Source organism: Numida meleagris, chromosome 3 (genome assembly GCF_002078875.1).
Source record: "Numida meleagris isolate 19003 breed g44 Domestic line chromosome 3, NumMel1.0, whole genome shotgun sequence".
In the NCBI taxonomy this organism is placed as follows: Eukaryota; Metazoa; Chordata; class Aves; order Galliformes; family Numididae; genus Numida; species Numida meleagris.
In genome coordinates, this window is record NC_034411.1 from 86,819,564 (window position 1) to 86,891,652 (window position 72,089).

Consider the following 72,089-nt stretch of genomic DNA (forward strand, 5'->3'; position numbering starts at 1 on the left):
GGAATTACTTGTTTTCTAGCTTTAAATGCCTGCTTTATTTCTTTTTCAAGAGATGCCTAAAATGTTTTTTATATAAAAATTACAAAAATGAACCCAAGCTTGTTTTAAGATTTTTTTGTGTAAGACTTTAAAAGTTGTATTAATAACTTCTGGTTGTTAAATAATTTAAAAGTTAACAAACTAAACTGTTACATGAATCATGGTTAGTATCCACTAATGTATAACATGTTAATGGAAAAAAATGCTTTAGAACAATAAATGGATTTTAAACTATCCTCTAAGCTTGATCTTGCTAAACACAAACTCTGATTGACTTGTTTGTATTAGCATGTCTCTCGTGAGAATGTAATGGAGTTTAAAGAGGTAAGATTACCACTTACCACTGTTAGACTGTCTAAATGCTAGTTCTTCAACCTTTGAGTTTCCCCGCACATTAAATATCCCATTCAACATGTAAGCATTGCATAGATTCACATATTTGTTTTCACTCGGAAGAGTGCGTTGACTGCATTTTTGGAGTATATATCAATTTGTCTTGATAAACAAATCATCAGTGTCACTGCCCAGTTGTTGGTATTCAACTTCAAAAACTTTATTTGTAATTTTCAGTGCTAAATATCACCGCCCTTGAAGGCAGTTAGAGGGCTGATATTTCTTTTGAGACTATCAGACTTGATGGCTGATGATTATTAAGGAAATATGTCGCAGGACTCAAAGGATGACTAAACGTTAAACAGGTAACACTAATAGTAACTCTGTAATTTTGAGTATGCAACAGTAATGTTAAATATTCTCAGTTATTAAGTTACTGATAGTTAAAAAAGTAAACCTACCAAAAGATAACAAATAGGAATATAGGCTATTAAAACATCTAATTAACATTAACTAGTGACAACAAAATTATTCTGCAATATATAAACCTCAAGGTAATAAACAGAACTAAAATTAGCAATAATAGTAATGCAACTCTTGCTAACAACAAAGATATAACCTAAATTTTGATGAAAACAAAACAAACAAACAAAAAAAAACAGATGACTTGATGGTAGGGATGCCAAAACTGTTAATCCTTTAAATACAGTCTTTTTGTTTACGGTGGCTTTTTGTCAATGTGATTGGTTTACTTTTTTGATGAGAATAAAGTAGTTTGTGAACAAAGTCTCTTGCAGCTGGAGTTGCATGCTAACTCTTTTTGAATAGTTTACAAAGCATATGTTCTGTCATTTGAACCTGACGTGTTAAAGTGAATGCAGTGGGCTATGAAATGGTTACATTGAGTTTATTCTGTCTCACTGTTTCAGGGCTCTGGACAGCTAAGCAGCAGATTTGCTGAGAAGTGCTCAGGTAAGCTCTGACGCATCTCAGGGTTTTTTCCTATTTCATGTTTTATCTGTGCATTTCTCTGTACTAATGCATGGAAACATGTTCAGCTCAAGTTTCAAATAATTATTTTCAGCAGTGTTTCCTCACATAGCAGCATAATGTTATAATGGTAATCAAAGCATTTGCTTCTGTAAGGTACGATATCTTTCAGTCAAATAGAAGTCTTGTACTCAAATATTTTGAAGATAAATATTAACATGGTATGCCTTCCAGCTGCTCCTGCTAAAAACAAGATATCATGTTTAACAAAAACATTTACATTTTGGTAACAAATTAGTCTCATGATGTAGAAAAGTACAGTACTGGCTTACCTGTTGCTCCTCCAAATATTTATCATTACTTTTTATGACGGAAAGATCTGTAGATATATTTATTCTTTTGTTTAGTGATTATTTCTTTGTTACACTTTAAAATGGCAGAGACCATTATAACCTTATGAAGTAAGGACATGAATCAAGGCATAATTTGCTGTATTTCTTTGTTACAAATATCTAATGATAAAGGTGTTCTTTTTTTTTAATAATCTTGTCACACACAAACTTCAGATTTTGTGTAAGACTTTCAGCTGAGGACAAATGTCACTGTCAGAAACACACACACAAAAAAAAGTCGGCTTGGATATGTCTCCATCCACTCGCCTGGAAGTGCCTAATCACAACACAAAATGCACAGGTTTTCTTACTCTCACGTGATTGTTAAGCTAGATAAGAGTTAATAAACAAAACAGATGATGTGCACTAAATACACTAACCAAACACATGTATTATTCTGGCATGTTTTTCCATGTTTGGAGTCTGGCTGATGTAAGATTTTCAGCTATCCAGTGTATTCAATAAGCTTATAAGCACGGGTTGTATTGTCTAGCAAGATACATTTTCCTTTCCAAAGGGCTGCCTTAAGACATTGAGAAACCAGTTTGATTTATGTCATACAGCCACTTTACAGGCCAAGGTGGTGTGACTGCATGCTGCAGTCGCTTCAGTCTGAGTGTACCACTACAGTAAAATACTTCCACCTACCCACCTTTTGTATCAATACAGATAGGAAAAACACATTCTTCTGTTATCAATGCGGTTTCATACTGGTATAACTGATAATTGATTATTATATGCCACAGATCTTGCTATATTTCAGGAAAAGCTCATATGCCTTACTGGAATGTGTAACTACACAAAACTCTGAGCTGCCACATCTGATGCAACTCAGATCTAGGGGTAAATGCACAAAATGAATTTCACATTTTTGCACCAAATTTTTGCACAAACGTAACTAACAAAAGCTTCTTGGGGGTGGACTACAATACAGACTGTTTTATGCCAGGGCACTGTCCTTTAGCACTACTGTCTCAAAAGTCCACTTTTACAGCTATTATTGGTGTAGATTGAAAAAATAACAGGATACATCAGTAAAATGATGCATTGTAAAGTGTTCTTGTACATGATTAATCAGAAAAAAAAAAAAGAGAAGTAAAGTCAATGAAAGCAGCTTCTTATGCAAATATTTGTTCTATTGATTTTCAGGAAATTAGCGTGAAAAATTATCCATGACTGCATGTGCTGTTCTGTGCTAACTACAAAGTGTTCTTCACATCAGTTTTGGGAGAAGTTTTAGAGCTAATCAACTTTGTTGTCTAAGTAAGAAGTCTATCTTCTTCTTAATTTGTGAGAGAGTAACAAGGGATTCTGTTTATTCTAATTAACAGTCATCTATGGGTCTTACATAAAAAGCTGTGAAGTGTTCTTCATGTCCACCAAGTCAGCCATAATTCTGAGGTCCTGAAAACTTACAGACATCAGAAAACATAGAACTTTACTTGTGATACAGTTAATTCCAACACATCAGTCACCCATCAATATGGTTTCTTTTGATGAATTCAGATACCAAATTGTTTTCTGTGTAATAGGAAGGAAAATTAGCATTCAATATCAAAACCATGTTCTAAAAAAACCTGTGTTTCTTGTATAGCTTGACCCCATCTATGGAACAGTTTGATCTTTAAAATAAATGAATGCATTATAATTCCCAGTACTTAAAACAGTACAATATATTATTTTACAAAATTATACTAAAATGTTCATAATTGTACTTCTTTGCAATCAAGGTAAATATTCATTTAATTGTTTTCCTTTTAAATATTCATTTCATTATTTACTTTTTAAAATGGACCTGTCTAGTTTTTTTAAATGCCATTTTTTCAATAAATAATAGATGATATATGCACTCCCAGGTAACAACACTTATTGCCCTAAATAATTTGGGTATTGCGTTATAAATGTGCAGCATGCACATACCAAAAGTTATTATGAATAGAATCCATGTGCCAGTTCTAAAACTCTTGATTTCTGGAGTCTTGTTATACAATTGACAGTCTGCATCATTGAAATGATGATCAGATAGTGCAGTGGATGGCATAGTGATAGTATTTGTCACTTTGGATGTCATGCTGGTGCAGCTTCACTTGCCAGAGAGGGGAAGCAATTTTGAAGGCTATACAGAAGCTGAGTCAGAAGAAAGCACAGAGTGAGTAAGAGCATTGTCACTTACTGGAGCTGATCCCACAGAGATGCACCAAAAAAGAACAGGCTCCTGGAAAAGAAACAGATCAGGAAATTTGCATTCCAGGACTGCTTTGTCTAGCGGACTTGTTGCATGCATTCAAGAGCCATTCTAACCAAAAGGCTTAGATATTCTAGAGTAGCAACCTGTATCAGAAAATGAAGTTGCAACATGGATCTGTTGTTTTTGGTTTTTTAACCATGAAGCTATCTTACATTGTTTGAAGATCTTAAATCTTTTTTTATGAATAAATGAAGAACCTTAGGAAGTATAACATATGTGACCTCACCTCAGAGAATATTGAGAATATTTTTCTAGCTCACTGAGGTCCTCAGCCTCCATCCAGAATAATGGTACTGTGGCCATAAGATTGAAGATATTCCTTACTGCACATGCTTCATTCAGTCTAGAATGCAGCAATAACTAGTCCTTTATACTTGAATGTGTACTGATTTCCAAAACTGAGTAACATTATCAGTGAAACTATATGAGTAAAACTAATCACAGTGGCAATGGTAGCTCTGAAGGAATGGATGTAAAAACCTGGTCAGCAAGCACTGCAAGTTTGAAGAGTCTGTGTCTCCCTAAAACTAGGGATCCTGGTGGCAGCCAGGACTGAGCTGGGCTTCTGGAATTTACTGACCAGGTTACCATCAAAATTAGTGTAATGAACATACATGAGTGCACTCATGTATGACTTGACATTTTATCACGAGAATATCATGAGAAGGAAGAATATGACTGGACGTCATTGTTTTCCGTACAACCTACTCAGTGCATTTCCTTTCTTTTGTGGGAAAAAAAAAAAAAAAAAAACACGTATGTTTTTGCTCGAAATATAACCTGAATTCTTTTATAATCCTATTGAACTTCAGTTAATGACTTGAGAATGGAAGTAGTAGTTGTTTTGGGAAAAGATCATACAGGTCTTATCATAGAATAGCTTCATCTTGTAAGACAAAGAACCCTATATCAGAACATATGTATTTTTAGGGTTCAGAATGGCATAGTTCATCTGTGGATGCATTTTATCAAGGTAGGAACAAAAAAAAATTATAACCAGATCACAATTTTTTTTAACAAAAAAAATTGTTTACAAAATTTGCAAAGTCTGGCTAAAATTAAACATATGTCTAAACAATGAAGACTATGTTAGTATCTATTTTAAGTAATCCTCTGTTGTCAGCATATTAACCAAAGTACAAAAGGATCCTAAACTAATAATCACAGCAAAAGCAGAACAATATTTGAATGCTAAACAGAAAAATAAGTCTAGTGTATTCTGAAGTTTTCTGTTCTACTAAAAATATAGATGAATTGTGTGACCTCCTTGCAGTTATTACAACCCATGAATTAAAAAAGGATATCACGTTACCCATCTTATAGTATTGTTCTATGGAGTTAGAAAAGGTACACGGGTAACTTTCTCAGCCTAATTACTGTTTCAAAGGCAATCAACATCTGCCACTCTGTTGATAGCTAATTACATTTTCCAGTCATTGGTATTGGTCATTGAGACCTGACTGAATGCCCTTTAAAACCATTAAGCCTTTTTTTTTTTTTAAGTTGGCTTTGTTTCTGTAGGTAAGATGCTAACATTCGTTTGGAAACATTAAGTAAAATGATTCCCCCAGTAGATTTTCTGATCTATGTTGTTGTTAGACAAATGATGAGCTTTGCTCAAGAGTATGTTGATATCTTTTACTGAAGACATGCTGTATGCAGTATATTTCTTCAAAAGCAATGGAATCTAGAGTTGAACTTCGGTTCCCAGTACAATTACAGGAAAGATTTTCAGAGATTTCATGATCTCTCGTTGATTAAACCATTTGTTCTGTAACTCAGTAGAACATTTTAAACTTAGTATGAATCTAAATAATGCAAATCTGGAACAAAGTTTTCATTCTCTGTTGCAAGCAATCTCCAGTAACTTTAGCATAATAAAAGCAGATTTCTTAATTTCTACTAAAAGTGTATCACTTTCAGGGTTTGGGTTTTTTTGATAGAATTTTGCTTGTTTTTGTTTTGTTGGGGTTTTTTGCTTAAATAAAACATAATAAAAAGCTCTCTTTAGTATTTATTGAAATATATAAATGTTCCCTTTCCTAAAGTAGTTGATTTATCTTTGAAATTTAGGATGATTTATTATAGAATAACAAGATTTCTTGAGAAAGCATTTTCAAGCTTTCACTCTTCAGGCCTGTACATCAGAAGAAAGTTTTGTAGGAGGAAGATCACACCTGTGCTACATCAATATAGGACACATATTCATGCATTAAAAGGAAAAAGAAAGAAAAAAGTTGTATAGTTGGTTATGTAAATCCTGTGTGCTCCCAAGCAAGTTGTCAAGATACCATATAGAAATGATGAAAACTTTCTGGTATCTTTTAGCAATGTTTATATGAATGTAAAAATGGGATAATGGAAATGTTTCAGTGGCTTAATAAGAGTAGAATTAATTTTGAAAATATTTATTATTTCTCCTTATTGCTTCTTCTTCACTTTCAATTTAATTGAGGTATAGTTTCTTCTTATTAAATGTTTCATATGGTATTATTACAAAGTGTGAGAATACCTGCTCATATCGTGTCTAGCTCTGTTCTTGTCATATTGGATGCATCAGCTGGATGACAGGGCTTAATTCAGTAAGTACCTTTGCTATGCTATATATCCTTGCTTTACAGGACCTCCACAGTGCTACCACCAAGTCAGAGCTTGTGAGCAACAAACTGCTGAGCTGCTTGCTTATGACATTCTAGGTCTCTTTTCTTTCCTTCTGCAGAGTGAGTAGAACAAAATTTAACATAATTTGCATCTTTTTTTTCCTGCATTTGTTGGAACTAGTTGATCTTTAATGTCCCTTGCAACCCAAGACATTCTGTGATTTTCTATATTCACTCATGACTCCATATTAATTGCTCAGTTAGTAACTCATTTTATTTCTTCTTGAGCTTTATAACAGCCCTATACAGCCATTTGAAAAATTCAGTGGAATAGACTTTCACAAACAGCTTCTGTCCTTTTCCTTTTTTCCTTCTTTTCCATCCTCTTCTTCCCAGAACATAATTGTTCATATACTGAATTGAGCTGAAAAGATAATTAAGGACACTCTCATTCAACTGAAATGTCACTATTTTCTGATAATATATGACTTCAGTTTAATATAATCACAGCATTTAAACCAATTGGGTTTTTTTCTTTATTCTGTATGGTATTTTGAATATTATACAAGTTTTTAATATATGTATTAGAATTTATGATGTAGAAATATGAACACCTGACAAGAATACTCTATTAGGACAGACTCCAATTAAGCAAAGTAGCTTTATGACAGAGAATTCAATCCTGCTGATCTTATTCAGATATCACTCACTAAAAATCCATGCTGATATGAAGAAATGTAATATGAACTTCTTAATTTGATCTGAAGTTAATTTTTTATAACTTAATTATGTTCAAACAGAAGACATATCTGCTAAAGACTGAAATCTACTTATTCTAACCACTGCCTTGCTTAGCAGGTGGCGTGAAATAGTCTTGACCCAGGAAGAGCACTTCAAGATATTGCACCTTTTCACAGTGCTGAGATGCCTATGACCTGGTAGACCTTTGCCCGTTTTGTTGTCCTGCTGGTAATTTTAGCTGCCACTGTGAAATAGTGATTGCAGTTCTATGTCAGAGGCAGTTGCCCTGAATGGCCCTGAATGGCCCTTTCACTCCCATGCAGGTGGATGCAGCTTTACAAGAGCCCTCACTGTATAGTCCAGGCTAAAAATGCTGCACAGGGAGAGTGGAAGTGTTACAGTATCACCAGCAAGACAAACTTTTTTTGGCACCAGTTTTATCATGCATAAGAAAAATACTTAATGAAAGATATTTGCCTGGGATTCTCATTGATTCCGAATCTCAAATTGGAAACTAAGTTCATCTATTTATGGTACCTACCACTTTATTTTGAAAGAGTAGGAACTGGCAAGTAACTTTCTGAAGGAGGCACAAGGCTTTCCATTACATGATCTTTAATTATAGTGTTGCTGAACTTCTTTGCAGATACAAGCCAAAACGGACTCTGCACTAGATTATAGAGCCCTGTGGACCATGTTCTTAAGGGACTCTAGTACTCATGTGAAAGAAAGGAAGGTGACTATCTATGATTTTAACACCAACAATACTGCATAGCTCTTACAAAGACTGAATAGCACCTACAGAACTGATAGAAACTGCTGCAAAGAATTCAAAATACTTGCTGAAGGCAGCAAGCATTTCAACCTCTGCTTTGGTAATGGAGAGTTAGACAGACAGTGAAACTGAATGATTTGGTTTAAGTCACTTAGCAGGTCAAAGATAATAAAATGTAATTGGCACACTGGCAGATGAGGGTAGAAGACATACCAGGAAATGAAACACAGGATGTATTCTGAGCTGCCATTTGTTTTGAGACCTGAACTCTATCATCTATGATGGAGAAATACCACCATCATCACTGGAATCCCACTCAGTTTTTCTAACAGAATGAAGCAGCTAGTCAAGTGTGTGCATGCTGTGCACAAATAAACATGCCAGACTTAATCTGAAGAAGCTTGTTACTATCCTCTTTTGTCCATTATAGCTGTACTTTGTTATATCTGCATTACCTGTTGCCATGGTAAGTTGCTGATGTTTTATGTTTGATGAACAAGAGATATGTATCATAAAACCGATAAGGAGTCTCCTGATAATATCCAATGCCTTCACGATAGCATTGAACACAGTAGGAATGGACCCTACAAATTATTAAACTTTATTGTGCAGGAAATTCTAGAAATAGCAGCAGTTCTATTTTAGACCACTTCATGGAAAATGTTGAGCTAATTAGGTATTTTTGTCTGTTTTGAAAGTTTTCTTAACTAGCTTGATTGAGGGAAGAGACCTTACTTTGTAATGCACAGTCAACCAAAAATAACTGTAGGAATATAATTAATGATCTACAAAATATACGTTTTATATATGGCTTCATTTTCATACTGAGAAACTCATACTGAGTTCTTCATATGGACTCATTTAGATGACTCTCATTCACAGCTCTCACTGATAAAACACAGATTCCAAAATATACAACTTTAATCTGTCATGCATTCTTTTGTCTCAGGATGGACTGGAATAAAGTTAAGCACATAGAGAAGTTAACAGCATGATGAATAATGAGGGTAGAAGAAAATTAAATAGCTGTTCTTTCAGTGATCTTTCTTACAAAATCAAGCAGAAAAAAAAAAAAAACCTAATCCATGATAAATACTACATCAAATGTATACTGAAAAAAAAAAAAGAGTTAAGATTTTGCTGTCCCTTAGCTCATATTTACATGACTTCAGAGTGCTTGGCTTACTTTAGCCATTTATTTTGCTGACCTGATAGTTTCACCTACTTAATACTTGCTATTATCAAAAAGTATCTCCAAGTTCATGGAAGGTTTTACACAGTTTCAAGTTGTGTGTTCCTGCAATTAGTAATAGGAATTTTAGTTTTGGTAGGGAGTAGAGGGTCTCAAAAATTGCTTTTGCAGCCTTCATGAAAATCTGTCTGTTTGGGGGAAGATCATAAGACATCCAAAAAGTTACCTTTTGCCAACTCAACTTTGTCAACTTCCTAGACGATGTACTAAAATATCTCTGTTTACCCTAACCCTCTGATTGGAATTCATTTTGTTCTTAGGAAAAGTTACTTTAGTGTGGCAGCTAGGGAGCTATGAGGCACAATCATCAACTGGCTTCAAGTACCTAGCTTTGCCCATTATAGGCACCTAGGGTACCAATATATTCAGTGGAGTGATCTCTGCTTACAGAAAAGAAATCAGAGTACCTAATGGTCTTTTCATGTACCTTATTTTTTCCACTGCATGGTTGAAGAGTCTAATGTATCAAAAAATACCTCCTATTCCATCTAAATATTCAAATTATCCCTTGATCCACTGATTTTATTAGGAACTGGTTTTAGCTGGTTTCTCATAGGCCTGAGTAGATTAATGTTATCAGGAAATTAAACACAAACCAAAACTTTCTTATAAACGTCAATTATCCCCTAATTGCTTTACTCAAGATTAATATGATCAGTGCTCTGCAATAGCTGCATAAAAACAGTGTTGGTGTTAATGTGGAGAAAAAGTCTTGAAGTTAGCACTTCAGAAATTTGTTGCACTGTAAAAAGAAGTTATATGAGAAAGGTGAGAATGATACCATGTAATTTCCATACAATAACATCACATACATTGAAAACTAGAAATGCAAGCATTGTGTTTATTCCTTGTCCTCATTTTCACTCTATTGTGCACATTTATTAATTTAGTCACCCTTAGTAGATGATCACATGCTCTTCCATTCTACTTATTATTCTTGCAGGGCACAGGAAATGTGTCAGAACTATATAGCAAATTAAGTTAATTTTTGTTATTGCTTTATCATAAAATCATATAATCATAGAATGGCTTGGGCTGGAAGGAACCTCAAAGATCATCTAATTCCAAATCCCCTGCTGCACCCACTAGATCAGGCTGACCAGGGATCCATCCAGTGTGGCCTTAAACACTTCCAGGGATGGGGCATCCACAACCTCTCTGGGCAGCCTGTTCCAGGACCTTACCACCCTCTCTGTGGAAAGGTTCCCCCAACATCTAATCTAAGTCTTTCCAGCTTTGGTTTAAAACCATTTCCCTTTGTCCTATTGCTCTCTACCTATGTAACAAGTTGATTTTGCTCCTGTTTATAAGCTCAATCCTTAATACTGGAAGGCCACAGTGAGGTGTCCTCTGAGCCTTTTCTTTTCCAGGCTGAAAAAGCCCAATTCTCTCAACCTATCTTCATAGGAGAGGTGCTCCAGCCCTCTGATCATCTTTGTGGCCCTCCTTTTGACTATCTCCAACAGCTCTGCAACTTTCTTGTTCTGGGAGCCCCAGACCTGGATACAATACTCCAGGTGGGTCCTCAGAAGGGCTGAGAAGAAGGGAACAATCACCTCTCTCTCCCTGCTGGCCACCTCTCTTTTGACACAGACCAGGATACTGTTGGCCTTTCAGGCCACAAGAACACAGTGCTATCTCATGTTAAGTTTTTCATCTACCAGAACCCCCCCAAGTCCTTTTTCAGATATATACGTATCTGGGATTTCCCCAACCCAAGTGCAATACCTTGCAGTTGGCCTTGTTGAATGTCACTTGGCTCACATGTGTTCACTTTTCAGGTTTCTCCAGATCTCTTTGAATGGCATCCCTTACTTCTGTCCTATCAATTGTGCCACTCAACTCAGTTTCATTAGCAAACTTGCTGAGGGTGCACTTGATCCCATCACCTACGTCACTGATGAAGATGTTAGAGTACCAGTCCCAAGACGGACCCAAAGGGGATACCAATTGTCACTGGCTTCTGTCTGGACATAGAGCCATTGACCACATGACTCTGGCTGCAACCTTCCAACCGATATCTTATCCACCAAATAGTTCACTCTTCAAACCCATATGTCTCCAATTTAGAGATAAAGATATGTGGACGTTTTAGAGATAAAGGTGCGGGACCATGTCAAAAATCCATCTCATAGCTTGCAGAATTTAGAAGGCAGTGTCTTTCTAGAGCTGTCCATCATCCAGACTAACCTTTTGTTACAGAGATGTTGTGTGAATTTACATAAGTAGTTTAAGATTAATATTTATGTGACAAATCCTTTGTTATTCATTAAGTATGTAGCTAACTTAGTCTTTATTTTCAGAATTTTGGAGCTCTTAGGGAAGTACTGTACCTTTTGAATGGGGCTCCAGGGACTGGGTGTCTTCAGCATCATTTGAAATAAATCAGCGGGCTCTGAAACACTGAGCCTCAGACTGGGAGTCTCCCAAAGCCCTGAATTGTGAACCACCATTAGCACCCTCTCCAGCATTAGTCAGCACTCAGACTCACAGTGATCTTCCAGCCTACCAGGTGAGCTGTGGTATTTCTCTATATGTTTTCAGTCTGTGTTAGCAGTGAGATAATTTAGCTTGAAACTGGGATAATTCAGTCTGAAATAAGTGAGGGTTATTTTAAACTTGATCACTTTAGGTGTGCTATTGGAAGAGAGCTCATGTACAGATGCATATGAGGCAGAATGATGTAATAATACATTTAAGTTTTTGTGCTTCCTGTGGTAAAGAAAGCCAATATTTAATCACCCTTCTCACAGAAGTAACATAAAAATAATCGAATTATATTTAAATTGTATGGTGAACAGAGAAGAAGCTTTTAAAAATGCCAAGTATTCTGAGAAATCATCTTTTCTTGGTATAAGTTAACTCATTGAGACAGTAATGTTAAAAATAATTTGCTGATCATGGGATGTTGGTGGGTTTTTTTTTGTTTGTTCTGTTCTCCATTTGTTTACCTTGAAAAATGTTGGTAACTTCATGAACTGTTTTGAATGTACACGTATCAGTGTTTTTAAGGTTCAATTACTGTATCATTCTTGCTACAAATGATGAACAATGAAAACCTGTAGGAAAGTAAATAATCTTACCCCATATCACTAAAGTTTAAAACAGATAAAAATATTTGTTTCAGCCTTGTATCCTGAATGAATTAGGTCTTTTGAAGAAAAATATAGGAAAGAATCTTATTAACAGCTATGTCTTCGTGTACGTATCTGAAGAACTTCTTTTTAAAATATATATCTAACATTTTCTAAATCTTCCATCTTTAATACTTATGAGCAAAGTTAATTTTACTTTTATTTTCATTGTTGAATTCATAAAATATCAAGGTTCATCTGCCTCCATTACTTTCTTTGCATTTCTGACATTCTCAGTTTTCATCTACTCCCCTTTCCATTTTATAGCCTCTTCGTACCACTTAAGCATATTTTTCAGACAAGGTCTGAACACCATTTCCACATTTCCTCCTTGTAACAACCTCAACAAGGCATTTTGTTGCAGGGACAGCAGAAGCCTGTGTGGTGAGCAGTTATAGCACAGTCTACCTGGTTCTGTTTGTTGGGCAGGACAACGTAGATATCGTGGAGCTAAGCAAATATAAGACCCGGGAGGTTTTCACAATTTCTAAGGACTTCTTGACCCTAAAATGTCTGCAGATGAGCACAATGTATTTCAAACATTTTTAATTGAATCAAACCACATTTTGTAATTATGAGCATCATTCCAAATATTACATTTGTTTTTCAGACACATGGTATGAGTCAAATGTAAATGAAGAATTATGTCTTATTTTCTGTTCTTGTATCCTCTTATTTTTTGTTCCAGTTTCCACAATTAGTTCAAAATTTGGTCTAGCCCTTGTAATTTCACTCATACCTTGCTACTTAATTCATATAAGTAATTTTTACTTTCCCAAGTATGTTTTCTTTCCTGTCTTTTGCATTGGTTCTATTTTTTTTCAGTATTAATGTGACCAGAAGCAAGGCTTTTGTAAAGTGGATCCATAAGATGTAGATGTTTCTATCTGCATTTCTATTGGGATTTCACCTTTTGATGGTTGGACTATGAGTCAATGTGTGTAGTAACTATTTTGATACCAAAAGTAATCCATGAAAATTTATACTTTGTTGTAGGAATTGATACAAAAACCCAATCAGTATAAACCTTTTTTTACAAATCCAGAGGTAGATTTTTGTACAATATTCTGCCATCACAAGGAATTGTTGATAAACACTACTATGCATAATAAAAAGTAATAGAAAAAAAAGAAAGAAAAGTTAGCATCATTTCCTTGGGACTTAAATTTTTTATATTCCTTGTCATTTTAATGCATTTTCCTTAAAATAGTATGTAAGTATTATATTAAAAATTATAGTAAACTGCAACAACACAGAAGTCTTAGAGTTGATTCTACAAACCAACTGCCTCAGAGCTGTGCATCATACGTAAATTTCTCCTTGAGATTTCCTCTATACTCAATGCGGAAAACATGTTCAGGTGTAAAGGATGATTTAGCCCACCTTTAAAGAAGTTTCAGAAGTGCTCAGTAGCCTGCAGCTTTCACTAGCCTCACCTTCAGGATGTCAAAAAACAAGAGTCATCACTGTGGCACAAAGATCACAACATCGTCATTCAAAACACCTCTTGAACCCCTTGCATCTTTATAAATACAGTGGAAATTAATATTACAAACTTTGAGACAAACGTCTGGTGTTAATAAAAGCTAGACAAGTACTGAAGCTATATATATTACATTAATATTTCACTAATAGCTTGAAGTGTAGCTAAAGGGAGCCTACTTTATTTTTCTAACAGCATCCTTATTAACTGGGACATGTTGCTCTTCTCATGCAGTATAGTGATGATCTGTGGAAAAAGGTAAGCAAATAAGAGGATGAGTTGGATAACTGTATGCATTTTTCTGAGGGTAGACAGAATGAAATGTGGAGAATATTCAGGTTGAATCTAATAGATTTAAGACATGGTGGACCATATTAATAATACATGTATCAAATTGCTGCTTAACAATAGGTCTTACTGGTGAGTTCTTCAGCTACCTCTGTAACCACTCCATAGCATGTAAAATGAGGTGCATGATTACTCCTTATAATGTTGATACAGAGGTAATAACTGCTTAGTTAGGATTTAATTTAGGCTATAGGCTGTGCCTTGAGCTCTCCCACCTCTCAAAGACAAATATAACTTTTAACATTTATTGACCTGTCTGCCTGGCTCCACTCAACATTAGAATCTGGTTAAATACATTCTCCTTTACTATGTCTACGATGACCAAACAAGAAGTTGTGCTCTTCTGACACAAAATAGGTTTTTATTACTGAGGTCCACAGTGCACATCACTGGTAGTTACATAATTGTGTAAAAGGACATATTGCTAGAAGGATATCAGGAGATAAACATGTATCAAGATTCCCAGGACATTTGAATTGCATTTCATGAAGTTATATGACATTGAAAGAGCAATTCAGTGTCTTAGCATGTGCCTGTGGTGGCTGTGCTCTTCCACAGCACTAGCTGTTGAGAATAACAATCACAAAGTCTGTAGGATTTAATTCCGGAGTTGTCCATTAACTGTTGCTTTCACATTGGCTTTTCTTCTAGCTTTGAGATCAGTTTACACACTGAGGATTCAGCATTTTGTCCTTCAGTAGACAGAAATGCTTTCATCTTATTCTTCCCTCTGGACCAGAGAGGAAGTGCAGCCTGAGTACATATAGAGCAGTTGCACAAGTCTAACAGCAACACAGGCAGCTTTATTCAAATATACTATTATTGGGTTAAAAAAAAAGGCAATAACACATGAGAAATAAAAGTAACTCTGTCACCATCCTGAAATATTCCTAAATGTTCAATAACACCGTAAGAGAGGCCTGTATTCACTACAAATAATAAAACCATAGCATTAAACTAATCAAATTCAAATCTGTTCATCTGCATAATTTCAGTGAAGAGGTGCTTATGAAACACAAAATGAACTTCAAAATGGGAGACTCATTGCCTCGTTGTCATGGTTTTATGATTTTCGGTTATTGGTACTCCACATCATAACATCATGTAGCGAATGTACCTGTTCCTCAGAAGAGAAGGACTACTACAGTCCCCACGGTACTTTGCTCCTCTGTTACCATTTCCAGCTGGAGGGAAAAGATAAAAGCTCGCAGTATAAAAACTTGCAGATCATGAGACCTCGTCCCTTTTTCCGCCGTCTCTCGTCTTGGCAGCACCTCGCTCTCCAGCCGTCTTATCGTCGGTAGTAGAGTAAGGCCTACCTTGATTTTGGGACATTCTCTCTCTCTGTATTGGATTTATCAGCTTAAATTGTAATTATATTGTATTATAGTGTGTTGTTTTGCATTCTGATATTTTATTTAGTAAATTAGTTTGTTTCTCCTCAGATTGTTGCCGCTGTTCTTTGCTCTCAGGGCCATCTCCCTGCCCTTTTCCCCTTTCCCCTTTTCCCGGGACGTGGGCCCTTGGGTCCCCCGTCCCCTTTGTCACGGAAATCGGGCCTAACACCCGTAAACCGTTGACACTCGTAATCAAAAGCAGTCAGCTTTAAACATCAGCCAGTTAGGTGATAAGTTTGTCATTTCTCACCTGTACTCTTGGAGAGAATTTGCCAAAAAGGCTTGACAGACTTTAAACTTCACAGAGCATTTTTGCCCATTTATGAATCTCGTTTTGATCTACTAAAACTTCTGGGAGGGTGGGAGGAGAGACAGGGTAACAGCAGATCTATTAAAATATTTTTGCAGCAATCAATTAGGGTTTATGGTGTGAAAAAATATATAGGTCCTGAAAAGAAACTTCCACCACCCATCAGATCTGATTCTTTCTTGTCTGTGACTGGCTACTTTGGGGGACTGAGGAGTATCAGTGATTAATTGCCTAGCTGCCAGAGAAGTACAGGCATGCAGTACATCATTAAAAGCCAGAGATCAGATAGGCTGAATTAAAATGGGAAATTCTGAATGAATATATTGTTTCTACATACAATTAAAAGCAGAAGCCAGAAATCATTGGCTTTCATAAATTACGACAGTGGCAGCTCTCCAGTGAAAACATATTTATAGTGGTTTTACATTGCTCTCTACAGGCTATGTGCAAAAGGGAGAGGCACAAATTAATATGCACTAAGGTAGTAACAGAGAAACCTGTCTTTGAACTCTTCTTTCCTTTTAATCAGCATGAGTTCTGCTAAATAGGAGAAAGAATTATGAGTAGGTGGAGAGCATCTAGGTTACTGAGGGTAAATCACTCTCAGGGGAGTAACTTTGCAGTTTGAGCAATGGAATCTGACCTTTACATGACTTCAGTTGAACAGGTCTTCTCTGTTTTAACCCAGCATGAGCAGCAATTGCAAGGCAGGTAATCTGAAGTCATACAACTGTCTTTTCTTACATGAAAGTCTCTTTTGGCAGTTATACAGCTGTCCTGGATGAATTCTCTAATGCTGACTAATGTCTTCTATTTCACATCCTCAAGTGTGGAATTCTGTTGATATTTTAGTAATGTTTGATATTGGTGGAAGTCCCATTCAGTTTCCAAGGTTCTTAAATTGCTACTTGGAGTTTATTTGTCTTGTAACTCAGGTTATAAAAGTAGCACCATAAACATTAATTGAACAACCATTAAGCAGCATGGCTGTTTGTTTTGGGTTGATAGAGGACATAAAGCTTCATACCCTGTGGTGGAAAACAATTAGATCTGATGATGAACATGCTATTAAATAAACCATTACCAGACTTCTATCATTTTATCTTTAGAAAATAGCAACCAGCTGTGGCCAAATCATATGCAAGTGATAGAAAGTTGTATTTTAATTGTCATGTCATAGCCTGTTATAAATATTGTAGTTTTTAATGTTTTGTGCTAATGACAGTGACTAATAGTAGTCATTATCTCCATTCATTCTCATAAAAAATTTCTTCAAGAGAGGCTGATCATAACCAGAATGCCATTTAAAATTAAACTATGTTTTCCTAAAATAGAGAACATAAAGAACATTTAAATACCAAGAGGCTGGCTAGCTAATTTATTTTGTTTTGAGCATGTTTGACAACTACAGCTGTTGTTAACTGTGTCATGAGTTGAACTGATATTTCTTTCAAAAATATTTTTGGCACATTCATGTGTATGCATGTCACATCTTCATGTGCTCTCTGCAGCATGGGATAAAAGGTGAAATTCACAGTGGGATATCTGTGGCCAGAAAAAAATATGGTGCTGCCCCTGTGAAACCTTAATATTAATAACATTGAATGTCTTCATCCCTTTCTTATTTCAGTTATGCATTCTGCTTACTTGACAGGTACAGAGTACTTCATTATGTGCACGAACAGAAATGCTTAAATGGATGAAGCAGCTATTTACGTATGATAGGAGCTAAGTGGGACATTAAATTAATGCCAAACAAGTGAGTGCTCATTTTAGTTTTGTTATAAATGGCTGCAGCACAGCAGTAATGTGTTGACTCTCATGTGCTGACAAGTTGTATATTTCTGACAAAATTCCCTTAGAACTCAATGTGGAAAGGCAAATTCACACTCTGCATGATGAAATTAGCAGCAGATGCATTAATAATTGAACAAGGATCTCTGGAGAGACACCATAGTCCAGCAGGGAAGTTGGTGACTGGCTCTTTTTTACTAGAGATTTCTGTGATATATATGCATTTAAATAAGCTCTGAGGTGAGAACCTCTGCCTGTTGCTTTTGGAATTGTTTCTGCTTTTAGAAGGCCTTGCATAGTTACACTGCTTGAGTGGTCTATGGGCAAATGGCCTTGTTTGTCCCTCCTTCCTCTGTGACTCTTCTCAAACTTTCAGTCAAATTCAACACAGATCCTTTTGAATTTATTTCCAAGATATGAGTGCAAGACTTCACTGTATGCAAGACTCTTGCCATGGAACCACGCATCTTGAGTTCCTATAGAGTTGAAACATTTTCCTTTAGTGTAGCAAGCAATTTGAAAGAATCAGCAGAAAAATACTAAGACAGTATGTTGTCTTCTTCTCTTCCATCCTTTCACAGGGATTTGATGTCCTCTGAGTGAATTGCATGAACTGCAGGTTCCAAAATTTGTGTTCCTTTCGACAGTAAAAGGAAACAAGAGGATTTGCAGAAAAATTCTACTTTTTACAGATGACCCAAGGCCATGACACAAATCCTAATGCTTACATTACGATAATTCCTCACACCGAGTAATATTAGAATCAGAAGACATTGACAAAACAGCTTGATATCTAGTAGACAGCAATACTGCCCAGATAAATTCTCATAGATTTAAGATCAGTGTTTTATTGCACTAGTGCCGAGAGACTCATAAAAATTTGAATAATCTGACAATTTGTCCCAGTTGAAGGAAGAGTAGCAAAATCTAGCACAATAATATTTGATTAACACCACATATTTGTCAGGTCTACTAACTGTTCTTGCAAACTTCATTCACTTGTTTGGAGTTGCATAGATGGAACTGACCTCTGTGTTCTGGTTTCCTTCAGTTGCAGGTTATTTTGCAAATCCCTGAATCTGGAAGACAGAAAACTTTAACTTCAAAATGCCTATCTGTATTGCTAGTTTTGTTGGCTAAAGGAAAGCTAGTTTTAATCTTAGGTTTTGAACATATTAATATTGGTTTGCCATATTTCCAGTGAGCTATTATATGATTTAATAAAGTGGTTGTCTTTTTAAAAGTCCATTTTTACAAATATAAAGTTTAGTTTCTTCCTTTTAGATATGAAATTTTTTTATTGAATAACAGTGGATATGTTATTTATTCAATACAAATTTGATATCAGTCTTTTCTAATCAAGATAATGAATTTAAAATCTTTTTAGTACAAGAAACATTTTAGAAGTTTGTCACTTGAAATTGGAGCTAAATCTGAGAGATTCATATTTGTGTAATGCTATACTGCCTCGATCTATTAGACACCTTGAAATATACCGCAAGTGATAAAAGAATGGTACATTTTTTGCTTTGCAGTATCAGAACGCCGATGCAGATGTTGAAGATAAGTATATCCAATGAAGAAGTCAACATCCTGAAAGAATATTCTGGTTTCAGCATCACCTCTTCTTTTGAGGTGTTTGAAACAAAGATGTAGAAAGTAAATTGGATTCATCTTTAGTGAGCAGGCATAGCATTTCGGTATAATATTTTTCATTTGATCCATGCATGTATAATAGATTTCGTTGCTGTTTAAAAAAAAAAAGTCAATATTATCTGAGCTTTTAAGGAAAAGACTAGAGACATACACAAGATTGTTCACTGGTAGAAGAGAAAAATATACCTGAATTACGTAGACCAAAGAGGAATAAAGAGATATTGATGAGGAGGAGGAGGAGATCACAAGTCATTAACTATGGCTTTATGTTTCATGTCTCTCTATAGTGTGTTTAATCCAGTTAACTGCTCTACATTCATTGTGTTATTCCCATGGAATAGGATTCTAAATCTGCTCCAGATTAATATTATGCAGTTTGGTAACTTTTGTAGCTTTTTTTAGTAGGTACGAGGTTCATCAGAGTTACCTTTGTTTATTCTTGACATCTGAAGTGATCACTGAATTTCACATCTCCAGGCAGTTATCGTTCCTGCAGAAACAAACAGAAGTCTCTAAAGCTTTCTAGTGAATGAATAAACCAATGGCTTTTATCCAGGTTTTGGAGGTCACTGGATGTTCAGATCAGCAGAGGAAATCAAAAGAATCACCTGTCTTTTGCTATCACAGTAAAATTGCATTTGAGTATATGAGGATTTGCTAATATAAAAGCTACTGAGGAAGACCTGGAGTGATTATCTTCTTCCTTGGGAAATAACAGTAAAAGCTGCATTTCAAATTACAACTTCGCTTGAAATGTGACTTAATTTATTTATTTTTTTAAGCATCTTGGATGCCAAATTTTTGTCCCTTGATGACGTCAGATTGGATGCAATCCACTTTGAGGCAGAAAGGTGAGTTTCTAATTGCCAGTCTGGTAACGACTGCCTGGAGATCAAGTGGTATACTTTTTGCTTTATGCCTTATAACTGATATTGATACTTTTGCAGGCCATAAATGCTTTTCCATTGTGCCTTTGCAACCTTCTTCAGTCTTCATATTTTCCTCATTTACCCTTTTCTTGTATTATTCCTTCTGCTTGTCTGATATGTACGGATAACGCGGGGATAATTCATGAATGATGCATGAGAAGTCCACTGACTTTGGGATTACAATGTCTATTTTGAACTCCATTCTGCACAGATGTCTAAAATTGGGCACTAACGTAACAGTGTTGCACAGTGGAACAGTCATTAAGCAAGTGGAATTTTTCTTCAAAGCTTGACGCATAAGCTGTCTTTCCTGCTGCTAGAACAGTAAAACCAAATTTGCCTTTGAGATACTCTTCTGAAATTCCTATCATCTCTCACACGCTGAAAGAGTACTTCAGCTGCTGTTTCCTGCTCTTTCTGTTACCCTACCTTTGCTAATCACTGCTCATATGAAAACTATGTGAGATTTCTTCATACATGTATTAAAGCAACTTTGATGAAGGTGGGCTTTTATAACTTAAAAGTAGCAGAGTCATAGTGGAGAACATGATTAATATTAGAGTATGAATAGATAGTATTAAATCAAAAGTTCATTATCCAAACTTTTACCTTTATGTAAAGAAATATTAAATATATGTAGCTTGCTCCAAAAGTAATACCTCCTATTTATTTCCATAGAAAATAAAACAAAGAGCACAATAGCACTATTTGATAGAGCAAATTCTCAGCTACAAAGCACTATTTTTCAACATAGTCACTAACATTACCTATGCATTTTCACCAGTGATGAACAAGAGCCTGCATGTCATGCCCATAAAGATCTGCACCAGCAGAGGTGACCCACTGTCACTGTCACCACTGTTGAAACGCACCACCCACTTCCTCACTGTGCTCACATCCACTCTTTGGTCTCCATAAACATTCAGCAAGCATTGCTGAATATCAGTGGGTGTAATTTTTTCCTTGTGGAGAAATTCAGTGACACATCTCTGCTTCATACGCATTTCCATGTCAGACGCTGTTTTGTCAGACTGCCCCTCTGCTGCCATCTGTCACACAGCAGCAAAATGTTATGCAGTATTGGTGGGACGGTTCAACATCTACAGCCATACCACCATCCGCCTCTGATGTCACTGACCAACATAATAAAATAGGAGGCATTACTTTCAGAACAAAACTTATACATCCCCACAGATGTTTTTATATGCTCTGAATGTCCTTTAGTACTTTCACTTAATCTACTTTTACACTTGTCATTTTAAGAAAATATTTTTCATAGAATCATAGAATGGCCTGGGTTGAAAAGGATCTCAAAGATCATTGAGTTTCAACCACCCTACTGTGTGCAGGGTCACCAACCACTAGACCTGGCTGCCCAGAGCCACGTCCAGTCTGGCCTTGAATGCCTCCAGGGACGGGCGATCCACAACCTCCTTGGGCAACCTGTTCCAGTGCGTCACCACCCTCTGAGTGAAAAACTTCCTCCTAATATCTAACCTAAACCTCCCCTGTCTTAGTTTAAAACCATTCCCCCTTGTCCTATCACTGTCAACCCATGTAAACAGTCACTCCCTCTCCTGTTTATAAGCTCCCTTCAAGTACTGAAAGGCCACAGTGAGGTCTCCCTGGAGCCTCCTCTTCTTCAATATAAACATGCCCAGTTCCCTCAACCTTTCCTCATAGGAGAGGTGCTCCAACCCTCTGATCATCTTGGTGGCCCTCCTCTAAACTCATTCCAAGAGCTCTGCATCTTTCTTGTTCTGGGGCCCCCAGGCCTGGATGCAGTACTCCAGATGGGGCCTCGCAAGTGCTGAGTAGAGGGGGACAATCCCCTCCCTCTCCCTGCTGCTGGCTCATGTCCTGCTTCTTGTCCACCAGGACCCCCAAGTTGTTCTCCGCAACGCTGCTCTCAAGGAGTTCTTCGCCCAGGTTGTATAAATACCTGGGATTGCCCCGGCCCAAGTGCAGCACCCTGCATTTGGCCTTGTTGAGCCTCATTATGTTCTCATGGGTCCACTTGTCCAGCCTGTCCAGGTCCCTCTGGATGGCTTCCCTTCCTTCCAGTGTATCGACTGCACTGCTCAGCTTGGTGTCATCTGCAAACTTGCTGAGGGTGCACTCGATTCCATCGTCTATGTCACTGATAAAGATGTTTTGAAGAGCACCGGTCCCAGGACTGAGCCTTGGGGGACACCACTCGTGACCGGCCTCCACCCTGACATAGAACCATTGATCACAACCCTTGGCTGTGACCAGCCAACCACTTCTTAACCCATCAAACAGTCCATTTGAACATAGATTGTAAGTAACAGACTTTCAAATGATAATCACATCCTGAAAGACTTCAGATAGTACAGGGACTCCTGATAGAAAGTATAAGTAGATTCTTTTAGTTATCCCCTGGTTAATTGTACTAAGAAAGTCTGTTAGAAGGTCAGGCATCTCAAGATGGAAGATGGAAACATGAAAGTGTAGAAGATGGTAGATGGTTTTCCTTTGAAAAATAAAAAGCTATGATTCTCTGATGATGCCAAGGATGATCAACTGAAAATAGGGCAAGGATGTAGTCTGGATCTTAACAGTGGCTACAAAGAAACTACACATAATTAGTCTAGGAGTATCACTTGCTGCAAAAGCAGAGGACATCGCAGACTTAAAATGATGACTTGTGCCTACATCTTTGCAGAAATGCAAATGTTAACACAGGAAGCCTCCTTGCCACAACAACAGGCAGCACTCTGTATAGCTTTAACATTGTGCTTACATGAAGTTAAAGCCTCCAAGCTGAACCTAGCTTTTTGATTTGTTTGTTTCTTTTTAAGCAGTGGTCAAGTAGGGGCTAGTTAGATATGCATCATTTTCCAGAATATTAAAATAGGCAATAAATTAGTAGCATTTATGTAAATAAGAAATAACCCAGGTGACAACCATACTCTTACAGAGGTTAAGGTCTAAAGCCATTGGAGTTCTAAACACTGAATGTGTTATAAGTGCGTTACCACTTCGTGTTCTCCTCTAGTATAATGGATTTATTGAAATGAGCAATTACATTTGTAAACAGAGAACCTCTCCCAGGTGGAGAGATATACCCACAAAGAGGTGACCTTTTGGATAACCAGTGCTAGAGCCTGCACTACATGAAGATTTAGGAAGATCAGACATTTTGAACCGTGGCTCTGAAGTGATAAGGTACCTATGAGGAATAACTGTGTCAACAGAGAAAGTTCCTCCCTAGTCTTAAGAATTTGATGAATTATTTTTACAATAAGGATATATATTCTTTTTTTTTGTTACTATTAAAAAAAAAGTCTCATTGCTTTAAAATGTTTTCATGTTAAATGCGCAAAAGAGAGTTTAGCGGTGGGTTTTGGTGGGTGGGGTGGTGAGATGTGCTGTTACCAGAAATGTGGCTGTTCCTATTGCCCATAAACACATCTTTATGATATATATGAGAACAGTTTTAGTTCAGTACTTGCTAAAAATTTGGCTTTGGGATTTTTTCAAGTTCATTTTAAGCTTATAAAAAGAAAAAGAGTTATTACCTATCTCCTAGCCTTTCTGGTTTTCCCGATTTCTAAATTAATGAATAGTAATATTATCATCAATAGGAAGCACTGACACTTGCTTCCACTTTAGTCATTAGAATTTTTTAAGCACATTAGATGCAGATTCTAGCACACCTTTGGGCTATAAAATAATCTAACATTCTAATTGCACTTCACATTCTACTATTTGCTGTTTCTTGGACATCTGTTTTGCATTGAGCAGCTGCTTCTATTGGAATGGCCACGACTGCTTTTAGGTATGTTCTATTAATACAACAACTATACAGGCATGAAATATGTATCAGTATCCAGACTTCTGAAGTACCTGCTTTAACAGCATCTCTGGAACTTCTTAACCGTCTTTTCAAATCTATCCTATTTATGCTTTTGTGTTCTTCCTGTTTTGACATTTCACTTTCAACCATATTCTAAGATTTTAATTAAAGTGTATTTAACCTCAATCTTGATATGAGTACCAAGGTGTTGCAATATTAATCTTCTAATATGGCTTAACAATTCCTCTGGCTCATTATCAGAATCTCATCCAGCTTCTTATCCTCTCACAGGTGATCTTTGTCCAGAGAGATTTTTAAAGCTTGACAATAATGATGTAGTACAGAGAGCAAGATTTCTCGTAATGAGTGGTTGTTTAATTTGTAGCTGAGTGGACAGCATTTTCACTTCTTAGATACTGTACTGTTTGTCTATGAAAATCAGAGAGTCTATCTCTGCACAGCACCACAGAATGGGGCACAAAGATTGGGACACATTTGCAGCCTCTTCAAATACTTCATATAATAACAATAGAAAAAGCATTCTGAATTAGATAGGAAAGTGTTATCTATGTCTACTGTCCACATGCTTCAGGTCTCTTTCTCATCTGCTTTACCCTCGCTGTGCTATTTTGTTTTTGAAGATACAATATTTTTCACATACCGAAAAATACATTTTTGAATGAAGAACAGTTCCTGTATCTGTGAGTTGTAGAGAAGCATTCAGCTCATCTCAGTGTCTTCCAGTTCAACTGGCAGAATGAACTCTAACGCTAAGTGTAATAACACTGTGGCAAGCAATTCAATTAAAAGACAATGATGCATATCTTTCAGAGGTTCACCTACACTGGCAGAACTTGGCATATGCCTGTCCTATCAGCAAAAGAGCAGCTATTTCTGTCATATGGAAATGAGTTGGCACAACTAATTCTCTGTGAGAACCTGGAAAAAGGACAACAAAACTAATTTTGTCTAAGACACAAGAGTAAACAGTAATGTATTTAGACATATACTTTAAAAGATTTGAATGATACTGATCCAAGCAGAGGACAGTTAAATGTAATAAATGTAACAATCCTGAAAAATGAGTATAAGAACTCAGTTAGTCTTTTTACTGAAACTACAAAGGGCTGACTTACTGTAAACTATAAAAGATGTCATTAAATTATTGGCATTTACCAGTTATTATTTGTGGTTTCTGAGATGCTACTGCCTCACTTAGTGCTCTGAGTAACTACATGCAGCTCCACCTGTAAGGAAGTCCCAAGTGTTAGACAAAAAAATACAAAAATAAAATATGTCTTATTAAAGTAATGAGAAATCCTGTTAATGCCAGTGGGTCTAATCATAGGAGTAAAGGTTATCAGATCTGACTCTAAAAATATACTGTGCAAAATGGAAGATTACAGAAAATGGTTTATTAAATGAACTACTTCAAGTTATTTCAATGGTGTTCTCTGGGGTATAGTCTGTGTACCAGTAAAAATCTCCATGATTTTTACTAATTCTATCAAAGTAGCACATCACCTCCAAATATTTATAAAGATCAGGCAGACTCACTTCAGGATGAACCCTACATACATACCAGAGGTGCCATTTTCTGAAATGTAAACAATTGGCACCTGCTGAGCCATAATCCCTAAATCAGAAACACAAATGTTTGGATTAACAAAAAATGGAAAGCCTCATTCTTTGTTGTTGACTTCTCAATGCATATTTTTTCACTTTCAGTGTCACGAGTATGACTGGCATGTTTTATCCAGGACTAGAAATTCTGCATGGCTATTTGCTGTAGTAACTACAAAGGACAGCAGTGATAAAATTCAAGCTAATCCAAGCCTTCACTGAGGCTCAGTGACTTACATGACTTTTAAAATCAAGCCTTCAATTCAATATAACAGATATGATACAGGATGAAGCAACTTAGATTTGACACTCTCAAGAATCATGAAAATTAAAGGATATATATTTTATCTCTTTAAAGAAGTAAATTGCTGTGATACAGGAAAAAGCTGAGAAAACATGACATTTAAGCATATGTGTACTATTATTGAAATCTATTTGATTTTTATAGGCATCAGAGACTAAATGTTCAATCATCTTTGGGTTTTTAGCACATACCTGGAACTGCTGTCTTTCATATTTGAAGTGCAGAGTTAAGGAATAGGGACTACAGGCAGACAGAATAATCCACAGTACAAACTAAAGCTATGATTACAAGCAAACTGCTTAAACTCTAATGCTGGAGGAAAAATGTTTGAAATCTTTTACCAGCACAGTTTATTTTTGGACAGGATTGTGATATTTGATTTGTTAGTTTTTGTTTTGTTTTGTTTCGTTTTGTTTTGGGGGGTTTCAATACAGAAATTGGAGAAGTGTGTTAGACTGCAGCTGGTGGTGCTAATTACCTGGGGAAAAGGCAGTTATCTTTCCGTTCTGTTTTGTGCTGTGTTCTTCAGCCTTATAGATCCCAGAAGGTGAACCCATAATCAAGTCTTTATTGGGGTCTTCTTTACAAGACCAGCTACAGCCACTGTTCCTGGCCTCATACAGGGTGTTCTAGAAAGGGATTCCTCCAGCCCCAAAGCACAGCAAGGAACCAAGTGCTCCAGGTCAGCCTGCCTGCAGATTCTGATGCTAAAAGTAATAGATTGGCAACTACAAACTGGATCTGCCAACGACCTCCCTAAATCACAAACAGTAAGGAGCCTGAAGTGGTCCCTGGGTTTGCCTTTGACAAGATAGTTAAACAGTCACTTTTACACTGGAGTTCTTCCTAGCTCTCATAGCATGTTCATCAAACCTACTCAGAGTTCATGCAATTTATTTATTTATTTATTTGATCGATTGATTTGATTCCACCAATACGTTTTTTGAGTATTCTAATTGTCATTCTAATTCTAAGTGTGTTTCAGGGGAGACAGACTGTCCACATTTGGAGGACTGATGCTTTAAAACTGCAATAAAATAATGAAAGTTGAAATCAGTAGTTACTCCTATTTGCAATTTTAATCTTTTTAACAAACTTCTTATATTGTCTATTTCCATGTTTCAGCAATTTCTAATAACACTGGTTTTCATTTTACTCTGTAAGAAGAAAAGAAGTTTTTCTGTTTAATAATAATTTTTTGTGTTGTTTAATAAAATACAAAGGGTAAAATCACAGAGCATCCCCAGTTGGAAGAGACCCACAAGGATCATTGAGTCCAGCTCCTGGCTCCACACAGGATCACCCAAAAATCAGATCATAAGACTGAGAGTGTTGTCCAAGCAGTCCCTATATTCCAGCTAGCTCAGTGGCATGACCACTGCCCTGGGCAGCCTGTTCAGTGCCCAGTCACCCTCTGGTAAAGAATCTTTGCTTGATATTCAACCTGAACCTCCCTTGACACAGCTCCGTGCCGTTCCCTTCTGTTCCGTTGTTGATCACCAGAGACAGGAGATCAGCACTGCCCCTCCACATCTCCTGTGAGGAGCTGTAGGTTGTGATGAGGCCTCTCCTCATTCTCCTCTACTCTGGGCTGAACAAACCAAGCGACCTCAGCCATTTCTCATATATTTTCCTCTCCAGAACATTCAGCATCTTTGTAGACCTCCTTTGGACAATGTCCAATAGTTTTATGTCCTTTATGTTCTCTGGCACCCAAGATCCTCAAATGACCTTCAGTGGGGCTGCTCTCCATTGTCTCATCCCCCAGTCTGCATGTATCGCCAGGGTAGGTTAGATGTTAAACTATAGATCTATCTAGGTTTTGATTTACTTAAAAGTTATCAAAATCACTAACTTGTCTATGCAAATATGTAGGCCTTGTTTTCATGTCTACCCTGCCTTAAGAAATCCAAAATTCTAGTCAATATAAAAAACAAGCAATGAATCCTAGTGTAAATACTGAACTATTTCTCTTTTCAAAATACAGTGTAATTTCACCATCCATCACTTTAACCCAGACATAAAGGAAAGTGGTTCATGCCGTGTTAAATAACATGCTGTGTAGATTTCATCTGTTGGAGACCAATTCTGTACCTCCAGCAGGGGAAAAGGATATTTCCAGTGGTTACAACTTTAAACGTTCATATTGTGAAATAACCCATTTGTTGAAATCATTCAAGGGAAATCTAGGTTTTTTGCATGCTTATTTATACCAAATTGTCTTAGTAAACAATAAAAAATCATATTTTACTATGGCTGCAGCCTTGACTCTAGAATTGACATGGTACGGTGCATTTGTATTTATAGTTTGTGCAGCAGTACATTTGATCCACGATTTTATTATGCTTCTGCTAAATAATTCATGTCCTCCCAGATTTTGTCTCATTGAGTTACTTCTTCACCTGAAGAAAGACTCAAAAATTAAGAACTGATCTTCTTTAATTATGTCTATGAAAAGGATGTAAGAGCTGCAAACATTGCTCTGCAGGCTACGAGTGTCTGCATGTGCATAAATCTGTACACAATCCACAAGCAGAACACAGACATAGGTGAAAAAAATACCTTTTGATTTCTTATCTGAAAAATCATCTCTGCCACCAATAATATTTGCAAAGAGTGTCCCATACCTTGGGTTACTTTCTGTAGAAAAATAATATTCATACCTTATGCACAGAAAAGAGAATTCTGACTAATTTCTCTAAATGCAGAATATATGCAATCACAGCCACCATTAGTAAGATCTGTTCAGGATTTTTCACTTATTTTGTCATTTATATTTTTCCTTCTGACTATTAAGGTCACGTGGGACTGGGAAATTTAAAGTAATCATCTTTATTTTTAGTTACCAAGTGTACTTCATCATCACTGTGCAATTCTACTCTCCATATCCATATGGTATACGTGCATGCCACTTTGATAAGTACTGCAATGGAAGAAAAGTCCTACAGGAGTTAAATGGCTTTTTTTTTTTTTTTTTTTTTTTTTTTTTTTTAAATGTGTCAGTAACTGTTACATTGCCTCCAGGAAGCAAAGGAAATTGGATTGAAATAAATGTAAACACAAGGATTTAATGGCTTGACAACACTGAATTTGAAGACAAGACTAAAGTAATATTTAGAGAATCAGTTCTGAAGAAACCCTCTTGACATCTAGTTTTAAACAACAAAAATTAGTATGGAAAATTCCTCCTGGGTAATCCAGTCTATCTAGTTATCAGGGAAGCTGATTGCTACAGTGATATATATATAGTTAAGAAGAAATGATAGGAAGAAAAAAAAACAAGGAAAACAAGTCTTCAGTCTGGAGAAGAGGAGGCTCAGGGGGGACCTTATCACTCTTTATAACTACCTGAAGGGAGGTTGTAGTGAGCTGGGGGTCCGCCTCTTCTCTCTTGTAACTAGTGACAGGACGAGGGGGAATGGCTTCAAGTTGCACCAAGGGAGATTTAGGCTGGACATTAGGAAACACTGCTTTTCTGAAAGAGTGGTCAGGTGCTGGAATGGGCTGCCCAGGGAGGTGGTTGAGTCACCATCCCTGGAGGTGTTCAAGAAACGTTTAGATATAGCGTTGAGAGACATGGTTTAGTGGGGTTATTGGTAGTAGGTGGATGGTTGGACTAGGTGATCTTGTAGGTCTTTTCCAACCTTGCTAATTCTATGATTCTACGATTCTAAGAAAAAGAAGAAATCCATTGATAAATTTAAATTAGTTTTCTAGAGTTTGGCTTAATGGTAAAATATATGGGAGCATGTAAAAATATTTCATATACACAGTCATATCTCCTGTCATGTAAAATCCCTGTCCTTTCTTCAGGGGGCTGACAGAAAACTGAGTTTCCTACATACATAAAGTTAAGCTGTCACCTGCTACTGCTGTCCAAAAACAGTCTGGTGAAGTTCCCACTGACTGGAAAAGGAGAAACATAACCCCCATTTTCAAGAAGGAAAAAAAAGAAGATCCAGAAAACTACTGGACAGTCAGTCTCACTTCTGTGCCTGGCAAGATCATGGAGCAGATCCTCCTGAAAGCCCTACTAAGAGACATGGAAAATAAAGACAAGGTGATTGGTGGTAGCCACCATGGCGTCACTGAGGGCAAGTCATGCCTGACAAACTTGGTGGCCTTTTGTGATAGACTTACAGTGACAGTGGATAAAGGAAGAGCAACTGACGTCGTCTACCTGGACTTGTGCAAAGCATTTGATACTGTCCCACATAACATCCTGGTTGCCAAATTGGAGAAAAATGGATTTGATGGAAGGACCACTCGGTGGATACAGAACTGGCTGGATGGTCACACTCAGAGAGTTGTGGTCAGTGGCTCAGTGTCCAAGTGGAGACTGGTGACGAGTGGTGTTCCTCAGAGATTGGTGCTGCAACCGGTGTTATTTAACATCTTTGTAGGTGACATGGACAGTGGGATTGAGTGCACCTTCAGCAAGTTTGCAGATGATACCAAACTGAGTGGTGAAGCTGACATGCTAGAAGGAAGGCATGCTATCCAGAGGGACCTGGACAGGCTTAAGATGTGGGCCCATGCCAACCTCATGAAGGCCAAATGCAAGGTCCTGCAAGTGGGTCAGGGCAATGCCAAGCACAAATACATGTTGGGCAGAGAATGGCTTGAGAGCAGCCCTGAGGAGAAAGATTTGGGAGTGTCAGTTGATGAAAGACTCAGCATGAATAGGCAATGTTTGCTCACAGCCCAGAACACCAACTGTATCCTGGGTTGCATCAAGACAAGCATGACCTGCAGGTTGACGAATGTGATTCTGCCCCTCTACTCTGCTCTCGTGAGACCCCACCTGGAGTATGGGCCACCAACACAAGAAGGACATTAGGCTGTTGGAGCAGATCCAGAGGAGGGCCACAAAGATTATCAGAGGGCTGGAGCATCTCCCCTGTGAGGAGGGGGAAGAGAGCTGGGGCTCTTCAGCCTGGAGAAGAAAAGACTCCGGGGGGACCTTATAGCGGCCTTCCAGTACCTGAAGGTGGCCTGCAGGAAAGCTGGGGAGGGACATTTTATAAGTGCAGGTAGCAACAGGATAAGGGGAAATGGTTCTGAACTGGAAGAGGGTAAATTTGGACTAGATATTTAAAAGAAATTCTTTACTGTGAGGGTGGTGAGACACTGGAACAGGTTGCCCAGTGAGGTTGTGAATGCCTCCTCCCTGGAAGCATTCAAGGCCAGGCTGGACAGAGCTTTGAGCAACCTGGTCTAGAGAGAGGTGTCCCTGTGTATAGCAGGGGGGTTAGAACTAGATGATCTTAAAGGTCCCTTCCAACCCAAACCATTCTATGATTCTATGATGATGATATGTCAACTGTACATGTTTATTTAATTAGATGTTACTCTCATTTTTGTATTTATGCATTTGTTACTCTCTAAGCCCACTTTTACCCATCCCTCAAAACCAAAACATAAAATCAATGACACTGAAGTTTATGTAAGCTTGATCTTTAGCAAAAAAAAAAAAAAAAAAAGGCTCCCAGCCCTACTATCTGTAGAATGCATTTATGTAGCACTTTTACAGTAGGGTAAGTGACAACAATCTCATTCAGAGAAGAGGAAGAGCCATATGGCTCCATTTTATGGATAGCTGGTTTTATAATAGCTCAGAACAAAGCATTTATGATCTTTAAACAGATTTGGATTACTTGTGTAGATGGGCAAAGTAGCCATGCCCAGTGTAGTACTGCATTTTTCCTTGAATAAATTTATAGATTCACAAAATCTCTTGGAATTTGAGAAGGACAGTGCCTTTGAGGCACTTCTTACATTTTGCTTAGTTACTGATTACTGTAATGCTACAGCAAGTTGTTCATAGCTGTAGTCTCTAGTTCCTCCAATTAAAAACACCGTAAGAATGTATTTTATTGTTTCAAAGGCATCCACATGGCAGAACAGGATATTGTATAGTGCTATGCCATATTGCTATTTCAAATAGATAGAAACAAGGGAAGGTTGCAACTTCACGTTTCAGTCATAAATGTGATTTCATGTGCAAGTGTCTGGGTACCCATTTGTGGGCACAAGTGAATACTAGATTTTTGAACAGATTCTAAATTATCTGCTTTGGCTTTGCTTCTTACTTTTGGTACTGAGCTGTACATACCAATTGAAAGTCAGAAAAATAGTAAATAACGTTTCTAGTTTCATTGTAACCCTTTCCTGATTGATGACTTGCCTTCTCCCAAGACTCAACATCATAGTGCAAACCAATTGGTATAACCTGCAGCTAAAACAGTTCCTTGGAGGTCTGTTTCTTTTTTAGGGAAATATGGTTTTCATTAATACTAATGTTCAGACTCAGGTAAAAAAGAAATGTGTCTAAGATAGTGTATTATACTCAGAACTTTAAGCTATTGCTCTTCTTAGTGATACTAATCTGTTTTCCTACAGAGAGACAAGTGAATTGTTACCTGTCACAGCATCCCCATGTTCATCTCTTAATACTTGTGGGTGTGATACAAACCACCTAAAAGAGATTCACTGCCTCTTTTACTGCCCAGACTAGACTGTTTCCTGTGCTCCATCAGTGCAGTTCTTCTGTGCATTTTGGTTTGGTAAGTGCTAAGACAAAGATTTTTCCTAGTGATTTTACAGTGCTTACTGATCTATAGAGACACAATCGAGTAAACAACAGTTAACAAATTGCTCTAATAGACAGCACAGTCCCTTAGGAGACAATCATAACATCGACACCAACATTGAGATATTCTCTCTCCAGGGCACCATTAACAGTAATTTTATCGCTGAGTGTGTATTTAATTCTGTAACACCAGTCCCAAGCTGGGAGGTTCTCCAGGTCAGAGGTTAATAATAGGCAAAACCACTTCACTGTTATATTCATAGGCTATTGAAAACAAAGAGGAAACCAAGCTGTCTTAAACTTCCAGCTGGAAGTCCCAGTAATAAAATTACTTACAGATAGCAAAACCAAACTGAGAACACAAGTGAGCAGTGCACTGATTTTTTTCTTAAATGGCATACAGAAGGACAGATTATGTCATTTTATTGTGTTTTTTTTTTTACTATTTTGTTTTGATTAATAGTTTAATTTACTTTTAGTCTGATTTTCTCCTGAGTTAGCCAGAAAAGCTGTAATTTTGAGAAGGACGCAGTGTCACTGTAGACAATAAGCTGAATTGTGGGATGCTATTTGAAGACAAATGTAACCCTTGGGAGACTTGAACAGTAACCAGGAACTGAGGAAGAATTGTTTGTTCCTATTTGTGTGACTTTACTGGAAAGTCATGTGTCAATACGTTATGTTGAAGAAGATGTTAAAAATAAGAAAAATGTTCATAAAAAGAGTTCTGAATCAAAAAAAAGTTAGTGAAAATGCACTAAGAGCAAGACACAAGAGAAGCTCTATCTACTGGCTCAGTTTAGACTGAGAAGTCACCTGACTGCAGGTACCTAAAGGCAACTAGTATTTCTGACAATTAAGAGCCCTCTAATTTAGGAAGAAGAAATGTGTAACTAGCTGGAGCCAAGAATTCCATTCTGTCTGTCATTTTCATCCCCCCCCCCCCCCCCAGCAAAAACAACAAAAATTAACAATGGGAGCTTTTAACAATTGGAGCCATTTTTATCCTTCTGAAAGATATAATATACTGCATCTCATACTGAAGCTACAGAGGCTGATACAGAAATTCTGTGGCCATGCCATGCAGAAGATCAGACTTGAAAATAGTGTACAATATTACAATTAATATCAATTTTTAAATTTAAGAATCTATAAATCAACCAAGTGGAATCTTTGTCCCAGTCATATTTATTATCATCTAATTACATTTCCCTTTGAGGATTGAAATTCAGTTCTCTTACAACTTTTTCTCTGAAACATTTCTACAGATCCCCAAAATGGAGTATTTCCCATTGTAATAATTATGCCTTGAAACAAATAGAAGCTGTTCAGCTCAAGACTCTGAATTGTCATCAAGAAAAATTAAATAAACATCATTTTAGCTTCTGTGTTACAACTGAGTACATCAATGATCTAGAATAAAAAGTGGTAATGTCTGTTATAGCCCTTGAGCTATAGAAATATGTGGTTCTGTTTTGATCATGCTTGATACGCTGTGTCTTGACTAGGTTTTATTCTATTCTGTTTCTACAGGTTTGCAAGACTTTAATCAAGAAAAAAAAATCTAATGAGCAGCAATTTGAAATACAGCATTTGGAAAGGTCAAAATGGTCCATTACATCCTTATTATCCAAAAGAACAGATGAGTTTAATATCCTGACAGCATTTTCCTGTGAAAAAGATATTAAACAAGAACTGAAAATGGCATAAGGTTCCCTCTTCCTTTCCTTTGACAAAGACTGTAACAAGATGATGAAATTGTACAGAATAAATTTCATCCTACTTTAATGTTCAGATTGGGGATCCTGGCTAGATTTCAAAAATCTAAGCTAATCAAAGAGACAAAACATTTGTTATTTGTTTCAGGTGTATCCACATGAAGCAGAAGACTTTTACAATACATTTTCCTACTTACATGACCCAGTTTGCATCAATATTTTCTAGATTTAAAAATAGGAGGAATTGGTAACAGAAGGTACACAATGCAGCGGGTTTCAAAAAGTAGAGTGATGAACTGCAACAGATGATGCACTGCATCAAAATGGCTTAAAATGTAAATTTTTCAGCTCCCATTTGAAAGACTGCAGAACACAAACAATAAATTCCAACACATGATGCGCTGTATGTATTCTGCTTTGGTGAGTCCCTGACAGTGTGGAACTGTTTGAAGGCAAAGGAATTTGCACTATATCCCACTGGTTGTTAACAATTCAGTTAATATATGGAACTGTCACAATTTGTTGTCTTAAATATTGTTAAATTGGCCCTCGTGTTAAATCTTATTATTACAGCTGAAAAAATACTGAGCTTAAAAATCGAAACATGGGTATACAACACGCACTTTTATAATTATGACATGCACTTGTATTCATTCCACATGAGATATGAGAAGTCTCTGTTACATAAGAATATAACAAGTTATATAATAAAGACATCCATGATTATGAAAAAACACATGATTTCAAAAGATACATATCTTCTAGTATTGCTGGCTGAAGTAGACGTACATGGTTTAGAATAAGAACTCAAAAGTAGCAATCATACGGAAACTCTTCTTTCCTCACCATCTAGGGAATACATCTGAAAAAATTATCTCTGTGGTACTTTTCGTTCAATACCTTGCTGAGAAGATCCATTCTGCTTTGGTCAAGACAGAGAAAATGAACATGCCCAAAATACGTTTTCCAAGCCTTGAGTGAAAAAAAAAGTTTTGTTTTTTTTTGTTTTGTTTTGTTTTTTTGTTTTTTGTTTTCTTTTCCTTAGGTAGTCTTATTTTCCACTAGAAACTGTAGATATATCCTTCGTTTTGCAGCTAAAATGCAGGATAGCTTTTTCAATGCATTGGCAATGTGCGACCGATTTTGAAACTTCAAAGATTTTGCAAAACTACAGAAAAGAAGATCCCTGAAGGGTATTAATTTCCATAGGCATTTATGAAATTATGTTTTCCATGTGTCTAAAATAAATCCACTAGATAAAATTTAAAGTTTATAGAGGGTTCCTTGTGATGTAGCTAATAGCTTCTGAAACTAAAATGACGACAAATAGCTCCTTTCTGCTTCCCAACCAGAAATATGAGCAGAGTATGAAGCCTCCAGAAGATAATAATCAAAACTATTTTTCAGTGAATTATTGCTCACAGTTCACATCCATGGATTTTTATCATGTGAATTAGAAAGAAATTGGACTATATATAATTCTGCTATTAAGAAATAAAATATATGCTGTTGTTTCCTGATCTTAAAATTCACAGTTATGGAATGACTGAGTAGAGAGCCCAGGGTACTGAGGGGGTCTCAGCATGTAATGGCACAAACAACTCCAGCAATTCTTAGAGTGAGTACCAAATATCTGTAGAAGACAGTGGCATTTGTTACACTTTTTTTCAGTTTGCTCCTGATTGTGCAAAATGCTTTTACCGCGTCACACACTGTTTAACATGGGAACTACCTTGAATACATTAGGCAGCTTTATTTAGTTATTTCATGAAATAGATCTTTTCCAGTAGGTGATCACAGTAATTCTGTTCTAAAAAATTACCAGAATAATCAAGTGTATCTTGTGAACTAGTATACCAGTTTGCAGCAAAATTTTAAGAGGTACCTACTTCCTTCACTTATCTTCAATAAATTAGATGGTAGTTGGGCATTGCCATGAAATCTTTCACTAATGAAGGACGTAAAGAATAAAAACTGAATGTAAAACGTTGCATCTGCAACCCCCCAAGTCACATCTCAAAGCAAAGGATATTCCTTAAATGAAAGGCTGATCAAAAATAATAATGCAGCTGATGGAAGATGTTTTGTATTAAAGCATTATCCTAAGAGAGAAGTCAAAACACAACTGATCACATGCAGCACACACGTTCTCACACACATGGCTTTGTACCAGGAGGAGCTGGTTTATTGTAATCCCAGTAAGAAAAGTACCATGAAGTATTGGTTAAAGTGCAATTTACTGCAGCTAATAGTGTAAAGAAAATGAGTACATTACACATAGTCATTTGTTCGTTCAGATACTGGGAACCCTGTTATGGGCCTCCTAGCAGGGCACAGCATCCTGTTCAGGACTTTTCCACACAAAGGTTACCCAGTATTCTAGTCTTTTGAGTGCTTCTAGGGCTTTTCTAAAAGGAAATAATTCTGCTTACCATTTCTACTGTCAAACTAAAAAGATGTGCATGTGGGAATTTGTCACTGTTATTTCAGGTAAAGGCAAGGACAAGCAGGTGATGCAATTAACAGTACCAAGTGGCAGCTGCCCATAGGCTGCTTTGTTATCCAGTGAGCTCTGTCCTGCAGTGAGCGGATGCACCACACACAGCACAGACTTGAAGGTTGTGCTCAGTGTGCAACACAGTGCAGATCTGCACCTGCAGAGGGAAATTGCTATGTGGATCACTAATTCCTCCACTTACGATGGTCTTCAGGTCAGGATCTCTGCATGTGTATGCATACATATCTGTTTTACATCTAATTCCTTTTGTGCTCCACAGTGATGCATTGTATTCAAATCTACCCACATTCAAAATCTGCACATCTACTGCAAACACTCCTTTGTATATGTCTCTGTGTCCATCGAGCTGGAATTATGCAGGAAATCAAATGGGCTTATAATTACACAATTTGTGCCTCCAAATGCTGTTAAAAGTTTATGTAGGTATATTTTTATGAGCATGATTGTTGTGCCTGCAGCTTAAAATCTGGTTATACTTGCATTTGAGTTTGTTTTGTTTTGTCACACAGTGCTACTTGATATTATATGAATAAATCATCCATAAGCTAGAAAACACATCAAAATCAAAGGAACAAAGTCAGTTGCATTATTAAAGAGAGATTAAAATAATTTGACATGAAAGGCATTTTAGAGACAATACAGCCCATCTGATTTACTAATGTGCACAGGAGCTAATATATCATTCAGCCTTGCTCCTACGTGACAGCTGTTCTGCATCTGATGGGAAATGTGATGGTGCTCACAGTCCAGTTCATAGTGGACAGGTGTTGACATCACAAAAATCATCATCAGAACTGGCACTAATTGGCACCTTTGTTGACAACCTCAGCAGAGAGGCCAGTGATTGAATCAGCATGGAGGCTGCCTTGCAAGCTCTGCCGGTGAGGGATACTGGGCTCAGCCTTTCCTCCACTGAGATCATCCTGAGTTTTGCACATATTTCATATCCTGATGCTATCTGCCTGTAAATTCTGTGCACACACACACTGCCATGGCATACGCCTTGAAGTGATGCCCCCATACAGAGTGGGCACTGAAACCTGCCCACCGAATTTGGCCAACATAAGAGACCAGGGACTTATGTTTGTGAGGAAACAAGACCAAAGCAGATGGAACCAAAGAGCTGCAGTCACATATCAGCCACTCAGGGCTCCAGTCTCACCCAGGCTTTTTATCAATTTTAGTTCATTTTAGATGGAACTGTGGGTTGGTGGATTTCTACTAGCCACTTTACTCCTCTGTGCCTCGGTTTATTCTTTCATATGAGGGTCATAATGTTCGTCTCACTCACAGATATAGTTAGGTGTTGCTAATTAAAGAATGCCTTAAATAAATTTAACAGTTTTGATGGAAGTCAATAGACACATTAAAACTCAGGCTTCAAATTTATAGGAACTCTGTTTTCTTTATAATTCATTTGAGTTGTAGGCAATTACTATTGCATGTACCCTTTTTGTATTTAACTGTCTTTCCATTCACGCTCTTGAATATTACTTTTATTCTTCCTCTCAGCCTGGATTGTTCAAATTAGTGTTTAAAACTAATTTTTCTTTGGCATACAGAATCCTATATTGTTTGTTTTAGCTCTGTATAGAAATGCAATATAGGTCAATAATGTGACTGTAAGATTTGAGAATATTTTACGGTAATAAAAAGAAGTAAAAAATGTGTGATAAGTTTGAGTGTATTTAATAGCAGTAATTAAAGTATATAGAGGTTATTAGAACTCGTTAGCACCATTTTTCAGAGAAGGATGACAGGGAGAAAGAGAAGGAAGGAAAGGAAGAAAGAATAACAGAAAGAAAAAAGTGGAAAGGTCAGGAAAAAATAATAAAAGAACTGTTCCAGTTTCACGTGTATGGAAAAGAATTTGTTGCACAAGGAAATGTCAGTATGTAGATGTAGTGAAAATGCAAGTCATGGCCTGAACCAGTGATTGAGCACCTGGTGGGAAGGCAGGGCCAACCCAGGGGAGCTCAGGTGCACGCAGTGCAGCTGAGTGACCAGAAGGGTGGAACCAGGATCCATCCCTTCCCAGACCTCATTTAAGGGTTGGGGGGGCAAAGGTAACTTGCTGGAGATGCTTACCTACCTGAGGCCTTCTGAAGGTAAGCAGTGTTTTTCCTTTGTTTCTGTGCTCATGGCTGTTGCATTTGAGCAAGTGCAGCCTAGGGCTTTGCTCTGCTGTCGTTGTGTTTTCCATTGTGTTGCAGTAGACAAAAGTAAGATAAATTTGAAAACTGACCCACAAATTTAGGTGAAATACCTCTTAAAATATTCAAAGTTAATGTAAAATGTCTGACACTTATCTGTTTGTATCGTTGCACCTGAGGCTTACTTTCATTAGAAATGGTAAGGGTATAAGACTGCATAGATAGTTACAGAAGCTCAAAACAGTTGCTGAGCTGGATTCTGATCTCTCACCATTGATTTTTCACTGCTGTATTACATCTGATTTCAAGGAATTGTCTTCTCATTTACATGCATCTACATAAATTCAATATCAAGCCACAAGCTTTTTTTTCTCCCAGTGCTAATAATAAGCAGTGGCTGCTATGGCACGCTTCTAAAGACACTCTGGAAAAAGGATATGTCATCATTTGCCTAATGAGAGGAAAGAGAGAGAGAGATTACTAAATGTTTTCTTTCTCTCTATCTCAATTAAAGGAGAGAGAGTGGGACAAAGAGTAGGCATACAAAGGGGAGATCTGCGTACGTGACTGATTTCTTCCTGCCTTTAGCTACAAGAGCATTCTCGTTAAATAGAACTGAAAAAGACAGGAGGATGTATGAGCACAAAGGCTAAATCCTTCTCCTGAAATTAGACTACAGCAGTATGGACTTTCAGTTTGAGCTATATATTTAACTTCCAAAAATATCTTCCTTACAAAGAAAAGAATATAACAAGATACTATGCTGTCATTAGGAGCCTTAAGACAAATTATCCATGTAAAAATGAATGAGCCAAGCTTATCTGCTTGCTGGAAGCTCCTCTGACCACCCACAATCTCCTTTCAGGACTAGTCTAAACCACTAGTCTAACCACGAAGTTCTTAATCCATCCAGATGTTGCTGAACTGGTCACTGTAGTTGGGGGTGTGATCAGGAAGGGTGGCCGTTTACCTGGGCCAGGTCCAGGCATCCTACCAAACTTTTAACATAACAGATGGCTACAAGACAGTGTTCCAGGCCATATCCCTGGCTGGTTTATTCTTTTTATGACTCAGAAGTCTCTGGGTTTGTGTGTGTTTAGGATTCCAGAGAATTGAGGCTCCTCACACAGCCTGAAAACTTTCGTGTGAGTATTTACAAGTACAGCACTAAAGCCAATAAGAATGTTTTCTTTCCAAGCATAGAAAAGAACATTGCATCCTGTCCTGTCCTGCGTCCAGCAGGACAATGTACACACACTACTTGTGCCAGAAGACTACCTGTCTGTTTAAGCTGCAGCACAAATATAAGCAAGCTTGCTAGAAGGATTTCTTCCTTCCCACAGCTCTCCCACTGACTGCAAGTGCAGCTCACAGCAGCTCCCATGTTGTGAGCACACAATAATAACACTCCCAGTCCATGGCCCTTGATCAGCACACTGCCAATGGACAGCCTATGAGCCAGCATCTGCAATAGAACAAAAACATGAGGAGGCAGGTGATGGCTGAGAATCAAATTAATGTTCCTTGTGCCCAGACCCTGTAATTTGACAGGACTGTATGACTACATGAAGACACAGCTTTTTTCCACAGGTTATAGAGACCTATGACCAAAGGTAGCTTGGAAGGTGTGAGTGTCCTTGTCATCAGGTCAGCCACCAGCCCCTAATGGGATTCTAGGACTATATTCCACACTGGTCTCACAACCCACACAATGGCCTGAGCCATGCAAAGAGCTGAAGAAATTACCTTACAGCTGTATTTATATCTAATTCTCGAGTACTGAATTGGGCAACAAAGAGCATGCTTGATGTGCCCGTTATAATCTAGTCCCTAGCAGCTGAGTTTCTGTTATTTGTATTAAATCTCCTCATATTTCTTTGCTGCCTGCCTAAGATATAGCAGCTTTGTGAGCTAAGCTATACCTGCCCTTTTACCATTTCAAGTACCAGAAGATTTAGCTAGGAAAAATGATTTTGTGAAGACTTTCTTAGCTCACCTAGTCTTACATATTGCAGTTTCTTCCAATAAATATCAAGTAGTTAAGTACACAAGAAAGACTTGCATCAGCAGTCTCCTGCTGCATTTTTTTTCTTAATCTGTTGCCACTGGAGACCTAAACTTCAAGTCATAGATCTCCTGGCTTGTTCTATCGTCAAGCTATTACAGACACAGATATTTCTCCCCTGCAATGAGACCTACTTTCTTTCTTACCACTTACCTGGACACCAGCTACAGAGGGGGAATATCAACTCTGGTTTCTGGTTGTTCAGCAGGAAACACAGGATGATGTCCCAAGAGAAGAACACAGCAGAGGAATGGGTCCCTGTACTCTTCTATCAGAACAGCAGAAGATGCTGAGGAAAGCCATCTGTCATGTGGAGAAGTGTAGGTTTGCCACTAAGAATGGCAGTAGCCCAGTTCAACCCTATTTCTATAATGGCAAATAAAAAGGAGGTGAGAGAAGAATACTGTTGAAGTCCAGCTGCTTCCAGTCTCCCTATGACACTTCTAGATTATTCTAAGTTTTTCCTGTGCATATAAATTTTATAAATATTGCAAATTAACAATGATAATGTTATAAGATTTTTATTTAAATCTTTAAAAATTTGAGTTACTGTCTTGCAGAGGATTTCTCATATTTTAGATTCCCTTTTCCTTTTTTTTTTTGCTTGCTTATTAAGAAGTACTAAGCTCACAGTAAAAAGCTGCCCAACTCAAATTTTTGATGTTCAAGTTTGCTGGGTTTTTTTTTTTTTCAGTTTAAACTCTGGCCCATTTCTGACATTCTAGGTGTGCACTCTGTGCTGGGTGTGGGGAAAAACTAGTGAATACATGCATCAGTACTTTTAAATCCTCTGTCCTGAACTGCAATTATCACAAAGTTTGAAATAGAAATGTTATCCCTGGTGGTTGAGAAAGTGATACTAAATTCAGTTTAATTTAACAATAAAGTCTCCCACTTTGGGAGATATGACTATCCAATGGAATTTCATATTTGCTTAAAAATTCCATCTTTTAAAAAATATCATGGACAAAAATACTCACAGATTCTGTTTTTAGTTTAGCACAATAGTGAACTTTAGTGGACAAATTTGAATACAGTTAACTCCAGCTAACTCCCAGTTCAAGGGACTGAACACCTATCACACAACTGGATCCCTCCACAGTTTGCCAATGGAAGGTCTCCGTGTGCTGGCTGGAAAATACTGGCCTTACACTACCCAGCACTGTTCTTGGGTGGTATAACAAAGAGGGAAAAGAATACAGTAGATATGATACAGAAAAAATTCATACACTTTCTGTTTGTTCTTTTCCCTTCCCATTGTATCTAAACTACTGCTCACATTAGGGAGTCTTATTAAAATCAACACACACCAATTAAGTTTTTGTATAGAAATACTGTAGTGAATGGGAGAGGTGTCTGCAGAAGCTGCAAGTCAAAATTCAATCTCAATCAGCAAGACAGAAGGCCAATCTAGTCTGAATTACCAGACAGAGTATTTCAGCATCATTCATTATTTTCATCACTTAGAATGACCCTGGCAGTATTTTGAAATTGTATTTAGAACTGTAGCAGTTATTAATCAGCAAGCTATGGCAAGTCAGCAGAAGGGTGGAGACAAATACAGTATCATCTTGGTCTTTCTGTGTAAATTGCTTGCAGGGGTAAAATTTCTTCCAAGTTTATCTTTTAATCATCTGGATGTTCAGAATAACAAGCAGAGTATCTTCCCACAATTGAGAAGGCTTTTACTACACGTCACAAGAAGAAAAATGAAATTACATTGTCTCTCTCTCTCTCTCTCTCTCTCTCCCCCCAAAAGGGATTTTTTTTCTATTCCTATGAACCTAATCTTCATTAAATCTCAATTTCATAGCTTTAGTAAGCATGGCAGGGCACCCAATAGCCCTGACCATACCAGAACAGAACTGGAATTAAGTGTTCATAATACTTGTTCAGAGCTGACATTTCATTACAGATAAATAAAGTAAATTGTTTTTCTTTAATTTATGAAACTCCATGCCGTGGCAACATTTTTGTTTAGCATTCATTCATATTTTTACTATGTGAAAAGCAATATTGTTGTCATTACTTTGATGACATTACTTAAATACTTGTGCTTTTAGGGAAAAAAAAAAAACATGTTGTGTTTTGAGAAATTTTATCTTCTACTGGCCTCTTCTTTTCCACTGTATCAAAGTGATATTCTGATAACATGGATATAATAAAAAGAAGATGCAATTTTGTTTCGTTTTCGTTCTTACTTCAAGCAAAATAGGTAGCTAATGATGGCATCAGTGGTTTCTATACTCCTTTAAAGTTCTATTTTCCATGGATCAGTGAAACTATTAGAATGCTCAGTAAAAAAATCTGGCCAAATTTCCTTTCATTATCTCAAAAGAAGGGAAGGTGACTTAGGCTATTTCTTCAGGTAATGCTCAGATTTGTTGATGATCTTAAACATTAAGCAAATCAATTTCTTTTTATGTATTTAAATTTGGAACTGTTAAGCACTTACTTTATGTAATCCCATTTCCGATTAAAACATCTCACTTAAAGAAACTAAAATTGCCAAAAACTGTAGACAATAAAGGGTTATCTAAGGAGTATTTCATTTCTCTGAAATACAGTTCAGACAAACCTGCTCTATGTAATTATCCCTGCAAATTACTGCTGGATTCTGTTTCAGTTTAAAAAAAAAAAAATCAGAAAAATCTTTAAAGCTTTTCTCTATACGAAAGCCACTTCTATGCCATCAGTACACACTAAAAGAAACCCTGAAAATGTGCCCTAGAAGATGCATAATTCAGTTAGTTTCTGAAGAACAAGTAAGGGATCTGTACATAGGATTTTTTTCTACCACAGCTCTAGCCTAGAAAATCCTGTAACTTCTTTAATATCAGTAAAGTAATACTGAAGCATTCCAATTATTAATTTCATTTGATTCTGAGCACCATCCCTAGATGAGAAGAGCAGTGAATGCTTTATGTTTGGGTAAGTGTTGCTGTGCTGAACCGAAGCTCTGGTATCAAGAAGGATCTCTGCCATTCACTTTTGTGTGTGCTCCTGGCCCGGTGACCAGAATTTAGCTGTAAATATCAGAAAGATATTTTACCTTGATCTCATCAAACATTCCTCTTTTGAGGGTAGAGATGCATTCTTCACTTTGTCAGAAGCAGTGAACTAATGGAAAACTCCTTCTGTATCTGTAATCTTTTGGATACTCCTATGCATCTGCTACTGTCAGAGGTACACCTTTGGGCTGAACTAAGTGGTCAGTCTTATGGATCTACACGCTTTCTGGTCAATTGCTTTGGACCAGTAAAGCAAAACTTGGTTCTTCTTTTACACTGTTTTTTTGCAGGTACTCTTGATCTATTTAAGATAGGCATGAAATGCAGGAATATTCTTAGCAGATGTTTATCTAGCATCCTTGTTACCATTTGAGTGTATATTTGTATTATCATGGCAGGCGGTGTACAAGGGTCAAAGACACTTTAAAAAAATCTCTAAAATATTACTGACAGAAAAATCCCCTGTAGCTCAGTTATAGCCTCTTTTCTCAAAACAGAGCTGGCCTTTGGGAAAATAATAGCACATTCATGCTTCAGGAAATTCTACCAAAACAGCACAACATTCTCACTGAAAAGGCAAGAGTGTTTTTGAGACCTCCTTTGATTTCCCTGTGATTTGCCATAAGACTTGATTTTTCCTAGTATGGAATTGCATGCAACTGAATGACAAGAAAATACAATGTACCTAAATTTGATGTTTAAACAGCAAAACAAAAGTCAATCCAGGCAATGTTAGCAACACAACATACAGATCAGGAGGACATGTTTAGGGCTATGACAACCAATCTAACCATGTGTCTGGGTGGATAATATAACTCGCAGGAGAGAATGAAGTTATTTACTAGCTGCAGCTCCCATACGATACCAAGTAATAACTCACTTCTTGTACTCTGACATGTTCATTTGATGATATTTCACCCACTGAAAACACGGGGATGAAGAAAGTAGTGTCTTACTTATAAGCACCTGTGAGAAGCTTGGGGTTTCAGCTATAAATTAGGGTAGTGTTCATGTTTGGGTTTGCTTTTAATTAAAGCTCATTTGGTAAGCATCTGACCTTACCTCATTGGGCAGGAGGCACCTTCTCTCTATGGCTGTCTTCACAATTGTATCAAAATCCATTCATGTGAATATTCAGGAACTGTAAGATATAATAAGCATAGACTGAGGAAAAAGTAAAGAAAGCACAGAAGATAAAAGTAACTTTTTTGAGGTATGGTAGATTTACAAAGTAGGACACACTTGACCTTGAAACATGGTCACATTTTCTTGTTTTCATTACACAGATGATTTCATCCTCCTTATATATCTGGGTGATCTTTATATCCCAACTTGCTAAGTGAAATAAGGTATGTGACATCTCTGCAATTCAGTCCCTCAGACAGATGCTTTGTGTCCAAATTTATGGAGGTCCTTCAAGATTTTTAAATGAAGTTTTACATTTTAAAATGTCTGGAATTTCCAAGAGCTGTGTGTTAACCCTGGCAGGCAGCTCAGCACTGTGCAGCCACTCCTCCCACAGTGGAACAGGGAGAGAACTAGAAGAGTGTAAGTGAGGAAACTTGTGGGTTGAGAGAAAGACGGCTTACTAGATAAAGCAAGAGCTATGGTCACAAGCAAAGAAAAACAAGAAGTTCATTCACTGCTTCCTATCAGCGGGCCATTTCCAGGAATGTAGAGCTCATCACATGTGATGGCTTATTTGGGAAGGCAAACAGCATTGCTACAGATGTACCCCTTTCCTCCTTCTCTCCTCCTCAATTTTGTTGCTGAGTATGATGTCATAATGGATGGAATATCCCTTTGTCACTTTCGGTCCACTGTCTTGGCTGTGTCTCCTGACAACTTCTTGTCACCCTCACTGGGGTGAGAAACAGATAAGTCCTTAAGACTGTGCAAACACTATTCAGCAAATCTAAAACACAGCACCAAATGTGCTGCTATGAAGAAAATTAACTCCATCACAGCCATACCAAGTACATTATGCTTCTGTTATTTTTTCCATGTGAAAACATTGAAATGGATTTTAAATGTATTGCATTTAGAATGACATTTAACTTAGTGAACACTAAGTCTTGGTTATGTAATATTCCCTAGAAGATAAACTGGAAATTACTACTGATCTAGTGGAAGAGGATGAAAGAAAATACATATTTAAAACACTGATCCCGTGGTAAAATTCAAGAATTAATTTACTAGAGCAGTCATAGCCATAACACATTCCTCTGCTATACTGAGGACTCTGAAAAGCAGTTTTAAATTAAAATGTTATAAACGCTTGGTTGGTTCAAGGAATTCTAACAAAAGGTTGCATATAAGTTATAAATAGCTAAGCAGAATTTGCTTTATCCTGCAAAGCAACACATATTCTTTCAGCATCAGAAACTCTAAGAAAATGGAGTGTGTGGGTACATGCTTTTGAAATATCACCTTTTCATCTGATTGAAGTAAACAAACATCTCGCACAATTCAACAATGAATTGAAGGCTTTTCTTTTACCCCTGGGATGCAAAATGAGAGAGAAAATAAGTACTGCATTCATGCTTTGTGGTTCAGGAGCAAGTGATTCTCTCCCTTCTTTTCTCTAAAGAGTATACAGGAGTTTGCCTGTGTAGTTTGTGAAATATAATCCAGAATGCAACTATAGTTAACAGGTTTCAGAAAGCCTAACAGTTCCACATGCTCTGCATGATTTCTGCTGCTGGAGTAGCTGGGGAAATATAATGTCATTCTTCTTTTCAGGAAGGGATAAATCTTGAGTAGAATAAAAAATTTCTTGTTTTAATGTCAGCAGCCAAGATGCAGTAGTATTTGAAATGCATGGCTGTAATAAATAAATAATCGTGTGACTTTCATGCAGAGGTGACAGACTGGAAATTTTGGAGAATAAGGCTGACAAAACAACCCGAACAGGAAAATGATACCAGCTTTCTCTTGCAAACCTGGAAATGCCTGACCCTCTTGAGTGAATGTGTAGGCTATATTCTCTTCCCATGCATTAGCAGGGCTTTCTACTAACACTGCAAATTGGGATGCTGCTTCTGCACTCAATCAGAGCTGAGGACTCAGATGGTAACCACCCAGCCCACTTAGGCATCTGCCTCCAAACCAGATACTGTTGGATCATTATCATCTGAAATACTTTCTACCTTAAATGATTTATAGCACACTGTTCTCTCTTTCTGTGCAAGAAAGCATAATTTGGAAGAACAAACCCTCGCTCCTTTATGACTGTGGGATTTCCCACACAGTGAGGAAAAAATGCTAATCTCCTACTTGCAGTGAGATGCAGTAGAGTTCTTTTTCTGTTGGCACTTTGTACTACACAGGTAATTGAGATAGCTGTATGTTTGCTGCTTCTGCTTCTCACATTCAGATGTGCATCATTTTTACCCCTTGTAGCTCCCCAAACAAATACAGTAAATAATGACTATGACTGCCTTTTCATCTCTCCTTTGCATCTAGATCCTATGAAAAAATGTAAAATTGTTTTTTAAAGTCAGAAATGTACTGAACTATCTATGTGGTTATTTCCAATTAGCTAACTTTTATCACTGCCAAGATTCATCCTCAGCCATATGCAGCAGTCCAGTGGTGACATTCAATTGACAGTACAACCACAGAAGCACATAAAACCAAGAGGTTCAGGGTCATTTCCTTATCCAGCATGATTCTCTAAATGTCTTGGCCTGAATTCATATGGGACATAAACTATTTTACATTCTGCACTTAGTAGAATTTAAAAGTGATGTAACATAAATAAGGCATAAAGGGAAAAATGCTATAATACCACAAGTCTTTCAGATCACGTCTGTTCTAGGTACATATTCTTGTCTATAAAAGATCACTTTTTAAAATGATTATTCTTGGTTTGGGTTTTTTCCCACTGTTCATATGAGTCTTTGGTGCACTACATTTAGGTGGACCTGAGTCTTAGGCTATTGAAATGGCCTTGCTTATTGCACTATCTTGATTAATCAGAAAAGGAATAAGCAGACATTTTCATAGAATCATAGAATCACAGAATGGCTTGGGTTGAAAAGGACCTCAAGGATCATCGAGTCTCAACCACCCTGCTAAGTGCAAGGTCGCCAACCACTAGACCAGGCTGCCCAGAGCCACGTCCAGTCTGGCCTTGAATGCCTCCAGGGACGGGGGATCCACAACCCCCCTGGGCAACATGTTCCAGTGTATCACCACCGTTTGTGTGAAAAACTTCCTTCTAATATCTAACCTACATCTCCTCTGTCTCAGCTTAAAACCATTCCCCCTTGTCCTATCGCTATCTACCCTCGCAAACAATCGATCCCCCTCCTGTTTATACGCTCCCTTCAAGTATTGGAAGGCCACAATGAGGTCTCCCTGGAGCCTTCTCTTCTCCAAACTAAACAAGCCCAGTTCCCTCAACCTTTCCTCATAGGAGAGGTGCTCCAACCCTCTGATCATCTTGGTCACCCTCCTCTGAACTCTTTCCAAGAGCTCCACGTCCTTCTTGTGCTGGGGGCCCCAGGCCTGGACACAATACTCCAGATGGGGTCTCACAAGAGCCGAGCAGAGTGGGACCACCACCTCCCTCTCCCTGCTGACCACTCCTCTTTTAATGCAGCCCAGAACATAGTTGGCCCTGCAGGCCACCATCACACACTGCTGGCTCATGTCCAGCTTCTTGTCCACCAGGACCCCCAAGTTGTTCTCCGCAACGCTGCTCTCAAGGAGTTCTTCGCCCAGGTTGTATAAATACCTGGGATTGTCCCGGCCCAAATGCAGCACCCTGCATTTGGCCTTGTTAAACCTCATTAGGTTCTCGTGGGTCCACTTGTCCAGCCTGTCCAGGTCCCTCTGGATGGCTTCCCTTCCTTCCAATGTATTGACTGCACCGCTCAGCTTGGTGTCATCTGCAAACTTGCTGAGGGTGCACTTGATTCCATTGTCTATGTCACTGATAAAGACATTGAAGGGCACCGGTCCCAGGACTGAGCCTTGGGGGACACCACTCGTGACCGGCCTCACATTCTAATACTGCAAATGGTGAATTATTTCTTTCTTTATAAATATGTTTCATGAACCTTCTTCCAGAAATAGGAACTTGAACGCTATTTTCACAATAAATCAGGGATTTGTTAATGTCAGATTTTGCAACTTTATCCTCTTATTAAACTTCATATAAATAAAATTAGTGTAAAATCTTATGCCTTCACCCATTTTTTAGTCCAGTGAAGGACAGACTGTTGTTTGCTTCCTTTGAAGGGCTTTCTGCAATTGACAGCAAAAATATAAAAGTCCTGAATGACAGAGCACTTTCTCTGAAGGCTGTTTTTAAAAAAATCTTAACGTTTTCAAGGACATATGTATTAAAAACAACGCATAAACATTGAGTGTGCTTGTAAAAGTATAGTAAAACCATGTCCTGCGCTGCAGCCAGTCCCCAGTTCTGCCACCTATGCAGCTCTGGGGCTCTATATGCGTGTGATTGGCAGTGGCCTGTTACCTTGGCACCCAAAATTACTCCAAAAGGTTGATTGCTCCCTATGCCCCCTCATCACTTTTCTCTTGCTCTAAGATAGCTGCTCTTTACTGCTTCTCCGTGCCCACTACCAGTTGCTGTATCTGCCTACCTCTGCACATCATGAGTCGACTACCTAAATTTGCAAGGACCTCCACTCATTCACTAGGCCAGTTTGAGGAGAAAGTGATGGAGCAGAGGGAGGAAGCTCTACTTCTCTTCAACTCACTACCTACACGATATGAATCAAGCTGGTAATTTTCTCCAGAATGTTACCCCCTTTGCCAGAAACTTCGACCGGCACAGGCTGATAGTGAAATTACATGCAAGTGGTACTTCCTCCCTTTCAGACCCATACAACTCCCTCCTCACTTAGCATCTAGCCTGGCTGATCTTTCACAAGCAATGGGTGAGAGAGCTTTCTGGCCACATAATCTCATATAAATTGAATCGGTTGTGCAACTGTGCTGTAACCACATTTCTCAAAGTTCAATTTTTTCAAAGGCAATTTTAATATTTATTTTTTCCTGCTTGATCACCCTACTTTTAAAAGGTTAAACAGGAAGATTTTTTGGCAATATTGTTTATACATAGCAGTTGCATAGGAAAAGGATATCCCTTGCCAGCTGATGGGTAATCACTCATAAGTCCTGGTCACAGACTTGTGATGCTTGATCCAACACCGAGGCAGTCTTATTTCAGTCCATTTCCACCATTATGACTGATGCAAACCCTACTTTTGTGATGGTCCACAAAAGCAAAATTCTGCTTTCTGCATCATGTTCCAGTGAAGAGAAAAAGTGACGGAAATGTGAAAGGGGGGCTGACAGACTGTCAGGATTAGTGTCTTGCTTACATAAATTGGTTCCAGGACAAACCCTGGCATAATCTGTGGAGAAAAGGTCAACATTTCTGTCAAAATGTTGGGTCACATTTTTCAGCTTCCTGCACCTTCCTTTTTCGTTGTCTGTCCTAAACACTTTGAGCTGGAAAAGTACCCCCAAGTCATCTCTTTTGAGAAAGACACAGCTTTAGTCGCTGAAGTCTTTCTGTCTGAAAATATTCCAGCCATATCTGATGTTCTGCACATAGCTGCTTTCAGAACTGAGTGTCCTGTCAGGGCATATAAATTCAACAGGCTTTGTAAACAAGTGGCCCAAAGGGAGCTGCTACTGGCAGCATTATAAATATTCAAGACCCAGTCAGACATAATTAGTTTATTCCCTTATGTTGACTTTAATACATCCCCCTTCTTCCAGTTTGTATATTTTGTTAAACTTCCTTCTTCAGATCAAAATCCTGCCTGGGCATTTTTATCCTCTAAGTACAAAGAAAATCTTCTGGTTGTGCAACAGCACTGTAAGTGTATCCCAAATATACAGGAGGGAATAAAATCATCCATCTTTCCTCCCTTCTAATAGGAACAGCAGAGTTTTATTATCCTCCATGTCTCTTCTGAAAGGAAGCATCACAATATATATGCTTTCTGCCTCCAAACCTTGTATACTTCTGCATCTTTGCTTGGATATTAAATTTTTAAACATGAAAGAGAGTAACTTACAGTCTCATCCCTATTGATGCTAAAAGTGTCTTTGCTGTGATATAACCCAGAAATTCTGTGAAGTGCCTTTGTTCATATCATAAGCATTGCACAAAGCTGGAAAATCTGAAGTTGTGGGATTTGTATATAACAAAACATACTTTATTGTAATTTGCAAAATGAAGTATAAACACATTAAAAATTAATAAGTGATACAGAGACAGAACAATCCACAGGAGACCCAATGAGTTGAAAGGATAAGGGATTACTGAATTAAATGAGAAATCACCTAATCAAACAGTGATTTCTACTGTATAGCATTTGAAGGAAAGTAACTTGGAACGTTTATGGATTTAAAAGACTGATTTCGGACAAAGCATTCCCTATTCCTTTCTACATACTGACACAGCACCTTAGCTAGCTCATTGCTCAATACCCCCTTTTGCTTGGTCAGAAGCCTCAAATGTAGGAAGATGACTGGAAAGTGACAAACCTATCTGGTTATATCAGACATCCACTGCCATTTCTATCGCAGAGTGGGGGTTTTCAAAGTTGGACTCCAAAACAGCTACATCAAAGGGTCCTGCACCAGAGAGGAATCCAGACTAAGCTCCTGTTTTGCAATGCACATAGTATTTGATAATTTATTGATAAATTATCAATTAATCAATTAATAAATTGATTAATTTATTAACTGGAATACCTAAATTTTAGAATGAGTACTTAGCATTTCAACCTGTCAACAGTTTACGGGCGTTTGGCCCGGTTCCGTGACGAAGGGGAAGGGGGATCCACGGGTCCACGTCCCAGGAAAAGGGTTAAGGGGGAAAAGGGTAAGGAGATGGCCCTGAGAGCAAAGAACAGCGGCAACAATCTGAGGAGAAACAAACTAATTTACTAAATAAGATATCGGAATGCAAAACAACACACTATAATACAATATAATTACAATTTAAGCTGATAAATCCAACACAGAGAGAGAGAATGTCCCAAAATCAAGGTAGGCCTTACTCTACTACCGACGATAAGACGGCTGGAGAGCGAGGTGCTGCCAAGACGAGAGATGGGGGAAAAAAGGGACGAGGTCTCGTGATCTGCAAGTTTTTATACTGTGAGCTTTTATCTTTTCCCTCCGGCTGGAAATGGTAACTGAGGAGCAAAGTACCGTGGGGACTGTAGTAGTCCTTCTCTTCTGAGAACCAGGTATATCCACTACATGATGTTATGATGTGGAATACCAATAACCGAAAATCACAAAACCATGACACAACCCCATTTCAAATGGATTAAATTATCGACCATATAATTATATAAATATTATTAGGATTATCATGCAATTTAATGTCGAGAGGAGTGCTTTTAAATACAGCTCTATGTAGATTTCTTCAAATCTCAATAAAATTCATTTTCAGTGTTTGGCATTGGCTCTTCTCCATTGATAGTAAGAAAATGTTAACACTTTTGCACCTAGAAACATTCAGAGAATAAACACTGAGAATACTACTTGCCTCTAAGGCACTGTATGAAATACAAAGGAAAGTAATGTCTCCTATTTTATTATTTTGGTCCTCAGTGTCAGAGGTGGATGTTGGTGGTATGGCCATAGAGGGTGAACCTTCCCAACAACGTTCTGTTACATTTTGTTGCTATGTGACAGATGGCAGCAGTGGGGCAGTTTTACAAAGTGGTGTCTGATGTGGAAGTGCATATGAAGAGTCACCGAATTCCTCCATGTAGGAAAAAACTGACATTCATTGGCATTCATCGATGCTGGTTGAACATTTATGGAGATCAAAGAGTGGATCTGAGCACAGTGAAGCATTGGGTGGTGCATTTCAGCAGTGGTGACACTGACAGTGAGCAGATTTTTATGAGCAAGGCCTGTAATGTACAGCTAACGGTGCCAACTATGTTGAAAAACACTGTTTGTAGCTGAGAATTTACTCTGTCAAATAGCACTGCTGTCCTCTTTGCATATGCTGTAGTTTCCATGGAAATAAATAGAAGGTATTACTTTTGGAGCTACCTACATATCTGAGATATTACCAACATTAAACTTGGAGATTTATCAACAGAGTGCAGTGATGCTTAGTCAAGCTATCACCAACATTTTCTATCCCTGCCCAGCCCATTTGGGACCTTCAGGGAACCTCAACCTGCTCTGGTGTGGGATCCTCATAGGTAAATGCTAACAGGTGGATAAAGGCTCTTCACGGTCATCAGCCTCTTCACCATACTTATGAAAAACCTCTCTGATACTGTCTTATGGCTACCTTCTCCCTTTTACCTCTCACATTTCTGCTATAGCTTCCCCATGTACAAGCATTCATCTCTATGTAGGTCTCTTGTGTCTGCTGTTACTGGAAAGCAATGCATTTGGCTGTCCTATTTGAATTTCACAGGGCTTTATCATAGCAGGATTTGGCTTGTTGCTGCTGCTGTTTAACTTGGCCTCTCACCTTTCTCACTTCAGCTGCTCTGTTACTTTTGATACATAAAACAATATGGTCTCAGATTAGTTTGTAAATAAGTCACTGGCACTTGATCCCAGCTGGTGCAGTCTGACTGTAAACTGGGTATCTATACTTTCAGTTTAATTTTGACCACAAGACTGCATTTCTCTAAAGGACTGTAGAATTAAATGAAATAAAGGCAATGATGATTCCAGTTATGAAAGAATCAAGGAATTATTTGATGCCTTCTATATTCTGGTACTCACAGCCTTATCCATCATGGGACATGGATATTGCAAAAAAGGACTTCAGCATCAGACATTATGAGTCTGGTTAAATTCCACTCACTGTTAGACATCTATTATCTACACCATACCTGGAGAATTAGATGTCAAAGAGTGGCAGCTCCAACATGTATGAAGCCATCTCCATTTAAAGAAGGAATACTGAGGAACTGTGTTTTTCACATCTCATTCCTCTCTGGAGCTTGCACACAAAAAACAGCAAATGGAGGACTCTTTTCCTTCACTTCAGGATACATTCATAATCATATATTTAAATGACCATATATTTGTATTTTAGAAGAAAATGCTCTGAAAAAAAAAGAAAAAAAATGAAGGAAAATGATTCCTTTCTATGAAACTGCAGGAAGTTTTGGGATGTGGGTGCAAGGTGAAATGTTGTCCATCCCACTTTTTAATACAGAAGAACACAGCACTATCATGTTCATTGATCAAAATTATCTTCCTGACCAAGCCCAAAACACTTGACAACATGTTATTCTAGAAAACATCTTCATATTAACAGCTGATAGAAAGGAGGGCATTGTCATACACAATCAAATTCCCATGACAGGTTGCCTGTTCTTGCACAGTATCCACTTGAAATTTTTCTATTTTCTTCTAATTAGATATAATTTAGAAGAGATTTGTTTTCTTTTCCCAATATGCTTTTGCTTTCTTAGATATTTTCTTTTTGTTTCATCCTGTTTTTCAAAACTGTTGACTAGGAATGCAGTGAATGGGGCTGGATAAACTCAAGATTTCTTTTTCTGAACTTAAATGAAGTAAATGTGTATTATAAACAATCTGCCTTTGGTGAAGATACAGAAACATGTGAAAAGGGACATAGAGTACATCTAGTGATAATCTGACTGAAAAAGGTTGTTAAATTCTCATACTGTGGTGGTGTTTCACTTTCTCTCACTTTACTTCAGAATACTCTTAAAAGAAATGTAATTAATTTAAAGTATCCTGCAGTTTGTATTTCCAATTTCTGATCAGCTTCAGCACAACACTGTAACACACTGTGTTCCTTCCCTTTCCATACTGGCTGTTTTTCCTGGAACTACAGCAGGTTAGACATAGGAAAAATTTCTTCTCTGAAAGATTGGTCAGGCAGTGGAATGGGCTGCCCAGGGAGCTGGTGGAGTCACCATCCCTGGAAGTGTTCCAGAAATGTTTAGATGTTGTACTGAGGGACATGGTTTAGTGGGGAATTGGATGTGGTAGGTGGATGGTTGGACTGGATGACCTTGGAGGACTTTTCCAACCTTGGTGATTCCATGAATCTATGAAAAGGAACATCAAGAACTCCAGGCTATACTCTTAAAGTATCAGATTTAGGCAAATATGGTAGAGTAAGTCTCTGTCAGGTGTCACTGCAACCATGACATATCACAGTTAAAGACTAAATAGCCTGACTGTTTTCACTTACTGTCCCTTAGTCTCGGGCTTCTTTCAGATGGAACTAAACCAGAAAATAATCTCTATGGACACAATTAATGTATTCAATCTGTAGGACCAGACTAAAGCTATTCTAAAATGAAAATCTCCAAGACACACCTGGAAAAATCAGGACTCCATCCATTTCTTGCTCTTCAAATCTTCTATAGGGCTCCTAATGTAGGCATAATCATCTTCCATAACTCCCCCTCAGACCAGGTTTTCTTGATAATAGCAGAACAGCAACATGCAGCAACCTCAATATATGAATTCAGCTAATATAATCTATAAATTCCACCTGATATCCATCCCTAACTATTATGCATTAGAAATCTGGCAGAGAGCTCTGTCAAATTGAACTATTGAACTCAGAGTGGCAAAAGTCCCTCCCCAGGCAAGACATTTAAATCATTTTCAAAGTTAATTTCCTGCTCCCAGACTGAGAACAAATCTAATCGGTTTTACTTCATTCTTGTGAAGAACAGGAAAATGTTGCCTGCATACTCAAAAAGGGAAAGTGTCCTAGAAGGCAGACAGAGTGCTTGCACTGCAGCAGCCAAAGAAAGCTCTTATGCAAAGCAATGTGTGTGGATCAGCATGTAAATGGAGGTTTGGATTTAACCTGTGAGATCTTTTAGTCTCCTGCTAACCTCTTTTTATTATGAAATTATGAACTGTTTGCAAGCTGACATAGATTGAAAATAGTCAGAAAAAAATCTTGTATGGTCACAAGAGATGGTACAGAAAAGTGGCAGTAGATTTAAAATGATTCCACTCCAGTTTCTTTTGATTTCTAGTGGCTGACACTTCCCACAGATTCTAAGGGTATTCTCATGAACAATTCCGATAATGACATTTTCATGAGCACTGGAAAGAGTGTAATGAGGTCACTAGATAACTAAAGAAAGTTTGAAGAAGGGGGAAAAACAAAAGTATAATTATTGTAATATTTATGTATCTACATGTGTATACATACGATATAGCTTATGAATATAAAAGGTGAATTAACATTGGAGTAACTGTATTATCAAAGATATAAAATAGTCAATATTGCCTTTCTAAACGAAAGTGGTAACAGATTGTATTTTTGCACATTTTTAAAATTCCATTGAAACGGTACTCCTAAGTACTCCTCATGCTTTTTTTGACGGTAAAAGTGATGGGATATTTGTGAAATAATAGATGTATTATAGATGTAAGAGTTTTTTAAGCAGGTTAATATTAACTAAAATTTTCCCAATTTCAACATGTAATATGGGACTATTATTTGTTGCTCTACAGAGCCAGATGTTACACTTAGAAAAAAAGTGTAAGAATCGATATGATTAGTTTAATTTTACCTAGTAGTTTTCAGTCTATGCAAGGAAATCAAATGTTCATTAATAAAAGCACCAATCCTCATTTATATTAATATTTTTTCTGCTTTTATTTGTGCATTATGTGTAAGTACAAGGATGAATTACTTAGGTGAGTATAGAGTTCTTAAGTATTGCTATAAACCAGGGAAAAAAGTAACCTTCATCAAACTCATGCTTAATAAAAATATATGTATAATACTTTTTCCTCAAATAAAACACTTTTTCCTCAATAAAAACTATTTTTTTAAGTTTACTGAAATCTACTGTTTAGAAGTGGCGCACTTACATACTTTACCCGCAGTGTACCCCAGTTACTTTACTCCTTTTGTCTTTCTGTCCAGAAATTCTTTGTTCTTTCTGCACCCAAATTCCTCACCTAATGAATGACTGAGTAGTGACAATTTTTTTGTATCTGTAGACTTCCCCTGTACTTCAAACATTTCACTGGCTCCAGACCATACCATTCATATATTTGCTTTCTTATTAATAAATAGGATGTTATATTGCCATGGAACAAGAACTCTGAAAAGGGCTGAATTCTTTTTTGCTTTTCTTTTTTCATTGTCTATGATCTAACAAGAGGGTACAGGATCCTGCTTAATATTTTTGTGCTTAGCAAAATCATCATCAAGTTACAAGATTAATGCAAGATTTACAGAGCACAATCTTCTATTTTTTTTAAAAGAAAATCAATGGTTCTGATTTAAAACAAGGCCATATATGCAACACTGTAATAGAATATGTGAAGACAAATCCCATAGTGTCACTTTTAGTGTATGTCATCAAATAGATGATGGTACCACTTGAATATCTTCATCTTCTAGCTTCAGAATGCAGATAGATAAAAATAGGATATTAAAAAAGGAATTCATATGCTGCCTCAAGTAATTTGAAATGAGTCCACAGCATCTCAAGTACATAAGAAAAAATATATCCATGTAAACTATTTAAATTACTGCATGAGAGTGAATGTTTTTTTTAAGAACGTGTAGCAAATGTGAAGTTCTCCTTACAAGGAGTCTTCTACTTCATTACAGTACATTTTATGGGGGAAAAAAAGGATTTGTTGTGTGTATCTAGTTGTCTTCTTTTTGAAAATTGCAGTTTCACCCAAATATTTCATAGGATGTAGCAGAAAAAAGAAGAAAGCTCATTGCTTTATACGTGATTGTTCTTCCAGACAGATGGTACACACTAAATATCCAGAAGCATAATTGAAACAATTATATTACAAAAATTCAGGAAAGATTAATATGTGATGCTTTACAGATGATATATAGAATATAGATATATAGAATTATTAGGTATAAGTTAAGTTACTGTGTGCTGAATCTATTTTAGTAATAGATAGAATGGGAATGAACAGGATTTAATGTTACCAGTGTTAGAATTTATGGGAATAGCTCTTTTAGTGTAACTTTACCACCTTCATTGTCAGTAATTCTTGGTTATGATGTTATTAGCCTGGCAATTGGCATTTTATTAATTTGTGAAGGCAAAACCTGGAAAAGAATCCCGGGCAAAGGGGTGACCCTGTACTATAGAATGATAAACTGCCTTTCATCCCACTAGTCAGGATTTTAGAAATATGACTACACATCACTCGAGACAAAGGTGCACGCTGCCTTACTTTGATTTCACAAGTAATTCTGATATAGGATTCTGGAGTATTGCCCAACAGATTTTTAGTTCACTGGTCCCTTCAGTTGGCACCTATACCAGGGGCCCAAATGCCCCCCAGTGAAGAATGATCTTGGGACAGAACAAAGTATTCGGATAGTTTTAAGGGAACAGATAGTTGTGTCTATAGTTGCAAATGTTTTGTTTCATAGAGAGAGTTAACCTTGGTAGTTTATTTTGCTTTGCGAACGGGTGTTCCACTTGGGCTCTGTATATCGCACTGGCCAAGCGGATGCAGTGTACAAATGGAAAAAACCCTGCAGACCCTGAGAAGAATAAAAGCAGGAGAGAGTCTGTGATGAGTGAGAGAGGAGAAGTGCACTTTGAAGCAGGGGACGCCCTGCTGGCACTGCCTATCACATCCACCGCTGGTGTGATTCTTCTCTCTCCTTTCTGGTGGTTTGCCACCTTTCAAGGGTCAATAACTAATAATGCACTAGGCTAGGGAGTTTCTGATTCCTGCTTACGGGATTATCTAGAATGGATGCCTGTGTGTGTGTGAGTGTGCGTGTGTTGACTGGAGCTCATGACCCTCTGTGCAGCTCTGAGTGCATGGTTTGCTTGTCTCTGCTCCTTAGACACCCTGTCTCTCAGATCCAAACGTACCCTGACACAGCATGGCTCAGTGTTAGCCACACTCACCAAGTTAGGATGTTAGTCAGCTAAGGAAAGTAATACTCCTAGTGATGTTTTAGCTCACTTGCCACTAGTATCAATTCTATCTGGCATGCAACTCTATGGAGTTGTGGATTTTCTACTAGGCCAAAGGCATGGCTGTAAGCACCTTAAAAGCAGGTGTTGTACAAATTTTAGTGATCATTCAAAATCAATATATCAGAGTATACAAAAGTTGAAGATTCTCTCTCAGTTATAGGTTCACACAGAATGGGACCCTCAGGGACTTTTTCCAGGTTGTAGCCTTGGGCCATGGACCAAACAAGTGTTTACCTTTTTAATGGGTTTGGCAATATTTTATGTTATTATGTTATGTTTGCCTTGTATCTTTCTTTCGTTTAGCATGTCAATAGAAAGATTGCCTTGCTGGACGGTCAAGCAAGCTAATCTGACGATGCTTATGTTTGATGTAATGTTAGAAGATTTGAATAGTATGTGATATGCGCTTTTGTAGAATAGAGCAGCTATGCTAACCACTGCACCACCTACAACAGATCTCCTCAGGCTTAAGGCCATGGACATTAGGGTTTGAGTTTTCATTTGCAGGAGTTGCTGGAGGAAGACCTAAGCCCAGCAAGCTCAAGTGGAAAGAAGACCTCGACAAGAGACCGCAGATTTCTTCAAGAATCATTCTTCAAAGCGACCACCTGCTTACGGTGCCTGTTTTCTCATGCTTTCGACTTAGCCTTGGTGCTGCACACCCAGAACAGCATTTTGTGTGGCATGGAAAATGAGCAAGGCGGCTTGACTACTCTGAGTGCCTTGTCATCTACATGGAGTCCATTTGTTTGAAATGGCTCAAAAGTCAGGTGTTCATGAATAGGTGATAATTTCATTAAGGGCTAGCATTGTTATCTTGAAAAACACTATTCTAGAAGTTTTATCATAGAAGGCTCTTGACACGCAATCTATCGATTTGGGACTGTAGGTTTAGTGCGTTTTAGCTGTATGACTCTGCTTTGTTTTACTTAGAGAATTAGGTATAAGGTTTTTAAGGTTTATTGTTATAATGCTATGCATACTTTGCTTTGTAGGATGCTTACACCGTGATAACCACTATGCTACGCTATACTATGGAAACTATGCTTACAGTATAATGGAGTCTTAGATCAGCCTAGAACACCACAGGCTGTGTGAAAGCTAGTAGTAAGTTTTAGGACAGCTAGCAATGACATATGCATTTATATTATACGTGTGTGTTATAGAGTTTTAATAGTAGATAGCTTAGGTAAGGGATAAGTTTAGGGATAAGATATTTGCGGTCGTGTTTGCGGTCGCGCTGTAACGGGTAAAATTTTATCACTTATGGGGAGGGGGAGATGTTGTAGTAGGCATGTTGCGGAGTACTCGGGCTGTGGCGGGGAGGGCCCTTCCTCATATGCTTGCTATTGGTTCACCTACTTTACTTGAACCCATGTCGTAAGAAGGAGAGGCTGTCCTTCTTTGTTTTCATAACAAGGTGTATAACAACTCCGTGTATGGCCTTTCGGAAGAGAGCGGCCAGAGCGGGATATTCAATATGATTGGCCAGGGGCCTGCGTGAGCTTCTGGAAGGGTCTAGTAAAAGATAAGATATACTATATAGTTTTATAGCTTTTAACAATAAACGCCATTTTGCCGCTCATCATATTGATGTGTAAATGCGACGAGGTGGCCGGGGACAGAAAGTAGTCCTTGCGGGCAGGGTGACAAGTTACGAACGGAATATCAGATGTGGTGGTCTTCACTACAATATACCACTAGATCATCATTTTAGAATCAGGCTTTAAGATAAGAGAACAAAATAAAAATATGTATGGCGTATTTGCTTAGGTTGAAGATAGATGAGAAAATAAAAGTATGAGGTTCTCAACTGGAAAGTGGTACAAACATTTATAGAAAACAGTGCTTTCATCTTGAAAATAATTAAAGAAATTATCACCAGTTTCAGTGGCACAAGATCCAACCCAAGATTCCTTCTAGTATATCTGTCAACTTAGAGAAGAATTATCATTCCGAGGTATCAACTGCGCTGTATGAATTTGTTTGGTTTGGTTATACAACCAAGCAATTGTTGCAGCAGGTCCTAAGGAGGACTGTGAAGATGATCAAAGGGCTGGAGCACCTCTCCTATGAAGAAAGGTTGAGGGAGCTGGGCTTGTTCTGTCTGGAGAAGGCTTGGGGTTCATTGTAGCTTTCCAGTACTTGAGGGGATCTTATAAACAGGAGGGAGAGTGACTTTTATGCAGTCTAATTATGATAGTACAAGGGAGAATGGGAAGCAGTGAATGAATTCCTTAATTTTGTTTGAGTGCAAAACTTTTTACTTTACCTATTAAGCTCTCACTTTTGCCCTTTGGATTCTCTTCCCCATGCTGCTATGGAGGTAGTGAGTGAGCAGCTGTATGGAGCTTAGCAGCTTAGCAGAGATAACCCCCCAAAATTATTTAAGAATACTAGTTCCTGTCAGTCTCATCTTATGTTCTAACTGGTTTAAAGAATACTGCATGGGTACAATCTGCTTTTCCATTTCCCCCACTTTCTCCTGGCAGAAACACCAACTGAAATTGTGATCTTTTCGAAGATTATTATATACATTGCGCAGCGTTACAGAAAGTTATTATTACAGTGCACATGAGGCCTTTGTTAAGATGAATTTACCTCCAGATTGAGACAAATTTAGTTTTCCGCAGAACATATCCTATCCTCCAAAAAAAAAAAAGCAGAACAAAATGAAAAACTGGAATTGGAAGGAAATGGACACATTATTTTATTCTGAAAGTAAACAGATGTTTTTATTCTGAAAGGAGAGCAATTATTTTCTTTTCTTCTTTTGGTCAAGATGCATCTAATACAAAACAACAGAGAAAAGAACCAAAAATTATTTTGTTTTCAGATGTCAGTATAGTAATATACTTGGGAGAAGCAAGGTTTTCTGGGAAAGTATTTCACTTCACTAACAAAAAAAGAGTCTTTGGGGAAAAAAAAGGCAGTTTTAAGGCACACATGTCTTTCTCCAGATATGGAAAATTATTATGATTGGCTTAATTATTTATTTGATCAGTTCCTTTTGTCTTAAAAATTTACATGATAAGCTTTTCTGGCATCTAGGAGGGAATTCCTCCAGATTTCCTCTCAGAACCAATTCTTGGTTGTGATAAATGGGCCTATGAAAACATGGGAAAGCATATTGGGAATGATATTTCCAAATATTAATGAATTAGACAGTAGTAGTAGAGATGCTGGACATTGTAGTGAAATTCATCTGCTTATACAGTGAAATTCATCTGTTAATTTCTTCTATTGTATCCCATGTTTAGGAAGGTTGGCACCAGTTGCCAGTTTTCACTCCTGACCAGGGTCCTTCAACAATACTTTTGCAAGTTGAAGCGACTGTGCCAATATTGATTCCTGGGTTAAGAAAGGAATGAAGAAAAGAAAAGTCAAAGGTTATGTAGGAGTCCTAGAACCTCAGGCACAGCAATAACTCTAGAAATACAGATTTCTTTTTTTTTACTTCCACAATTATCTTACTTCATGTTACAGGTTCAGATAACTGGATGAGACACAACCCTGGCTTTTCATAAGAGCTTCATTTGTTAAGCTCGGGAGCAAACAACGTTCAGCCTACATTGCTTTCAGACATGGTTGTATTCAGTCTAACAAGTGAAACCATCAGAGAGAGGATATATAGCCAAATTGTTGAAAAAAAGCATGAACAATGATTCCTAGAAGCTCTGTTCCAAATTTTAAGACAAGTTCTAAGAACTGTAAATACAGAATCAGAAGAATCTATTTTATATGTATTTCTTAGTCAAACTGTAGAAATCTGGAAAGTCATCTGGGAACTAAACCTGGGATCTTTACCTTCTCAATTATGTTATCATTATAACAGACTAGAGGAATGCATCTGTCAAAGTGACAGTTTGCATATGGTCTCTGAATTGTACAGTTGTTCCATACAGTACTATAATCCTTTTCTTCATTTTAAGCTTTCAGTCAGTGCCAGTGATAAAGAGTAACTTGTTCATAAGTTAATAAAGAAAAAAAGATTATGAACTTGATCTGAATGCAAAATATCCTTACTGCTCCTTCATGTGTTTATGTAGTCTATGTGTTAAGCCAGTACATTTTGATAAGCACTCCAGTATAAGCAATTCAACATGGCACTGCAGATCAGTAACTGAATATCAAATACTGGCATAAAAGTTGATTTCTAAATAAATTCATTTAAAGTGCAGGTGGGGTGAATTCCTGCCTCATCCGTGAAAAACATAGAAGGAACAAACATGCAACTTGAGCCTCAGTGGTAAATGTATGATTCCACTGTAGTGTATAAACAAAGCATCACCAGGTCAATCTTCAAGTAGCAACATTGAAAAATAAAATTATCCCATTCAGATGTACTCACATGGGAAATTTATCCATAAGAATACATTATCTATTGAATAACATCGGTATGAGACAATGAGAACGAGAAAAACATGTTTTCAATTTGGAGACCAGAAAATTACAATATCAAAGAAGGCAAGTAGGCATACAAAAGATACATGGTAATTGCGAACTTTTTAATCTCTGCAAAACTTTTTAATTTTGCTGTTCTGATCATTTCTATTTTCCCTCTTCATGAGAATGAGCCCTTGATTCATATATATTGTGGGAGGAAGAATCGTTAAGGGCATACATAAAGGTAGCCTTTTTTTTAAAAAAAAAAAAAAAACATGCCACAGAAGGAATGCAGGTTCTTCAAAGGGAGGTGGAGGGTGGCTGCAGACATAGGGTTTGCTATTTGGGTGGTCCTGTGTGGAGCCAGGAGCTGGACACAACTATCCTCGTGGGTCCTTTCAAACTCAGGATGATCTATGCTTCTGCGATTCTGCTAATATAACATAGTTGCTTTGTAAAATAAAAACTAGGACTGTTTCAGAGCAATATTCTGCAATGCAGAGGACATTTCTAAACATAAATCCTATGAGAAATATTCTGCTGATACTGATTATTTTTACCAGTTTTTATTCTAAAATATTTCAGAGCGAAATTCTTCTGTTGAAACTTTAGAAAAACTTTAGAAAATCTGAAATAAAGAAACATTAGCTGAGATGAAAATTATTATTGAAAATGTGGTACAAGATGGCAGTATTTTTATGTAAAGTCACACTGAAGTCCTTTAGTAAAGTCACTCATATATTTGTTTTCTTTACATTATGGCACAACATTCAAGCCATTCTCTGCTAAAAGGAGCTATTTGTCACATTACTGTCTTTCAATTTTTTTTTTTTGTTTGTTTCTCTGTAATTGTAAGTGCTGACAGAACATACAATCTAGAAGGGGGACAACTGTCCCTCATGGCTAATACAAACTCTTCAAAGGTATTTGCTTGTGGGAATCCTTGTACTTCTCACTAAGAGTGTGGGAAAACTCCTTCCTTCAAGCAATTAGCTGTTAGCTCAGGAAATAAATGCTGAAGATTCCAGTTTAGCCTTTTCTTCATGACCCTCTATAAGCCAGAGTGAAGGTCAAAGTATGGTACAGGTGCTATTTGATCTGACCAGTCTTAATCTTCTCCCACAGAACAAAGGTCATTCTCCTTTTCAGCAAAGTAAAACTAGTAAATATTATTATCTTACTGAAGTGATTAAGTACAGTAAAAAGGTGGAGAGGTAGAAATAATTATTAAAGATTTTCAACATTTTACTGCGCACCTAAGGCATTCATCAAGAGCCTTACTTAACGAGAATATTGAGAAGAGATGAGTAAGTAGTTCTGTGATAGATAGTCTGAAGTCCAAAGTCAAAACACCTCTAGTGGAAATTTAACCCAGGTAATTCTGGGTTAGATGCAAGGACAGTGTCTTAAAAACCATTCTTGTTAAGCTGGAGAAATCATCAGGGAATAAAACAGTAAACTATTCCTTAAAGAGAATGACTATCCCATCTTTCCTTACATATGTCTTGCAAGAGCTGTCCTTTTCTGAACTTCTACAACCACAGAACTATGAAATTACCTCTACTAGTAAAAAAGTACACTACAATCTCTTCTGTCCAAAGCATATTTCATCAAGTTCTTAATGACTTCATCATATAAACATATAGGTTGGAAAAGACTTTCAAGAACAAGTCCAGTTATCAATCTGACCTGCTGAATCCCATCATGAAACCATGGCTCTTGCTGCAATATTCAGGACCTCTAGAATATTTACAGGGGTTGCGATTCTACCACTTCCCTACGCTACCTGTTCCAGTGCTTGAACACCCTCTCCAGGAAGAAATTCTTCCTGTGTCCTATCTAAAACTCTCTTGGTGTAACATGAGACTTTTTCTTCATGCCCTATCATGTGTCATCTGAGAAAAGAGACGAACACTCTCCCCTCTGCAACTTCCTTTCAGGTAGTGTACACAGCAATGAGGTCACCCTTCAGCCTCCTCCTCTCCAAACTAAATAACTTCCAATACCTCAGCCTCTTCTCATAACCATTGTTTTCTAGCCTCCTCACCAGCTTCATTGCTCTTCTCTGCATATTCTCAAGTGACTCCATAATCCCCAAAACTGAACACAATATTTGAGGTGTAGTCTCACCAGTGCTGTGTACAAGTGGACAATCACTTCCCCAGACCTGCAGGCCACATTATTTCTGATGTAGTCCAGGAAGCCACTGGCCTTCTTGGACACCTGAGCAGACTGCCAGCTCATGTTCAGCCAGCTGTCAACCAGCACCCCCATATCCTTTCCTGCTGTGCATCTCTTTCCCAAGCCTATATACGATGGTATGTCTACCTTTGAAATCTTTGTGAAAAATTCAGCAAATGTAGAAAGTGACTTACAAAGAAAGCAGAAGGTACTTGTACTTGAAAGAGGCCATTTTTATCAGTTTGTTTCCAAGGTTTCTTGAATACCACCATATTCTATTAACATTATCATGAACTCTCGTATTAGCAGCAAATGGGTTTATTGATTTTCAATTCAAGGTCATCAACTGATTGCAAAGGTCATCAATTAATCTGAGATGTTGCTTAAGAAAAATGACTCATCATTACTCAAATATCTTGGAGAGATATTTTGAAGGTTTGTAATGTATTTTTTAACATGAACACCAATACGGGATGACATACTTTTAACTTACCTGTATGTAAACAACATGGTTAGATTATCTTGATATGATCACAAGATACAAGAATAGCTTATTTTTTACATTACATATATCGACTTGTTTTATGTAAGTCACCAGAAGAAACATCACTTCCTACAGGTTTACTGTGTTTCTAGTGTATAATATTGGGAACTTTCCTGGTCAGCTGTCTTTATACTTTGTGGCATCAGTTATGCAACTCTCTTAAAAGGTTGGTAGCAAATGCTATGATTACTCAGAGATTAGTCTGGAGAGATTAGTCTGAGAGGAGATCTTAACAACACATAAATATCTAATGCGCAGATGTCAAAAAGACGGAGGCAGACTCTTTTTGGTGGTGCCCACTGACATAACAAGGGGCAATGGGCACAATGGAAGCCAGGAAGTTCCATCTGAACATGAGGAACAACATCTTTACTGCAAGGATGACAGAGCACTGGAACAGGCTGCCCAGAGAGATTGTGAAGTCTCTTTCTCTGGAGATATTTAAAAGCCACCTGGATGTTTTCCTGTGCAATCTATTGTTGTCCTTACACATTTATGTCTTTTTGTAATGACCATTCTTACTAAGTGACTAAGCACCTCAATTGCTGTAAAACAATGAATGAGTACCCCGTTACATCTAGAACAAACTCATTGGGCAGCCCCGAAGTATGACCACAAATTCTGAAGAACTACAGATAGTTACAGATGTGGGAATCATTTTTTGCCTGAATGAAATGTTCCAGATTCTTCCTTGCATTCCAGTTGTGTAGAATCCCAGGTACTTCAGGACACTAATATTTGCCTTATCTTCTCCGTCACTCTGACCTCCATCATTCAAGGCAAGTTAAACAAGCTAGAGCTCTGTTCTCAGATGTGCCAAGGAGCAAGTTCATTCATTTCCTGAATGATGCTTAGCAGCCCCTAATCATACTGCATAGAGTGAACATAAATTCCCACACCTAAGTCATTTTACTAAAATAGGGGACCAGTAATGTTAATTAACTTTTCTGACCTGTGTGTTCACAATGAGGCAATTAGAAGCAGTTGATTCATTCTGATTTATTTGATGCCTTCTGCTGCTTTTATGTCTCTAGATGCAGGAGTAAGCTTCCAGAGAAAAATTATCCTCAAGTTCCAACACTTTCAGTTAGTACACTCACTGTGCCTTAGTGTTGTTTTTTTTTCCCTCGGGGCCATATTGTAGTGTTAAGACAGGACGTGTCCTTCAGTCCCTCTCATAAAATTCTTTTAGATATATTTTTTCTCTTCCATCCTGCCCAAAGGAGAAAAACAAAATCCTCCTCCTGCATCTGTCAGTATTCATCTTCATGTTCAATCATGTCATTTATCTGCTTACTGATACGGAGCTTTATACTGTCTTCTAGAAAAATGTAGCCATGTTTAAACCTTTCCATGCCATTCTTCCCCATGCCCCTCCCCATGACATCTCCACAATTTTAAGCATATTTAATCCATGGATGATAGTGAGAAACAGTTTTAGGCAAAATTGCAACATTTTTTGAAGTGTAAGTTTCCAAGCTGCTTACAGCACACAAAATATTTATTCTTTCCTCTCACTTATGATGATCTTTCAGCTTGCCAGAGTACTTGCTATGCTCTGAATAAAATGTATCTTATATAATTGTGTGCCAATATCTAGAAAATAAACTCCGCTATTGCAGTGCTGTCTTACAATTTTCCTGTTGCTCTTCTTTTCTTTACATTAGTCTCCCATGAGGTGGCAGGTATATTTTAAGTTGCTCCTGTTAATACTTATAACAAGAGGAAAACTATTATTCCTCATAAATTATTGTATTGTTTTGCCTGTGGGAGTAAGAACAGTAAAGGAATGGACTGCGTATCTGGGGGGGGGGGAGGAGGATCCTTTGTCCAAATACCTCAAATATATCCAAGTGCCTGAGTCCCTTAGAAATCAGTGGAAATTTGAGTCACTGGAGATTATGCCTGAGTGACCCTAGTTCAAGTCACTGTAAGGCTTTTCAGAGTGAGAGGCATAATAGAAAAAACGACAGAGATTAAATGAAATTATCCAAATCTTCAAAAGTCAGCATTCTCACTAAGAGTTCTCTATGAGAATCATAGATTCATAGGGTATGAAAGAACCCAAGCAGGTTTCCAGTTCAAAATTCTGCTCAAAGCAGGGGCATTCAAGTGATCACATCAGTTTGCTCAGGGTTTTATCTAGTCCAGTCTTGAAAATCACCAAAGAATGGAGGAGGATAATCTATTCCCTCTGTCTACTGGCCACGATTCTCTTAGTACAGCCCATCACCCTGTTGGCCATCTTTGCTGCCACAATACATGGCAAGCTCAGGAGCAGTGCACTGCCAACTAATTAGCTCCCAGGCCTTTTCTGCAGAGCTATTCCCATGCAGCTCCAGCCTGTAGCATTGCAATTCTTTCTCAGGAGCAGTGTTTTCTGGTTTTCTTTAATTGTCTGATGTCCCTGTCAGATCACTGCTCCAGTCTGTTTGGCTCCCCCTGAATGGTGGCCCTGTCCTTGAATGTGATTAAGTAACTTCCTAGAGTTGTTTAGTGAAGGCATTGTCTGCTTATCCACCCAAGTCACAGAGTCTCCCACCATGGGATCCTACCTCACTGCTACCCTCTGGACTTTAATCTGATCTTTACCCACAAGATCCTACCCATAAGTTCTTGTGTAACCTGCGTGAGAGCTCCCTACATCTGAGCTGCTATATTGTGTAGAGAACACTTTCCCCCTCCCTAGCCTTTATATTCCTTGCCCATCTTCTCTAAAGAGCTTGAAACTGCCTATCGCAAGTCTCCAACCATTAACTGCTCCACTGCATCTCAGTTCTCCTTACAATTATGTGTTTGTTTGCCACATCTTTTTAGGGGGATCCCATAATTCCCATCCTCCATTTTGAAAGCGATTTCCGTGTTTGTGAAAGCCAAATTCCTGTCTATGAAACAACTGCTGCAAAAGCAAGAGTTGGTTCACACGATGGCCCAAACTCTGATCAAGGAGACACTACTGGGGGTCCCATGCTCCATAGGTTCAACACAGAGATGTGCACCTACTGCTGATGCACGGAGGGCCTCCTCTGTAACCCACATAGTTGAGAAGTGAGGGCATCTAGCAACAATATGGAGAAGGTGATATTAAAGGATTGGATTTGTTTTTATGATTATATATTTAAAAGCTTGGTTTGTGTATTCATTTAAATAGCAAGATTTCACTTGCAACGGGGGGGGGGGAGAAGAAGCAGCTGTAGCCTTCTTCTTGCTATCTCCATAAGGAAAGAACTTGGAGTGTTCAAGAGATTCTGTATCTGGCCCAGGTTCTCTTTTCAAGTTTATGAGCTGTAAAACCACAGAAACCTCATCCAGGTAATGTACTTTTTAATGAAGCTGAAGGTTCTCTTATCCTAACTTTTTTTGTTCAAAATACAGCTCTTCTGGCTTTCTATTGGTATAACTGAACAGAACATGATTCATTACAGTCACCCCTCCTTTTATAAATGCAATTATTTTTGATTCTCATTTTATCATGGCCTTTCACGTGTCATGCTGATGGTTTCAGGGTGGCCAAAGAGCATCTTTATTTTTAGTCATGGTTCTCCTTTAAAACACCTTGCCAGTATAATGGGTCTTTGTTTGATTATCTAATCTATGAACAGATCAGTCCTCCCAGGAAAAAAAAATGCTAACATGCTCCCAGGAGGCTGGAATAGCTGTTATACAGACATATATCTGCATCCATCTCTCTCTTGCATCTTTGTGATTCTGATAAAATAGATTAGTTAGATAACAGCATAAAACACTTTGTACTTATACGATAGTTTCCATCCATGGAACTCAAAGTACTTTTTCAATGTTAACAATGACAATAAATACATTTTAATTAAGATAAATAAGTCATCCAGATAATTATGATTATCAATATTTTGTGAATAAGGAAATAAAAATACAAGACCCTTAGATAGCTTGCCCAGATTGTAAACAAGAAGACTAAGACTAAAAAAACAAAAAGCTTACTTTAAATTTTAGGTCATTTTTAGTTCCAAACAATTGGAAATTTAGTTTTTCCAACTGAAAAATTATCTGCACTGCTACGACTATATTTAAATCACTAAATACTTGGGAAAAAAAAATCTGAAAGTATACCAACTTGTAAAATGGCATTTTTAAAATGGCATATAATGCTCTACAAAAGCATTGCTTAAGCATGTCTTTAGGGATGTATACTATAACGCAATTAAGGAGCTAACACCACAGTCTTAGTTCCAGCATCATCTTCATCATCACTAACATATGCAGCCTGTGTGCAATAGATGTTTATGTCCATATTTGTGGACAGATACAAATAAATTCAAACAGGGTCTACTTTGTATACTTTCCTATCAGAATAGTCCTGATCTTAGGGCACCCTTTAGCAAAGATTAAAACATTTTCAATTTGCAGATTACATTGAATTATGGGGATCTGTTGACTCCCTTGAGAGTGGAGAAGCCTTGCAGAGCAAGAATGACAAATCAGAGGGCTGACAATCACCAACTGCATGAAGTTTAACAAGAGTAAATGCTGGATTTTGCACCAGAAATGGGGAAACCCTGGTTTTATGTATGGACAGGGGGGCGAGAGACTGGAGGGCAGCTCTGCAGAAAGGGATTTGGGGATTCTAGTTGATGGAAAGTTGAACATAAGCCAGCACCATGCCCTGGAAACCCAAAGGGCCAACCACACCCTGGTGTGCATCAGACCCAGCACTGTCACTGGGAGAGGGGAGGGGTCATCCTCCTCTGCTCCGTGCTGTGCAGCCTCACCTCAAGCACTGGATGCCAGTTTGGGTGCCACAATATAAGGACATAAAACTATCAAAGAGTCCAAAAGAGGGTTACAAAGATGGTGAAGAGTCTGGAAGGCAAGACATATGAGGAGAAGCTGAGGTCCCTTGGTGTGTTCAGCCCAGAGCAGAGGAGCTGAGGGGAGGCCTCATGGCGGCTGCAGCTCCTCACAGGGAGCGGAGGGGTGGTGCTGAGCTCTGCTCTCTGGTGACAACAACAGCGCCCGAGGGAACGGCATGGAGCTGTGTCAGGGGAGAGACGCGTTGAGTATTAGGAAAAGGTTCTTCACCAGAGGCACTGGAACAGGCTCCCCATGGCAGTGGTCACAGCCCCAAGCTGCTGGAGTTCAAGCATTTGGACAGTGCTCTCAGACAGAAGATGTGAATTTTGGGTGGCCCTGTGTCTAGCCTGGAGTTGGACTTAAAGATCCTTGTGGGTCCCTTCCAACTTATAACATTCTGTGATGCTATGAAATTGAGTCCCTGTCACATCAGAGCTCTCAGGATCTCCAAGTCAGGCAGAAACAAGCCAACTCCTACCCTGAGGTTCCAAAAGGAATTCGGTAACCACAAACCTATTTGGGGGTAACACCCTTGCTTTCTCGCAATTTCTTAATGAAAGTGGAATGAACTCCAGGGAACAGTCTGGGAGTCACAGTTAAGGTGCCCATAGCATATCAGTAATTCATAGGTGCCTTTCACGATATAACCTCTAATATAAATAACTGCTAAAGTAGTTGTTTTGTGTTGAGTAAGAACATGTTCCTTATGACATGCTGAGTCATTTTAAACTCAGTGCTAGAAGACTCTGTGAAGTCCAAATATCCAAATTGTATTTTGTGGCAGTTATTGAAATACTAGCAGTAGTTTAATAATTTGCTTGTTTCATGATAGCAATAAAAGCTCAATATGATTTACGTGTGATACACAGAGAAAAATCCCAAACTTGAGCCAATGTAATGTGTGTTACTGCAAGCACCATACAGGGGTTTTAGAAGGAAAAAATGCTTTCT

General features: G+C 37.8%; 1 protein-coding gene and 2 long non-coding RNA genes across 6 annotated transcripts in view; 2 read left to right on the forward strand and 1 right to left on the reverse strand.

Moving 5' to 3' along the window:
• KHDRBS2 (KH RNA binding domain containing, signal transduction associated 2) overlaps positions 1-1,546 on the forward strand; it is a 333,052-nt gene extending 331,506 nt beyond the window's left edge. Inside the window, exon 10 of one of the 2 annotated variants that reach the window (XR_002437290.1) lies at positions 1,302-1,546. The gene's annotated coding sequence lies outside the window, so the exon portion shown is untranslated. Of the gene's footprint in view, positions 93-1,301 lie in introns of those variants that run through there. The other variant, XM_021392691.1, reaches the window with a different exon arrangement.
• Positions 11,634-38,584, forward strand: LOC110396915. 2 transcript variants are annotated; one of them, XR_002437358.1, is made up of 5 exons: positions 11,634-11,882; positions 17,697-17,801; positions 20,275-20,343; positions 32,571-32,734; positions 34,294-38,584. It is a non-coding gene; the product is annotated as an uncharacterized LOC110396915 (long non-coding RNA). The 2 variants fall into 2 exon arrangements; XR_002437359.1 differs by lacking the exon at positions 11,634-11,882 and adding an exon at positions 15,889-16,753.
• LOC110396914 lies at positions 18,087-46,003 on the reverse strand. Of its 2 annotated transcripts, XR_002437357.1 has the most exons (5): positions 45,815-46,003; positions 45,288-45,366; positions 41,368-41,580; positions 19,920-19,982; positions 18,087-18,915 (listed from the first exon to the last, which is right to left on the reverse strand). It is a non-coding gene; the product is annotated as an uncharacterized LOC110396914 (long non-coding RNA). The 2 variants fall into 2 exon arrangements; XR_002437356.1 differs by lacking the exons at positions 18,087-18,915; positions 19,920-19,982 and adding an exon at positions 40,175-40,614.